We start from the raw sequence: 71,713 nt of genomic DNA, 5'->3' as shown, positions 1-71,713 counted from the left end.
CTGAACTTAGCCCTCTCCTGGGGTTGTTCTTTAAACTATACCCTCATGAGGAGTGAGATGAGATGGAGGGAAAGGGTGGTAACAAAATAAAGGAGAGAGCTACTGCTGGCCCAAGCCAGACACTTGACAAAATCATCTTCTGGACACCCACCGTCCCTAAATCTCATTTTCAGAGATACTGCAAGGGACAGAAAGAGGACGCGACCTCCTGAACATTCACAGAAAGGCTAGATTCAAATGCAGGTGTATGTGGCCCCAATATACTCTTTCCACATATCCCTGCTGACTCCTGAATGCTTTACGGTCCTACCAAAAGACTGCGAGACACCACACTGTGTCTGCATCGGGATTACAGATAAGAGTCCACTCAAGTGTCAAAGCTAATACACTGGTAGGACCCAGAAAAATGTAATGCTTCAGGGAACACTGGTCTATTTCATGGAAATATTGAAATTTAGAATACACCGCCCATCTTGCTAGCAAGGAGACCAAAAGCCCGCAGCAAAGGATGGCAGAGCAGAAGGAAAGAAAAACGTGGGTCTCCTGATGGGATAGTGAGCTGCTGACTCCAGCCCTGGAACTCTCTTCTTCAGCGAGTCTTAATGCCTTATTTATCTGGGCCACTGTCAGCTGCACTTTTTTTTTCCTCTCTGTTGAAAACATCCTAATTGACTACCACCCATGGCAACTATGGCAAAGTACTAGAGTTCCACAGCTGCCTCTTGCATGTACTTCCAATCTGGGCTTTTCTGCTCCAGAACCTTCTGCTAAGGTTCAGAACTGCAACACTGAGAGGTTTCTTATCCACGGGATCCTGACTCCTTCCTGGACTTCAGACTAAACCAACCCTCTCCTCCTCCCCAACCCTTTTTTTTTTTTTCCAGACACGGTTTCGCTCTGTCACCCAGGCACCCAGCCTGGAGTGCAATGGTGCAATCAGGGCTCACAGCAACCTCGACCTCCCGGCCTCAGGCGATCCTTCCGAGTAGCCGCGACCACAGGGGTGTGCCACCATGCCTGGCTAATTTAAAAAAAAAAAAAATTAGTTATATAGATGGTTAGAAGTAATTTTGTCCAGGTTGGTCTCAAACTCCTGGGGTCAAACAATTCTCCTACCTCAGCCTCCCAAAGTGTGGAGATTACAGGCTTGAGCCACTCCATCTGAACCTCAACCTCTATTTCTTTGGGTGTCCATCCTGTCAACTTGGCAAATGGCACCATTAGAGGGCTTGGAGTTGCCCTGGTTACCCACATCCCCTCAGATGCCCAGTCTTGCCAGCCCTACCCTCCAATCTGGGAATTTATCCCCTGCACATCCCATCCATCTTCCCAGTGCAAGCTTCAGGTTGCCTTGCCGGTATGGCTGTCCCAGGCTCCTCACTAATACCCTATCTCCAGCCCATCCTCTACCCTGGCCCAGGAAGAAAACACTTTCTAAACACAAAGCCTGCCGTATCACCACATGCTTAAAACTTCTCCCATGAGTCTACATTTCCTGAAGATAAAATCCAAATGCCTCAGCCTGACATCCAAGACATCTTGTTACCTGATTCCTACCCACTTCTCTCCAACCTTATCTGCAGCCATTCCTGGAGACACAACCTGTGTTCCCTTCAAAGAGACACCCACACCACTGACTGTTCAGAGGCTGTCTTCCTACCACCCCCCCGCAACCTTCGGACGTACTCCTATCTCTGCTGAACTCCCCTTTCCTTGATTCTATCACTCCAGTCCATCCTTCAAGCTCAGCCCTGGGCTCCCAGAGGGTCAGCCTGCACGGAGTGCCTCTTCTGGCGTCTCTTATCACACTATGCCTGTCAATCTGTTTACAAGCCTGACCCCCACTTTTCCTCATTAGGCTGCAACTTCTGAGGACTGATGCTAGGTCTTTATTTTGTTTTATTTTTATTTCTTTATTTATTTTTTGAGATGGAGTCTCGCTCTATCACCCAGGGTGGAGTGCAGTGGTGCAATCTCGGCTCACTGCAACCTCTGCCTCCTGGGTTCAAGCAATTCTCCTGCCTCAGCCTCCCAAGTAGCTGGGACTACAGGCATGCGCCATCACACCAAGCTAATTTCCGTACTTTTTATAGAGACAGGATTTTACCATGTTGGCCAGGCTGGTCCCGAACTCCTGGCTTCAGGTGATCTGCCCACCTCGGCCTCCCAAAATGCTGGGATGAACCAGTGTGTCCAGCCTTGGTGCTGAGTGTTTTACTGTTTTTGTCTTTAGCACCCAGAACAGTGACTGACCCATGGCAAGAGCTAGTAAATGCATATTGGATGGATGTGAGGGGCAGATAGTGTTAAGAAGGTCTGTGGTTTCCTCTGGCTTTTTATTTTCCTGCCTTGGCCTTCCCTGCTTGAAGTCAGTTGAGGCTGTTCCCTGTGACAGCAGAAAGGAGACAAAAATGAGTCTTCGTTGGCTTTTCAGCTTTGAAGATGAGTTTCTCAGGAGATTGGAAAAAAATCATGGCTTAGCCAAAAAATGCTGGAGGAGGACATCATGAGCAAAGGCTCTCCCTGGGGGCCTGTGGACCAAGAGAACGTTCCCAGGCTGATGTGGAAAGGTTATCACAGCGGGAGTGCTGAGACTGTCAGTGTCCTCGAGAAACTGATCTTTGTGCTCTGCTCTCTCGGCCAGGTGTCAGGGCAAAGACAAAAGTCCCTAGAGGCATGGCCCATGAAATCTCACAGCAGAAAGGAAGAGGGGGTGCCTAGGGATGAGGGAAGCACCAAAGGAAGTGGCCACATAGTACATCTAGGAGACTCGGGGCTTACATGCCTCATGGATCCTATGAGAAACAAGAGATAGAACAGTGATGACTGTGAGCCCCAGAATGTCACAGAAGCACAGAGTCACCTGACTGGAGACAGGTTGCAGACAGGAGCAAGGGACAGCTCCATGGTGGCCTGCATTGACCCATGACCCAGAATGATAAATGCCAGGGACGGGTGGCATGGGAGAGCAGGTGGCCATCCTTCTATCACCTTTGTATGCCACGCAGAAATGCAATCTCTGGGAAAAGGACGGGCAGATCAGCTGAGACTGATTTGTTACCTACCTGGGCTGAGTGGAGGCTCAAAATAGGAACTGAACTCAATTATGTTAGAGATATTTCTATCTACCCCACACCTGAGTTGATGGACTGAAAATTATACCTTCTACAAGCACAGGACTGAACTCAGATGATAAAAAACAACATGCCCCAAACACACACATATTCAGAGCTGGGGCCTGGCCTGAAATAAGGTCCATCTCTTTCCTCCATTCTGACTGCCGGGGCAGTGCAGCATGACATGCCAAGAATCCGTGAACTAGATCCAAAGTCTCTCTGGTTGAGGATGACAACTACAGCTGAAGGTCCAAACACAGTTAACCATACAAGGAACGAGAGTTGAACAGTCAGGGCCCAGGCTTCTGCTTGAAGGCAACCTTTTGGGGCTACCCAGTACTGAGTAGGGCTTCAGGCACCCCTCCTTCCTGTGACTCAGAAGCAGGGTGTCCAAGAAAGTCTTCTTGGAAAAAATGAGGTTGGGGATGAACTTTGAAAATGAGTAGAACTATGAAGGGAGAGAGGGAAGAGTCACCAGGAAAACAGAACTACACAAGCAAAGGCCCCACGGGAGGAGGAGTTGGGCTTGCTCATGGAAGGAAACAGGCCCCATGTCTGGAGCCTGGGAGTGGAGGTGGGTGGATGAGGCAGGACCTCGCTTGGCACTTCCAAAAGCCAATTGGCACCTCCCTGCCCCGAGTGATCCCTTCTTCTGATGTTCATGCCCATGTGGAATCCCCTCACTTGAGTTTGGGCTGGACCTAGTGACTTGCTTCTGATGAATGGAATAAAATAGAGAAGGATGCCCCTTCTGGGGTTTCGTTATAAAAGACTTCCGTCTTGCTCCCATTCTCTGTCTTCCGTTCTCACTAGCTCATTCTGATGAAGCAAGCTGCCACGCTGTGAGCTGCACTATGGAAAGGCCCATGCTGCATGGCACTGAGGAGCCTCCAGCCAGCAGCCGATGAGGAGCTGGATCCTGCCAGCCACCACGTGAGTGAGCTGGGAAGCAGATCCAACCCCATATCAGCGCTGAGATGGTCACAGCCCCACGGACAGCCTGCTTGCAGCCTTGTGAGGGACCTTGAGCCTGAGGACCCAGCTAAGCCACACCCAGCTTCTCAACCCAGAGAAACAGTGAGATGATAAACTGTGCTGGCTTTTAAGCCACTAAGTTTTGGGGTAATTTGTGACACAGTAATGGATAATTAGTACAGCCAGTAACATAGGCAGATGTGAGACAGTGCAAAATATTTTAGATTTTAGTGGTTATCCTTTGGGTTTTACAGTGCTCCAGGTAGGTTCTCAACCTGGTACCCACATGTAATCCATCTGAGCTTCTGGTTCTGAACCTTCCTGATTCCTAAAATCTATGTATCATCTGAAGTTGGATGAAAACCGATGTTGCTTTATTAACATCGAGGTGGTAGGTGGGCAATGGGAGGTTGAAAACGTCGGGGACTAACCTCAACTGACAACCTATTGAACTCTGGCCCCTGCAGGATATTTTGCTGAGTGTTCAAGTATCTCACTGATCCTTAAGGGTATCCATGAATCCTGAGGTGTGCAGTTAAGTAACTCGCCCAGGAAGAGCCAGCCAGCCAGAGGTGTGGCCAGGACCTTCCTGCAGCTCTGCCTTTGAGACCAGCTGTATGCCACAGGGTTCTGACCTTACTCTCACCAGTGGCCCTTTCCAGAAACAGCTGGTCCACTGAGTGAGGACTGACGGTGGAGAAGGCAGAAAACCTGAGATACTTTATTGTTCCTGGGGAAATATGCCCAGGAAACCTTTCCAGGGAAGTTGAAGAAGCTGCATGTTGGCTATGGCAGAGGTGACATTCTGCCATTGCTCTCTACTAACAGAACCCCTATTATTATTGGGAGCGTCTACCTGCCCCATAAATTTCCCAGCCCCTCTTGCCGTAGAGGGTACCCAATAAGATGTAAGTTGAAGTCATTGGGAGAAGCTTCCGGTAAAGATTTTTTAAAGTGCTGACTCATCTGAGAGGTGCCTCCTCTTGCACTTCTTGCCCCTTCTTGGTGCCGGGAATGTGGACATAATGGCTGGAGCTGCAGTAGCGTTTCATGACCATGCAGTGACCTTGACAGAGGAAGCCACTCTGTAAGGGTAGCAGAGCACAAAGATAGAAAGAGCCTTGTCTTCTTGGAAGGGATGACTGAGGAGCCATCATTCTAGCCTTTGACTATTTGCATCAGGATTTATTTTATATGAGAGAAAAGAAAGTAAACTCTTTTGTTGTTTAAGCCACTGTTATCTGGGTTTTCTGTTACAGGTATCTGGTACTAGCCCTGAGTGATATACTTGCATTCTTAGTAAGGTATTTAAGCAGGATTTGGGGATTTCATTTTTAAATGGCCAGGATCCCAGACTCTCAAAAAAAAAGTTCCCCTTCTCCCTCTCTTAGTTAAATAGTTATTAGAGTGCTCTCCAGAATACAGGGACACTGAAATTTCCTGAGCACCTGCTTTACCCCACGCACTGTGCTCAAGTTGTATTCTTTTACTTGCCTCACAGTGAATTTGTGAGATGGGATCACCAACCCATTTTATGGACGAGGAAATGGAAGTTGGACAGACTATACCACTGTTCAGGGAGACACAGCTAGAATCTGAACCCAGACCTCTCTGACTCCATGGCCCAGACTTTCTCTGTCTCCTGGGTCTAGAACTCTGTGTTCCGGTTTGGGCAGAAGGTGGGGCCAGTTGGACCATTCAGAGGGCCCTGGCTCAGGGTACCATCCCTACCCCCAAATCTTCCACCTGCAGCCACAGGCAGAAGTCTTCTCCACTGCAAGGTGATAAAGCAGACAGCCCAGCTGGCCGTCCTCTCCTCACTCGCTGCCATCCTATTTAGTGGCCATCTGGCTTTCATCTCTGTGATTCTCTGACTGTCCCTCCTCGAGGTCCCTCTTAAAGAGGCAGGCACCCTGTTTGGCTTCAGTAAAGGACCTCCACTCCCAAGCCAATGCATCCCCAGCCTTTACCAGGACAAGCCTAACAAAGAAAAGGCCACACAACAGGGGTTTCTGGTAGCAACATAAGTCTATTTCAAACCTCGCATTAGAGTATCCGAAAGGATTACCTGTTCCAAGCAAACACATTCCCACCCTCTGGCAGAAATGCGGTTGGAGCAGCCTGACGCCACGGCAGACTCCAAATACTCTCCATTGAAGCTTGCTTTATCCTGTTTGAAACTCCTCTGTCTGTCCCCAGAGAGTCTGGAAATACACTCTTTCTAGGAGCTGATGGAAAATTAACCCACATTATGAGAGAGCTAGTTGATGCTGCATTGGGGACAGGAAGGTCCATTTGAAAGGGGGAAAAAACAACAAAAAAAAAACATGTTCTTTGTAACCAGGACAAGGCGAACCATGCCTCCTCTCTATTGGTCCAAATCTATGCCAGCCTCCCACTGGCATCTGCGGGTGTGCTGAGAGCAAGCTATGGATTTCTATAGAGATTGTCACCATGGTACTAGGTATCTTATTCTGTTATGTCAAGAGGAAAAATAATCAAAAGGTCAAAGGAAGAAAATCTGCCAGAGGGCTTTTCTGTCTACAAATATTTATTAATGCTTTGGTGTGTTCCCAGCATCACATTAGATGCTAGCAATAGCAAGATAGGCCCAGAGAACTCACCTGTATTGCAAATCCACCGTGCGGCTATAACACAAGCCTAGCCACTGTTTATCCATGATCCCATTTCTCTCTCATGGCAGCATTGAAAGGGCAACAGCATAATCCCTATTTTCTCAATTGGGGGATAAAATGAAGTGTAAGTGACTTGCCCAGGTGCATGTAGAATTTGGGATGAAGGGTGTGGTCTGGACCAGGCCATCTCAGTTGGAAATAGACAGTATGTGCGGTGGGGATTTGGAATATAAATGAATGAAAGGTCTAAGATGTGAGACAAGGGAGCCCACAAGGGTGTTGAGCACCTGCACCTAGCCACAGGGAGACTCTCTTGCCTCCCATTGGCTTGAGAGGCAGGGAAAGGAAACTGCATTACCAGAGTCTGGTGGGGGCTGCAGTGGAGGAAGGGGCCTGGGCTTGGAGCAGGTGAGAGTTGGGCAGAGAATGGACAGCGGGTGAGATGGGAAATCAGGAGTCGTCAGCACAGATACGCTTCCTGACCAAGCTTGGGTCATGATCCCCACCCTGGTGTTGAAGGCCTGGGACAGGGGATGCATCCCTGTAGTCATTAATCAGTTATCACTGCACTAATTCTGGGAAACAACTACCAAACTCAGTGGCTTATGCTAACAAGCCTTTCTATTTCTTACTCATGAATCTGAGAATAAGTTGTGTCCCTGCCGGGAGGGACTGGGCTTGACTCTAGACTAATGTTGGGTTTGGGTCTGTACTGTGTCCCTCTCATCCTGTATAGACCAGGACACATGTTTTTCTCACTGGATAATAGGGGCACAGAAGACCAAATCACACAAACACATTTAGAGCCTCTGCTCAGCTCGCAAACACTCATGTGCCACCGGTTCACAAGAGTCACATGGCCAAGCTCAACTTCAGTCCCTTGGAGAGATAAATTCTCCCCTTCAATGGAGAGATACTGAAAAGTCATGTGATGAAGGGCATGGATGTCTAATTATCTTACGGGGGAATGAAGAATCGAAAGCAATATTCCCATCTATTCTATTCCCCAAAGTAAATAAAATGTTAACCCCAAACAAGAAATAAACGTAGGTTGAAAACCACCAATGCCCACCACAGTGGTTTTGCATAATGCCCACTCGGACAAGTTGAAGAAGTTTGGTGGCAGGGGGCGGGAGTGAAGATATTTTCACTGGATTCTTTCTTGTCCTTGGGTCAAGACATGAAAAGTGCTGGTCAGTGCGACCATAGAGGCTGGGATGGGGCAGGTCTCTGATGGAGACTTCAGGAGTCTGAACACAACGCTGTCCCATTTGTGACATTTATGAATGCCGTGATGATGAAATTCAGAGAAATGATGAAGTTGGGGATCATACCCCAACTCTGGGTCCTGAAACATTTGGAACTCCAACATATTATGAATGTCACGTCTGAGAAACTGAATCCAAACTCACTATTTTCACAGTGGTTGTTATCGGTCCTGCCCATTGGGCTTCAAAACCTGACCACATGGGCAAAAAGATTGTGAGATTTTGCTTAGTTCTGTGTTCCTAATTATAGCCCTTCTCTGAACCTCAGTTGACTCATTTGCAAAATGGGACTAATAAGACCTGCTTCAGAGACATATGGAGACAACTCAAAGCAACACTGTGTGTGAACTAAGCTTGGAACCCATGAGGTGCTCAATGCATGTTGGTGCCTAGGCACCCTCCCCTTAGACGCACGCCCATAACTGGTGGCTCCAGAGGACTCAAAGATCATGTTTTGTAGGGTGTGCCCAACAGAAAAGCTGATGAAGCAAGCACTCACTATTGGAGATGGGAAGCCTGCTCATTCCCGCACTTCAGCCCTCATTGGAAGTGGCCCATTCGACTTCAGGCATACTGCTGAAAAGGACATTTTGACAAAGGGTAGCAGGTTCAGCAAGAGCCACAGGAGAAAAAAAAAGGAACTCAACATCCTTTCTAATAAAAAAAAGTTGGAAGAACAGAGGAGCATTAGGAAAGACAGAAATACAATGCCAAATATTTGCCAGAGTGACTTCTATTTTGAGAATATAGAACACTATCAGATGCAAATGGCAGGCTGGGGATTTTAGCTCAAAGTAGGGAAGGAATTTGCACCCATAACAGTTGCCTGAGTTTAGAACACACGGCCTTATCATGGGGCTTGGGTCAGACATATCTAGTTCAAATCCTGCCCTAGCTCCTCACTCCTCAGACAGCCTTGGGGCAAACATGTCTACTTCTGTAGGCTTCAGTCCAGACCAGAGTTTTGATCACATTAAAAGCTAAGAAAGGGGCAACAGATGACAAAGATTCTTGGATTTGGCCTTCCAATCATTCCCCCAACCCCCAGAACCAGAGACAAGGCAGAAGCCATAGGAGGGGAAATACTGATCCTCTTGGTGCCAGAGAACACGGAACAATGGGAAGGTCATGGTTTATCGCCTGCACCTTGCAAGATGGCAGGTTCACAAGAGAGAGTGAAGGAGAAGGCAGCATTTGCCTGGTTCACGCCATCTCTCCAGGACCAAGCACAAGACCTGACATAATGGCAGCCCTTGATCAATATTGGAAAGCAAGAAAGAAGGCAGGAGGGAAGGGAAGGGAAGGGGAGAGGAGGGGAGGGGATGGGAGGCATTCTATGTGCTAAGCCCTCCACTTTACAGAATCTAACCTTCCCAAGTACCTGGTAAATCAGGGATTATTATCCCTTATTTTCCCAATATGTGGAAATTGGGCTTAGCAATTTACCTTTTGCAATTTATGTGACCTTGCGATTTGCCTTTTGCAATTTATGTAACCTCTCTGTGCCTCAGTTTCCTCATCTGAAAAATAGGAGGGATAATAATAACATATTTTGGCTCATAGACTTGTCATGTGAGTGCCTTGTCTGAGACACGATGAACTCAGATTCAATGTAAGTTATTATTATCACATTGCAAAAGGCAGCTTTGGGACTCAAGACCTGGTCTTTCTGATTGAAAGATTCTTTTTACCTTACCATGCACTTCTGCAAACAAACATTTAAAAGGGTCTACACTGTAATCAATGCCCAATATATAAATTAATTTCCATTTAGTTTCCTTCTCCCAAGTTGAGGCCTGAGCACAATTTTGATAAGCTACAGATTTATAAATTACTCAGAGCTGGATTTACTGGGGAAGGGTGGTGAAAATGTGGCACAGGGCAGAGGAAGAGAAGTAATTCCTATAAAGTAGTGTCAAAGCAATAAATGCAGATCGTGGGATTCCTGATGATGACAGCTCATCGGCTTCCATGAATATTTGATCAGGTTGGGTTGCAGGAGTGTGGCCTGGAATTTCCAGGCAGGCTGTGGCTTGGGCTTATAAATAGTGAACATGCAGGAATGAAATGGACTCCCAAACCTGAGTATCCCTCCCACCAGAAATTTCTGCTGCGTCAACTGGGGGAAGGTGGTGGGTCAACTAGAGGGACCAAGGGGCGAGGAGGAAGAGGGGAGCTGCTAATCACCCACCATCACCCCACGCCTCTACCCTACTCCCTCCAGTGCCCCCAAATGACCAGTGGTTCCCCTGGCACTGATCTGAGATGGCGCCATTAACAAGGGCCAGAAGCCATTTAGTCTGCGATGGAATAGCTGGGATAGTGTGAGCCAATCTCCAAGCCCCAGGCTGTCTTCCAGCCCTCTCAGGAGCAGCTCAGGTTTCTGGCCCAGTGAATGGCGCAAGCTGGGGCCTCTCTAAGCAGATCCGGTTACGCTCCCGCACTGCCTGCCGAAGCCAGGGACACTCAGTTAGAGGAGATCAGACTCTGGCTTGTTGGTGACCCTGAAGTGAGGGCCTATCAGCCCTAACCATCTCCACTGCTGCATCCAGGCTTATGACTGTGACCTGAACCTTTGCTTAAGGGGGAGACCATGGACACAGGAAAATTTGGTTTTCCAAATTTCCAAATCCTAGATCTGCCACTTTCTAGCTCAGGGACTTCAGCAATCCTTTAGCCTCTCTGAGTTTCAGTTTTCTCATCCTTAGTGTAGGGATGATATAAATATCCAGCTTGTGCCTTTATCAGGAGATATAAGTGAGATGGGCCATGCAAAAACTATTTTGCTCAGTGCTTAGCTCATACTACGTGCTTCATAAATATTAGCTACTTTTATATTTTGTTATCATTGCTGCTGCTAAGAGTATGTTTCCAGGAAACAGAATTCTGTGCCGCATTGGCCAAGGTAATCTTTGTTAGACTCAAATGGAAAAATGAGATCGTGTAGTGTCCAACTATTTCTTAGGGACAGACTGCGGCCCAGATAAGCAACTTCCTCCAGGTCACACAGTTAGCTGGGGGCAAAGCTGAGCCTGAAACCAGGCCATGTGAGCCACATTGTCCTCCTCCTCCTTGTTGTACACTATCCAGTGTACAAAATGTTTTCGCGTGTATCTGTCTCCATCATGCCATGCTGCAGCAACACACATGCAGAACAAAGAGAACTGGGCCCGTGCAGCCTTGTCTGCCTCACTCACAGTGCATTCTGGGAAACTCCTCCAAGCCCTGGGAAGCCTTGACAATTAGCATCCTTCTGGCAGGCTTTTTAACGTCCAAAGGAAATCAGCATAGTCAATCTCTTTAGGATTTTAGTTTGAACTTTAATTTCAGCCCCAAGCCTCAACAATATCTCTGTTCTTTGCTCCCTCCATTTCATTTTTTTTTTTAAAGACAGGGTCTCAGTCTGTCTCCCAGGCTGGAGTGCAGGGGCGCAATCACAGCTCACTTCAGCCTCTGCCTTCTGGGCTCAAGTGATCCTCCCATCTCTGCTTCCCGAGTAGCAGGGACTACAGGTATGTGCCACAATGCTTGGATAATTTTTGTATTTTTTGTGGAGACGGGGTTTCACCATGTTGCCCAGGCTGGTCTTGAACTCCTGAGCTCAAGTGATCCACTCGCCTTGGCCTCCCAAAGTGTTGGAATTACAGGCGTGAGCCACTGTGCCAGATCTTACTCCCTCCATTTCAAAGGAGAGCTGGAGAAATGAATCTATCCCTGGGTGTGTGTGTATCTGTGTCAGTGTCTGTGTGTGTATGTAAAAATTAAAGCAAATGCTCATGGTACAGGATGTTTCCCCGCCCAAGGAAGAGCAAAGGAAAACCTGGGCTGTAAAACTTGCGCTCTGGGCACCAACCTTGCTGCTACAATATGGAAGTCACCTGTGTTGTTATGAATTTTAAAATGAACCTGAACTGAATTGTAATTCAGACAAAACAGTGTTTTGCCTAAAAACAAAACCCTAAAACTGTAAGCCACAAGACACACGGGGGGGTCAGGGTCCGGATGCAGGAGACACAGACTTCAAACCCAGACAGACTTGATTTCAAGTCTCAGCTCTACCATGCACTGGCCATGAGGCCTTGAAAATACCACTGAGCATCTCTGGGTCTCTGTCTTCTCATCTGTAAAATAGGGACAGTATCAACCACCTCATAGGCTCCTTGTCAGACATAAAATGAGAGGATGTATAGAAAGTACCTGATATAGGAAATGTGCAGTCAATAAGAGCTGTCATTAAGTGTGACTGTCACCATGGCATGACTTCCCCCAGTGGCATTTCCGGCAGAATTCCTAGATGGTTCTGCTGTGGCGGGGAGGCCTGAGAAAGCACTGACCCCTTCTACCCATTTTTTCAAATGAGGAAACTGAGGTCCAGAGAGGTGATTTAGAAGGGAACCAGGAAAATTAAAAGCTGGAAACGTCATGGAAAGTCTGTTCTTGAGCTGTTTCAGGGCAGTCCTGCTGACTCAAGGGGCTAGGGAGGGACGGACCGTGGAGTCAAATTTTTGAGACTTATTTACGAGACCAGGGCCCACAGCCTGGACCGCAGTGATGTCAGTGCCACAGCCAACTGCACCACCTGCTCCACCAGAGGATCGGGTGATTAATACTCTTAATCACTCTAAGCCAAAGTTCTTTCATTTGTAAAATGGAAATAATATTAGTTCCTACCAGTAGAATTATAGTGAGAATTAAATCAGATAGCACATGTAAATCCCTTAACATGGTGTATGAAATACAGTCAATGCTCACTAAATGTTTGGTACTTTTCATCAAGATGTTAGCGGCAATGGAGTAAATTGGTGCAAACTATTTTGGATACAATGTGGCACATCAAATTAAAACTGAACATACCTATGGCCCAGTGATTCCACTTTTAGGGGTTTATCCTATGGATATATCAAGATACATGTGTGAGAATGCTGACTGGAATATTGTTTGTAACAGCAAAACACTGGAAACAACTCAACTGCCTCAGTAGTGAGGGAACTGGTTACATCAATGGCAGCAATACCCACAAAGAAATGCCATGTAGTTGTCAAAGGAGAAATGCAGATTCGTGAGTGGGATGTACAGAAAGATGTCCAAGGTATACTGATAAGTAAAAAGGCAAGTGATAAAAGAGGTGTATATATTAACCTGTCTCTTTAAAACTTTTTTTTTGAGACAAGCTCTCACTCTGTCACCCAGGCTGGAGTGCAGTAGCTCAGTCACAGCTCACTGCAACCTCCTCCTCCCAGGCTCAAGCCATCCTCCCAAGCAGCTGGGACTACAGGTGTCTACCACCACACTTTACTAGTTTTTTGTATTTTTAGTAGAGATAGGGTTTCACCATGTTGCCGAGGCTGGTCTCAAACTCCTGGGCTCAAAGAGATCCTGTAATCCCACAGTGCTGGGATTACAGGGGTGAGCCGCTGAGCCTGGCCTTGTCTTTTTGTTGTCGTTGTTTGGTTTTGTTTTTTAAAGGCATTCTCATGTGCTTAGAAGTATTCTAAAAATATTCTCAAGGAAGTGTGAACCCAAAGTATCTGAGACAGTCTTAATCAGTTTAGAAAGTTTACTTTGCCAAGGTTAAGGACCCACCCATGACATAGCCTCAGGAGGTCCTGAGGCCAAAAATTGTTTGGCCCCAAGGCAGTTGAGATACAGCTTGCCTTTATATGTTTTAGGAAGACAAGAAACATCAATCAATATGTGTAAGATGTACATTGGTTCGGTCCAGAAAGGTGGAAGGGGTGGTTTCCAGGTCATAGGTAGACAAGAGACAAATAGTCGCATTCTTTTGAGTCTTTAATCAGCCTTTCACTGAATACACAATTTACATGCCGTGGTGGGGGCGGGGGCGTAGAAGAATAGTCACTTATGCCTTAGTCTGGCTCAGTGAATCAGCATTTTTACATAAACAATAGGGCAGAGGAAGCAATCAGATAGGCATTTGTTTCAGGTGAGCAGAGGGATGACTTTCTGTCCCACATCTGTGAAGATCAGCTGTTGGTTTACATTGCCAGGATGAAATTCAACAGAACTAATTTAGGGTGAAGATCTTGAGGCCCACAAGGAATTTCCTTGTGGGAAAATTGTGAGGAAGGTAAGTAGCTTTTAAAAATCTTTGTAGCTATCTTCTTCAGGAAGGAAATGGGTGGTGGGTTTGCCCAACATGGTTTCCAGCTTGACTTTTCCCTTTGGCCTAGTGATTTTGGGGTCCCAAGATTTATTTCCCTTTCACAAAATGATTAACAGTGATTATTCTAGAGCAGTGGTTTTGCAGGGGCGATTTTTGCCTCCTACGGGACATTTGGCAATGTCTGGAGTCATTTTTTTGGTTGTCACGGGGGGGCGGGGAGGGGGTGCCACTGGCATTGAGTGGCTAGAGGCCAGGAATGCTTCTAAACATTCTGCAGTGCACAGGTCAGCACACGACAAAAAAAAGAAAAAAGTTTGGCCCAAGATGTCAATAGTGATGAGGTTGAGGAATCGCTGAGAGGTTTAAAATGTTGAGCGCTCTCCAATGTGGGGAAGAAGACTTATTTTTCATATAATGCTTCTCTGATGCTTGCATTACATTAATAGCAACAGCTACAAAATCTGCCCACTCTTAGCTATGAGCTAATGCGTGTAAAATGCCAGCATATAGTAGGTGCTCACAAGGTGTTCCTTTCTTGCTGGGCTCTGGCTTTCACATCTGCAGAAATGGGTGTGCCAACACCTGCTCTGGGGGTGGATGCAAGGCTCATTTTAGGCTACAGTTCAGGCCCTGACCACCTGGCTCTGGGTGCAGCTGTTAAAAGCGTCACCAACCTGCCCGGGGGCAGCTTCCCATATCCCTTCCTCTGCCACTGGTTATTCTGCTGAAGTTCAAGGGCCCCCAGCTGCTTCTCAAAGCAGGAACACTTCTGCAAAACACACCCTGAATTTGAATAGCCATGTTGCTGTGTCTCTGACAGACAGGGCTTCCAGATAAAATTCAGGACATCCAGTTAAATGTCTCATGCAATATTTGATATATACTTATACTAAAGAATTATTCATTATCTGGAATTCAAATTAAATTGAATCCATATGTATATAGCTGTTGTTGTTGCTGTTTTAATCTGGCAGCTCTACTGTCCAAGCAAGGTAGAGATGAACTGTGTGCTCTTTTCCAAGGAGCTAATCTCATCAGATAGAGATTTTGCTTTTGTTCCATCAAAAGTCTTGCTCACTTACCAAGGGAGCTTGGATCCTGCTGGGAGACTAAGATGGTCACTGCCTCTGACAATTTCGTAAAAATCTCAGGCTCCTGGGGCTTATTCAGGCAAGTTGGGAGGGACGTTTCTGAAACACGTTTGGCCCGGTCATTACGGAGGAGGAGGGATTGAGAGCAGAAAGCAGAAGCGAATGAAATTCAGGCCTCAGGATGCCTCCCCGGCATAGGCCCCATCAGAAGCCCTATTGTATGTTTGTAAGTTCAGATGCTCCTTCTTAAAGAGGCGCTACACACTGTATGAGCCCCAGGGTCCACCAAGTCTGGGTCTGGTCCTGGCTGAGAGGGCAGCGCACTGAAGCTGTTTATCCAGTACCTGCTACGTGCCCAGCCATGAGCACACTCCTGGGCCAGCATCCTGGGCTAGGGCTCACTGTGGGCATTCTACAAAGGGGGAAACCAAGGCTCGGAGTGGTGGAGTAACTCCCCCAATGCCACCCAGCTGGGAAGTGGCAAAAAAAAAAAAAAGGATTTGAACCTGGGTTGAGTTTCCTCTTTGCTGAGAACAGCACCTCAGGGCCCTGGTTCCTTGGGGCCGGTCGAAAAGAGAGAGTTGCCTCCCTGAGGGTCTCTGCTGGGTGTAAGCACTGCAGAAAGGGGCTGTCTCCTTAGGGGAAGTTAGGGCCCTAGCCAGGGCCAGAGCAGGAGTAGGTTCTGGGAGCACAACTGAAAGTTTCAGAATTATGCTCAACATCTAAAAATATCAAGCACCGATTTCATGGCAGGCAAAGTTGCTAAGAGACTTCACAAGCATCGTCTCATTTAACCTCCCGGCAACCCTGTGACAGTTTGATCACGTGCTGTGTTTTGCAGATGAGAGAACTGAGGCCCAAAGAAATGCTGTATGTACCCAAAAGCACCCGGTGGGTAAGGAGAACAAGGATTTGAAGCCAGGCCTTCTGAGAGAGGGGAGCCAGGAGAGAGGCAGCACTGGACTCCCACGTGGGGCAGCTCAGGGACTGTTGGATTAGTCTCCTGTTACTGCTGTAAAAGATTACTATGAGCTTTAGTGGCTGAAAACAACACAAATTTATTACCTTCCAGTTCTGAAGGTCAGAAGTCCAAAATAGGTCTCACTGGGCTAAAACCAGTGTGTCAGCAGGATTGCATTCCTCCTGGAGGCTTTAGGGGAGAAGCCATACCTTTGTTTTTCCCAGTTTCTAGAAGCCACCTATATACCCTGGTTCACGACCCTTCCCTCCACTCCAAAGCCAGCAGCATAACATCTTCCAGACTCTCTCTGACTCTCACTTTCGGCCTCCCGTCTCCATTTTTTAAGGACCCTAGCAATTACCCTGGGCTCAGCCAAATAATGCAGAATAATCTCTCCATCATGAGATCCTTGACTTCATATCTTAAAGTCTCTTTTGCTATGTAAGGCAACATAGTCACAGATTGTGTGGATTGGGACATGGATGGCTTTGGAGGGGCCATTGTTCTGGCTATCACAATGCTGCCTTGGCCTTCGAAGGGTGGGCTTTACCTCTGTTCTGGGAGTGAGGGGTGAAGTCATAGAGCTGGAGGAGGGGTTAGGAATGGGGCTGGGCTGGTGGTTGAAGAGCGGCAGTGAAACAATGATCCTTGATGTGGGACCACGGGCAGGGGGGTCACAGGATGGCCTCCCTGAGACGTCTCCAGCCAAGAATCTGAGGAGACCACTCTGGGCACTGCCATCTTCCAAGGGGCATGGAACCATGCCAGGGGCCACATGGCTGGGCTCTGCACCTCTCAGAACTGTCGCCCAGGTCTGCATCATTGGGTGGGACTAGGGAGGGACTCAGACAGAAGGACATGTGGAGTGGCCCAGCGGTTCACAGCCAGTTATGCTAGAATAGTATAACCCTTTCACCCAGAAGTTCTATTCCTATGAGTTTATCCTGCAAATAGATCTACTCCTGCATGAAGTGATATATGCAAACTTAATTACAAGATTATTTATAAATTAGAAATAACCTAACTGTCCATCAGTAGGGGACTATCCTGGTGATACAGTCATAGAGTGGAGTTCTACGTTGTCATCAAGAAGGCTCTTTACATATCACCATGAAAAAAATCTCAGACAAAAATATGGATCAGGATACTATGTTGAGCATGCTACAATTAGTGCAAAACTGGACAAAAGGAAGAATGTATTATATATAAAATTTATATTTGCATAAAACATCACTGCAAGATGACGCATGAAACTGAAAGCATTGGCTGCCTTGAGGGAGGAGGAGGAGTGTGTGCCTGAGAGACAGGGTGGAAGGGAGGTTTGTCATGATTGACTCGTTTCACTTTTCAAATGTGGAACAATATGAGTATGTTCCCTACTAATAAATGAATGGTTAAAGTGTTTTAAAGAATCCTTTGAAATCATATGTTCAAAGAAATACTCAATTGTCTAAGTTGGAAGAAACTGTGAGCCAAGCTACCCCTGAGTGATAGTCTTGAGCATGAGTTCTGCCCGTGACCCTTTTTATTTTTTTTTATTTTTTTTGAGACACGGTCTTGCTCTGTTGCCCAATGGAGCAAGCTCTGTTGCAGTGGAGTGGTGCAATCACAGCTCACTGCATCCTTGACTTCCTGGGCTCAAGCCATCCTCCCACCTCAGCCTCCTGAGTAGTTGGGACCACAGGCACGGGGCACCACACCTGGCTAATTAAGGGCCAGGGAATCTTGTTGCCCAACATAGTCACTTCCCTCCCACCATTCCCCACTCCTACACCCAGGGCCAGACAGCTGAGCATGTGGCGGTGCCCTGGTTCACCTTGTTAGTATTCCTCCAGACTTTGGCACACAATGATCCATCTATCTGGGGTACCCTCCCACCTGCTTCTTGCACTGCTTTCAGCAATGGCCATGCTCTCTTTGTCTGCCTGAGCACGCAGCTGAATTGCATCTTCTAGGCTCCCTTGCAGTTAGGTGTGGTCAAAAGTTAGGGCTTTTAGGAGGTCACTGAGGTTAAATAAGGTCATAAGGGTGGGGCTTTAATGCAGTACAAGTTGTGGCTTTATAAGAAGAGGAAGATCTCCCTCTCCCTCTCCCTCTCCCCTTCTCCCTCCCCCTCCTCCTCCTCCCCTTCCTCCTCCTCCTCCCCCTCTCCCCCTCTCCCCCTGTCCCCCTGTCCCCCTGTCCCCCTGTCCCCCTGTCTCCCTGTCTCCCTCTCCCTCCCTCTCTCTCAGCATTATTTTTATTTTCATTACCATCATCATCTTTATTGGCTTAGTATATATTTTTTGGCCACCCAACATCCCTCCTGTTCCTTCCCTTTCCCCAGGAGAAGCTGATCCAGGTATCCATTCTCTCTTCCTCCATGCTGCCCTGGGCCCTGGGGAAGCTGATTTTTCCACCTTAGCTCAAGCAGTGCCTTCGGTTAGTCAAGGGTCCTTCCCACCCCTGCAGCAGTGATTGGGTCTGTCTCCTTGTTGCCTCTTCCTGGTTCCTCCTCATTCCCTGACTCTGCAGGTCGCCGAGTCTGGCAGTGCTCAGTCTCTGACCTCTTTGCTTCTGTAGCTGTATTCTCTCCCCAGGCCGTCACTGCCAGATCCTTCGATTTAAATCCCATCCTTATCAGAGGTTCTCAACTCTGGCTGTACGATGGAACCACTTGGTGAGCTTGTAACATTCTCAGTGCCCCACTGCACCCCACCGGTTCTATCAGACTCTGAGGACTCAAGCACCCACAGTTTTGAAAGCTCCCCCGTGAATCCACAGAAGCCAGGCTTGGGAAGTGCCGCTGGAGGCAGGGGCAGAAGACCTGGAGGTCAGGAGGACCTCGGTTTTGGTGGCGGCAGTGGAGGTGCGAGCGGCCGTGCTTTCTGGGTGTGTTTGAAGGTAGGGTGAGCACTGTCTTCTAAAGAATCGGATGTCAGGTGTTAAAGCAACAGAGAAACCGAGGATAACACTAAGGTTTTGGCCTGAGGAACTGGACAGAGGACACCACAGGAAGAGCAGGCTTGGGGAGGGGTCAGAAATCAGATTGAGGTTCAGTTAAGTTGGAGACGATTATGATGATGATTTGACATCCAAATGGAGACCCTAAGTTGGAAGCTGACATCAAAATATGGACATCAAGGGAGAGCCACGAGTCGAGAGTCAGAGATAAGGATTTGGGAGTCCTCGGCACGTAGACCCACGCCTCTCAACCTCATCTGCACGTAGACTCTCCTGTGTCTTTTAAAAATCCTGATTCCCAGGCCCTATCCCTGACTGATGACATCAGAACCTCTGTGGGTGGGCCCCGGGCATCTGTATTTTCTAAAAGCTCTCCAGGTGATTCCACTGTGCAGCCAAGATTAAACACCTCTGTTTTAAAGCCTAAATGAGATTGGGACATTTCTCCATTCAAAATCCTCCATGGGCCTCCTATCTAAGTCGAAGTAGAGGCCGGGTGTGGTGGCTCACACCTGTAATCCCAGCACTTTGGGGGGCCAAGACGGGCAGGTCACCTGAGGTCAGGAGTTTGAGACCAGCCTGGCCAACATGGTGAAACCCTGTCTCTACTAAAAATACAAAAATTAGCCGGGCAGGTGGCAGGCACCTGTAATCCCAGCTACTCAGGATGCTGAGGCACGAGAATCACTTGAACCTGGGAGGTGGAGGTTGCAGTGAGCTGAGACGGTGCTACTGCACTCCAGCCGGGGCGACAAGAGCAAAACTCCGTCTCAAAAAACAAAACAACAACGATAAACAAAGTAGAAGCCAGAATCCTCACCACAGACCTCAAGGGCCATAGCTCCTGCCCCCACTTACTCCCTGACCCGGCCTCAAGGGCCATAGCTCCTGCCCCCACTTACCTCCCTGACCCCTCTCCTACAGTATCCCCCTCCCTCATTCTGCTTTAGTCATCTGGCTTCCTTGTTGTTTGTGAAACATACCAAGCATACTTCTGCCTCAGGGCCTTTGCACTGCTGTTGCCACTGCCTGGAACGCCCTTCCCCTCGATGCCCTCATGACTGACTCCCTCACCTCCCTCGGTCTCTGCTTAGACCACTCTAGTTAACATGGCTACTTCCCCCACGTGCACTCGCCTTCTCCCTTCCCTGCTGTATTTTTCTCCCTAGCACTGATCACATCTAACAGTATTGCATATTTTACTCATTTGTTTTTTGTCTGTATCCTCCTGCTAGTTCTAATATGTCAATTTTTAGAACTTTCTTCTATTTTGTTCATAGCTATGCTGCCTATAGCAGGTACTTAATAAATATTTGTTGAAAGGAGAAATATGTTAACCCAGTCCTTGCCAATAGGAACCACAAGGGCTGACTTAGGAATGTGCACGAGACCCAATTTAGGCAACGGAGATGCAAGGGAGGCTGACTGGAGACTTCTAGGAAAGCCTGGAAGAGACGGTGTGTAGATGTGTAGCTGCAATGCCATAACCACTGCTGCCTTGTGGGGTGAGGGATTCGGGTCAGGGTCAGTGCTGGCGGCACCCCAGCAGGGTGGAACTGAAGGAGAGGGGACACCAGACTTGGCCAGTTCCCAGCTTACCACTTCTTTGTTGTTTATGCCAATCAGAGACTTTTTGCTTTTGTTTCTGTTTGTTTTCATTTTTAAGATTGTCTGGGAGGTGGTTGTAGCATTTTTTTTTTTTGAGACAGAGTCTTGCTCTGTCACAAAGATGGAGTGCAGTGGCGCAATCTCGGCTCACTGAACCTCCGCCTCCTGGGTTCAAGTGATTCTCCTGCCTCAGCCTCCCAAGTAGCTGGGACTACAGGCACATGCAGCTAATGTGTGTGTGTGTGTGTTTGTGTTTTGTAGTTTTAGTAGAGATGGAATTTCACCATGTTGGCCAGGATGGTCTCGATCTCTTGACCTCGTGATCCGCCCACCTCGGCCTCCCAAAGTGCTGGGATTACAGGCGTGAGCCAGCATGCCCGGCCAGTCATAGCCCTTTTAAACAAATTAAAACTCTCCAAGTATGATCTGAGTTTTTCTCAGGACACAAAAAGGATTCCTTTCTGAGGGCAGCACTCCCTTTAGGGCTGCAGCTCTGGAAGCCAAAGCATCAAGGAGTGAGTCCTAGTTCTGCCATCAACTTGCAAGTCTGCTTCCCAAGGGAGGCCTCAGTTTCCCCGTTGTTGAAGGAGAAAAGCCTGAATGTCTCCTCCCAACTGGGAGAGTCTATGATGATCCCTGATGTTTTGGGATTCTGTTCCTTATTTCAGCTTCACACTGCTCACAGAGTAGGCAACAGGACCATGCTTGCCAAATGAACTATCTGACCAAGAAAACCAAATCAATGTGGTCCCACCCTTCTCTCCAGCACACCATGATGGGATGTAGCTATAGCTCAGTGTAGGGTGGCAATGCAGGAGCAGTAAAGGGAGGTGTTGGAGGGGTCTCAACTGAAGAAGACACTGGATGGCCTGAGAGGGAGGTTGAAGGTGGCATCGCTTTTCATGTGAGTTCATTGCTCACTTAACAAGCACCTACCAGGTGCCCGCTGTGGTGGGCCAGCACCCTCAGCAGGTGCTGGAGCCATGGGCTCTGATGTTAGTGTTGAGTCCTTATGGAGTGCCAGCACTTTCTATGCATTGTCTCACTCCGTCTTCACAATATCCCCATGGGGTAGCTACCGATATAGTCTGTTGGTACTTAAGGAAATTGGGGCCCAGAGAGGGTAAGAAAAGTGCTCTGTCTATTGAGTGAGAAAGTGTCACAGCTGAGATTTGAACCCAGGTCATCAACTCCTGACTCCCGAGCCATGCTCTTAACTACTTCCCAATGGCTCCTGCTATAGGAATTTGACCCTGTCCATTCACTGGACATAGACATGCCCAGTTTCTGGACATCGACTCTGGCCCTGTGCTGGCAACTGAGGGTACAGCCAAAAATTGGAGCCTCCAGAGCCCATGGAGGGGCTCCAAGGTCTCAGCACAAGACCCAGCTGTCGAGATGCACGTGAGAAAACCCATAGCCTATTGGCCTGGTACCACACACAGAGGCCTGTTCCCACTTAGGTTCAGAGAGTTTGGCCCACTCATCCATCCATCCGTCCATCCATCCATCCATCCACTTACTTATTCATAGCTCACTCATTCACTTAACAAACATTCACTCAACCCCTGTGGCCCACTCTGTACTAGGCTCTGTGCTAAGACTTGGGGATAAACCTAACCAAGAGAGACCGGGTCATTGACTCACAACTGAGGGTATAAAGGAGAGTCAGGCAGTAAACACAGAAGCAGATGAGATGGTTCAGGGTGGGGTGAGTGCTGGGAAGTCAATAAAATCAGGCGGAGAAGAAGACAGTGACTGAAGAGAGACCAGGAATGAGAGAGGCAATTTAGGTGGGGCGGTTAAAGGAGGTCCCTAAGGAGATGACTTACAATGTGGCCAGAATGAGGAGAAAGGGCCAGCCCAGGGGAGCAGCGAGCACAAAGCCTGCAGAGTTCAGAAGAATTGGAGTGTGCTAGGAGGTGATAGAAGGCCTCTTTGGACTGGGAGCAAGTGGCCTCTGTGATGCTGGGGTGTGGTCAGGTCCAGACCTGCACACCCTGTATCTACAACTGATGCTCACTCCAGCAGCCAGTGCCTGGCTCCTTCCGCAGGGGCCTCTCTTGGAAACATTCCAGCTCATAGCCGTGACTGTGGTTGAGGCCCTTCCTTCTCCAGGGTGGGGCTGGCAGGTGTCACCAGTCTCTGCCGTCATGGGTCAAGGAGTGGGGCCTTCCTGAAAGGGCGTCAGCCGTGACTGACCTTAGCTTGGCCTCTACATTCTTCAGACCGTGGGTTTCTTCCCCCAGACCCAGGGGTGGGGGCTTTCTGAAGCCTTCTGTGCTGCAGCAGAGAGAGGCTAAGAGACTGGCCTGAGGTCGCTCAGCAGGTCCGGGGGACAGATGGGTCTAGAATTCCTCCTTTTTTGTCTCCAGTTTCTTTCCATGATCCTCCATCCTAGGTGGTCTCTCTCTAGGCAGAATATAGCCTTCCTTATTCCTGAACATTTAACCCAGCCTGGGCTTGAATAAAGCAATATGTGGGGAAAAGGGCACAGTTTCCTTGGACCTGTGCTTTTCTTATATCAATGTTTAATGTTCCCTATAATCATCCATTTGTCCATTTATTTGTTTCCAGCAGTCATATATTCATTCAACTAAAGAATCACAAAACATCCACTCTGTGAATTACCAGGAAGAACAAGTAGAGGCCTTATCTTTCATGATCTCCTAGCCTAGCCAAGGGCTCAGGGTACATCAAGTATTGCCGGTGCAAGGTCGGGGGGCAGGGCGGAGGGCAGTGGGAACAGTTACAATAGTTACCATGCAATATGACTGGATTGCATCAAAAGCAAAAGCAAATTACGTTGGAGTACAGATGACAAAGTAACCAGCTGCTTGGGTAGTCAGGGGAGGCTTCACAGAGGAAGGGACATTTGAGCTGGGTCTTGGAGAATCAATAGGAGTTTGCTAAACAAATCATTCAGGATATTGATATTCTGGGTAGAGGGACCTGCATGGGCAAAAGCACAGCCAAATGCTGGAAAGGAAACAGGATGGAACCCGGCTAAAGAAGATAACAGCTATCATGTATTATTTGGAGTGATTAGTGTATCCAAGTGTTTTGCATCTACTTAATCATCATAACAAGCTTCTGAAGTGTCATTTGCACCATTTTTACAGGTAGAGAATTTGAGGCCCAGAACAGGGAAGTCACTTGTCAAAGGTCACACAGCTAGTAAGAGGCAAAGCCAGGATTCAGGCCAGGTCTGCCTGACACTTGTATCCTTCACTCCTCCCTCTCAGGCTGAGATGTCAGGGTGAGGACAGTTATGTCAGGAAACCCCAAGAAGACCTAACTTGTTTCAGAATCTGCAGTGCAGTGGCCTGGCAGCCTAGCAGAAGACGCTGCAGAGTTCTCTTTCTGGATCCCTTCCTTGCCCTCCCTGCCGGGACTAAGTCTGTGTTCTGTCACCCACCTCTCCATCCATCCATGTCCTGCGGGTCTTGTCTCAGCTGACCCCAAGTGAAAGAGGGTCACAGGAAGAACAGACATCACCTCATTTCCAAGGATGGCTCTGTGCACGGAGATGAGGTCTCGCCAGCAAGTAAAGGGGCCTCTGAGAGGCAGAAGAGCCAGGGGTGCTGACAGGCACATTCTCCAAAGCCAAGCGACAGTCTAATTACAGGCCGGCTCTGTAATGAGAAGCACAGGCTGGCTGGGGCAACCCGGCACGGCTCATGGCTCACGGCTCTGAGGCAAAGAGGGGCAGTCAGCATCCAGGCCGGCAGGAGGGCCCTGGGGAGAGACCACCAGCTCAGCTGTCTCCAGACCACACACGTGCTGACTCTGGAGAGGATGAAGGGGAGATGAGAGAGAACCAGGCTGAATACTGGTCATGGGCCAGGTGCTAAGCTGGGACTTTTACCTCCATCTCTCATGTAATCCCCCAACAGCCAGGAGAAACAGGTGTAATTTGCTGTTTCGTAGAGGAGAAAATGGAGGCTTCCAGAAGTGAAGCAAATTTCTCAAAGCTCATGCACCTGAGAATGGTGACTTGGGCTTCCGACTAAGGTGTGGGGAAAACTAAAAGCCTGTTTTCTTCCCAGGGGAAATAAAGGAAGAGGCGGTTCCATTCTGGAGCTGAGAGAGACCATGAGGAACAGAAGAAACAGGTTTGGCTGTGGCCCAACCAGGTGCGCCCCCCCCACCACCAAAAAAAATATGTGGGTGAGACAGGAACGTGAGGCATCATTTTGGATATTAAAGCACAGAGTGACATCAGAAACCTGAGTAACCTGGGAACATCAGGGGTACAAATTTGGGCTCTTGACTTTACCTTTCTTTCTTTGCGCACCTTTGCGTTTCTTTGGGGTATAAATCCCTAGGGAAGTGAACCGGCTCTAGGCCCCCATGCCAGCCTATGTCTCAGATCACCTCCCTCTGACAATCCTCGGAAAACTTCTCCCCCACACACCTTCCTCCCTGGAACATCCAGGTGGTTCTTTGGGAAGAGAGCCATGCTTTTTCAGCTGGGCCTCGGGTCCTTATTTGGAAGGGATTGCGGTGGGCAGGGGCTTGGATGCAGCTGTGTGGGCCGAGGAGCTATGACAAAAGTCCTTGAGCAACTGCTGGGGCCCTCATGGCACAGAAAAAGCTGCCACCACAGCAGGGTAAGCATTCTCAGCCCCTCTCAGCGTCACCTGCTTCTTTTCTGATTCACCTCGGGGCCTGCCCGGGGGCTGTGGATGCAGCTGCCTCTTCCGCGCTCATGTCACGACCTCCACTCCAAGCTCTGGCTGGAATCTGGGTCTCCCCGCCCCATGGGACCCCTCGTATCATGTTTTGGCCGTGCTTGGGAACTCAGAAGGGGGTTTCCTGCTTGCAAAATGCCCACACATAACAGGACAGCCCTGTGTCTGATACAGCTGAGCAAAGTCTGGGACACGACAGAACAGGTGTCACATCCTGGCTTTGCCACCAGAGCCTCAGTTTATGTAAATTGGGGAAGATCTCCACCCTCACACTTGTTCACAGCAGAGCTGTGGAGCCGTGTAAGACCTCAGGCCCTGCCGTGATGCTTCTTCCCTCCCAAGCCCGGCTCCGGTGCCTGCCAGCCGTGCAGCCTTGGCACCACCTTCTTTGCCCTCGCCAAGCCTCAGCTTCCTCATTTATGAAGTGGGCATACTGGTCCTATCTATTTCACAGGATGCTGGTAAAGATCAAACGAGCTGATCCAAGTGTCCCCTGAAGTGCTACACCAGCCATTTAGCAACCTCGCCATGCGCCACCTGCATGCAGCCCGGAGTGGCAAAGGCCCTGAAGACGCTGAAGCTGTTGACCTTTTCCTCTTTTTCAGGAACATGGTCCCTGGGAGTCATTTTCTTTCATCATCCACAAATAAGAAAAGACGTTGTTACATTAGCTCCAAGATAGCTCTTTCCACAATGGGAAATTTCTGCTGACAGTCACTAAGGAAACACAGGCCCACCGGGCGGGGCTCTCGGCCAGCATCTTGAAGGCGGGTACAGGTAGCAACTCACTAGTGACTTTGAGTGTCACCTAGCAGGTCTCCACCGCCTCAGGGGTGGCTGGCAAGGGCAGCGCAGGCCTCCACCTCCACGGAGGGGGCTCCATCCATTGTACCAGCAGGTTGGCTGCAGGATGGCACCCCTGGGAAAGCAGGGTAGTGTTGAGGGCCAGGAGAAGGTTGGCATTAGAGGAGACTGGGATGGGCCCCAGGTATTTTGTTCTCAGAGTCTCCGACCCCATCTGGTCAGCTCCATGGCCGCTCTTGCCTCGCTGTGGAGGCAGAAGCAGCTGGCATTGCCATGGTAACCAGGCAGCACCAACTTCCAACTCACCTCTGAATTTTCTATGACAACGAACATGTTTGCAAAGTGAGAGCCATGAGCAGAAAACTATGCCAGGGAGCTGTGGGGAGCTGATAAGGAAGGGTGGTCAAATTTCCTACCTCCTTGATTAACCAAGAATGCAGAAAAAAGGCACAGGACTAACCCAAATTCAGGCCTGAAAGAAACGTTAGCTACACTTCCCCGTGTTGGGTTAGAGAGTACAGTAACTACTGTTCCCTTTACACATAAATGCTCTAAGCAACTGTGACCTCTCAGGCTCTGGTGCAGATGCTGGGACGAGGAGCTAAGGAGATGAAAAGACAGACGGGACCTGCTCATCCGTGAGATGAAAGTCCCTGGAACCCAGATCGGAGAGGGCTTCATGGGAAGGAGGGCTTCACAGATTTAAAAAATTCAGGCTGGGCACAGTGGCTCACGCCTGTAATCCCAGCACTTTGGGAGACCGAGGTGGGTGGATCACCTGAGGTCAGGAGTTTGAGACCAGCCTGGCCAACATGCTGAAACCCCACGTCTACTAAAAATACAAAAATTAGCTGGGCGTGGTGGTGCGTGCCCGTAATCCCAGCTACTCTGGAGGCGGAGGTTGCAGTAAGCCAAGATTGCACCACTGCACTCTAACCTGGGCAACAAGAGGGAAACTCCATCTCAAAAAAAAAAGAAAGGAAAACAAAAGAAAATTCAGATTCCCAGAAGATGCAAAGGGCATTCCCTATGTGCCTGGCAACAGGAAGGTAATTCCACATCTATCCCACACCCATCTCATGATGGGCCTGGTCTCTCCTCGCCATTGTAGAGTCAGCCACATAATTATTTTAACATCTCTAGTATCCACATTAATAAAAGTAGGCAGAAACAGGTACAATGAACTTTAATCATACATTTTATTTCATATAATGCATTCAAAATATTATTTCAACATGGAATCAATATAAAAATGATTGCTGTGATTTTTTTCTTTTTTGAGACATGGTCTTACTCGGTCACCTAGGCTAGAGTGCAGTGGTGCGATCTCGGCTTACTGTAGCCTCTACATGAGGATCAGGTGATCCTCCCACCTCAGCCTCCTGAGTAGCTAAGACCACAGGTGCCTGCCACCACACCCAGTTAATTTTTGTATTTTTTGTAGAGACAGGGTTTCGCCATATTGCCCAGGCTGGTCTCAAACTCCTGGGCTCAAGCGATCCGACAGCCTTAGCCTCTCAAAGTGCTGGGATTACAGGTGTGAGCCACCACGCCCGGCCTACTGTGATGTTTTATGTTCCTTTTCCTTTCTAAGTCTCAGAAATCTGCTGTGTCTTTTACCTTGACAGCACCTCTCAAAATGGACTTGCACATTTCAAGTGCTCCATGGCCACATGTGGCCAGTGGCTACCATACTAGATGCTGTGGTTCTGGGTGCTGAAGGTGGAGATGTGGCTATGTGATATACTTTGCCTTGGGTTGGAGAGCTTGTCCACTTCAGAGCTGAGAATCCAAGCCAGGACTGTGCCATGGGAAGGGGTCCGAGCAGCAGGTGTGGTCCTGGGAACAGGGAATCTGCTGCAACAGCTCTGCTCAACCTCTGCGGACATTTTGGGCCAGGTCATTCTTTGTTGTGGGCGGCTGTCCTGTGCATTGTAGAATGTTTACAGCATCCTCAGTCCCTGCGCACTAGAGGCCATTAGCAGTCCCTGAATTGTGACAGCCAAAAATGTCCCCAGATGTTGCCAATCTGCACTGCAGATTCTGGGCTTGCCAGCCCCCATAATTGCATGAGCCGATTCCTTAAGGCAAATCTCTTTCGAATACATGCACCCCCTATCAGCTCTATTTCTCTGGAGAACCCTTATTAATACAACAGATTTTCATTAGCTACTTTTTGAAGAAGTAGGAGAAAGATAAGTTAGGTTTTCTGTAAGTGCCAGGAAGAAACACAGTGTTTAAAGAAGGAAAGTCACAAGCAGAAACAGCATTTGGTAAGGAATCATCTCATGATCAGATACTGGAGATGCTGGAATGCCGGCCAGGGTGGGAGACAGCTTTAAGTAAGACCAGGTTGAGGCATGGAGTGGGCCGGGGCAGGTCCCAGCTGGGCTGGGTGAGGTGACGGGCCTGTGGGGAGCTGAAGGTCTGAATGTTAGTGCAGTGGTAGCTAGGACCAGCTGGACTTGACTGCAGATGTGTGGGAGGGCAGGAGATGGAAGCAGAGTCAGTCAGCTCAGCAGCTAGGCTGGGCCCTGGGGAATATTAGCAGGAGCAGGCGACAGGAGAGATGAGAAGGTTCTGACAAACAATGATCAATTCTTAATGGGGACCCTGCTTGATTGTACTTAGTTGCTGGGCACCTGAGCAAGAATAGGCCGGGTGCACTGAGGAACGTGGCACCTGAAATAAAGCAGGCCAGTGGCGGGGGCGGAGGGTCCTGGAAGCTCTGAGGCAGATGAGCTCTCCGAGGAAAAGAGCAGAGAGGCCTGCGCTGGATGCCTGGGGCACTGCCCCTGGGAAGCAAAGGATAAGAAGCCAGTGAGGGAAAAGAAGAGGCTTGACCGGCAGTGCCAGGAAGGCCCCACCAAGCAGCAGAGGCTCTTCCTTGAGACCCTTCCTCTGCTCAGGAGCCTACGGGGTGCAGTAAACTGAGTCTGGGCTCCCGCATACCCCACCATGTGACCATGTGACCTTGGCTGATCGCCTCCCTAAGCTGCAGCTTTTCATCTGCAACTTGCAGGTAGTAATTGCCACCCCGCAGTTACTGCAAAGATCGGATGAGGTTATAATTGCTAACCCTGAGGCACTTAATAGGTGCTTAATAAACCTCTTGGCCTGTTGGTAGCTGTCTGGTCATAGCAGGTGTCCCATCCTGACCTGTGTGCAAGGAAGAGCATGCTGGCCTCTCCTGCTCTAAAACACTATTGTCAGTCACTCCCTGGGGGCAGAGCGTATGCCCTAACTCTAACAGCCCTCTCGGGAGGGACTGGTGTTATCATCCCTACTTGACAGATGAGGAAACTGAGGCTCAGAGACTTACCCAAATGTCCACAGCTGGTAAGTGCTACAGCTGAGTTTCCAATCCAGGCTGCTGGACTTGACAGCCTGCGTGGCTCTGCTCAGCCACCCTATGCTGTTCTGCCACTAGACTCTGAGCTCCTTGAGGACAGGGATGGCCTCACTCAGAATCTCACACTGCGCCAGACATAGCAGTCAGGACAAAAGCTCTGCAGAGAATTCTGGCAGTGCATTGACACAGAGCAGGACCAGGCTCCTCCTCTGGGCCTTCAATGCCTCTTCTTTTCATGTCAGAGGCTCTGGGGGTCAAACAGTCATTATGCCCAGAAAAACAATGATCAGGATGGTTTGATAGAGGGGAGGCAGAGAGCACTGCGGTGGATAGATCATAGGCTCTGGAGACAGATGCTGGGGTCTGAATGTTGAACCCATCACTTCCTAATTAGGGGGCTTGGAGCAAATTACCTTACCTCTGTGTGCCCAGTTAGCTCAGATATAGAACAGATCATGAAAATGCCAACAGCCAGGACTGTTGTGTAGGTTAAATGGGATCATATAAGTTAAGCCTGCTCCACAGTGAGTGCTGAATAAATGTGATTCATTTGGAGATCAAGTAGGGAAGACTAAAATGAAAGATAACACTTGCCACTTATCAGACATCTGAGATGTTTCCAGTAATTTATCTGCATTCATTCCAATAACCCTCACCACCTGCCCGGGAGGCAGGGGTTATTATACCATGTGGCTGACAGATGGGGAAGTTAGGGTCAGAGATGGCACGAAGTGTCCGAGGTCACACAACTGAATAACAAAGCCAAGACCGCATTTTGTTTTTTGCCTGAGAATGCCACGCCCTCTCCTGCCCTCAACAGCTCCTGGAATGCTAAGGAGGAACACAGACCTGTTGGCTAGGCTACATGGTTGAGAACTCACGATTGGAGGGAGAGGAGGAGGGTAGGGGAGTAGAAACTCTCAAGGGTTGGACCTGGGAGAAGGGTTTTAGAAGTGCTCTGTGTGTGCCATTCCTATCCCGGTTTCACAGGTGAAGAATGTGAGGCTCGGCCACTTGGAGGGCCCTGCCCAAGGTCACAGAGCCAGTAGGCACCCAGTGGGGATTCAAGTGAGATCTGATTCTGAACGGCCTGAACGTGAGGTCTCACCTCTGTCCAGGGCACCCCGGAGTAGGAGTGGCAGGTGGATGGGGAGTGGGCTGGGGAGGTTACTGTCTCCATCCACAAGTATCCAAGGAAGTGCCTAGAGCATTCAGAGGACAAGGATGCTGCTAAGTGGATTTCTGGATCCCACGTGGATTGTGATAAGCATTAGCTCCCTCCCAGGCGAGGACAGGGGCTCCGGACAGAGCCAGGATACACTAAGCCCATGGGCCTGTGGAGAGACCCCACACGCTGATTGGAGCTGCACTCTTCCGTTTCAGTTCTAACCACACTGTTTTCTGCCTGGCATGCCAGTTCCTAGAAGAAGGAGCTCCATCTCTGTCTGTATCCCTGGCAATTCCTACACCGACATGTAGTATTTGAACTCACATCACGTCCTCTGCTTCGCACACCCACCTTTTCGCTCACTCTCCCCACACCCTTTGTTTTTCCTCAAAGAACATGTCCCTACTTGACACCAGGTGTTTATTTACCCATTAGTTGGTTGTCTACGTCTATCCCCTATGCGAGAATGGGAGCTGCAGGCTGAGAGACAGCCTGTCTGTTTTATATGTGGAATTCACCTAGGAGAATTCCTGGCACACGGGAGGGGCTCCATAAATACCTGCCGAGTAAATGAATGAATAGTAGGTGCTCAGTATGGTTTTCCAAAATCAGTGATTGAGCAGACACTGTATGTTAGGCAGTTGCACATGTTACTGCATTTAATTCTCATGCTCAGCTTTGAAGGGAAGAACTATCTGTCTTTCACAGATCGGATGAGAGAAGAGAAGTGACTTCCCCATGGTCACATGTTTAGTTGGCAATGGAAGTGGGATTCAAGTCCAGTTCCGCCTGACTTCAAAGCTTATTCCTGTTTGACTTCACCCTGCTGCCTCTAAGATAAAGGGGAGATCAGGAGAGCAGAATGCTTGCTTCCCCAGAGGAACATGTGGTCTCATTTTCTGCTTAGGGATAGCTCACAGGATTCATGAAGTGGTCACCAGAGGATAAGGACCAACCAGGTTAACGTAAAGAAAACACCCAGCTGCAGCTGTTTAATGAGCAACTCGAAGCTGTGGATAAGGTAACTGACCTCACTGGAAGGCCTAGGAACAGCCCTGCTGCTTTCAGCTCTTGGTTTTACAGGGGCTCGGAGAGGTGAGGTGACTTGCCCAAGGCCACACAGCTAGCTCCTAGAAGAGCTATGTGGAGATCTGATCTAGCTCTGCTTGGCTCCAAAGCCTGTTTTCTCCCAAGCCGTTTCATGGATCCATTGACAGGTCCCGGGGCCAAATTGCAAAGCCATCTCGTAGGCGCCGGGTCTCATCCCACTACCACAGGATTTTGCTGTCAGATCCTTGGCAGCGAATGTCTTTCTTTTTTTCTTTCGACTTTTGTTTTAGATTCAGGTTGTACATGTGCAAGTTTGTTACCTGGGAATATTGTGTGAAGCTGAGGTTGGGGGTACAAATGATCCTGTCACCCAGGTACTAAGCATAGTATACCCAACAGTTAGTTTTTCAGCCCTTGCTCCTCTCCGTCCCTCCCCACTGTAGTAGTCCCCAGTGCATAGTGTTCTCATCTTTATGTCCATGAGTAGTCAGTGTTTACCTCCCACTTATAAGTGAGAACATGTGGTATTTGTTTTTCTGCTCCTGTGTTATTTTGCCTACAATAATGGCCTCCAGCTTCATCCACGTTGCTGCAGAGAACATAATTTTGTTCTTTTCTATGGCTGCATAGTATTCCATGGTATAGATGTAACATATTTTCTTTATCCAGTCCACTGTTTATGGCCACTTAGATTGATTTCTTGTCTTTGCTATTGTGAATAGCGCTGGGATGAACAGGGGAGTGCATGTGCCTTTTTGGTAGGTCTATTTGTTTTCCTTTGGATATTTACCCACTAATGGAGTTGCTGGGTCAAATGGTAATTCTGTCTCAAGCTCTTTGAGAAATCTCCAAACTGCTTTCTACAGTGGCTGAACCAACTTACGTTCCTACCAGCAGCGTACAAGCATTCCATTTTCACCACAGCCTCATCAGTATCTGTGGTTTTTTGACATTTTAGTAATAGCCCTTCAGACTGGTGTGAAATGGTGACTCGCTGTAGTTTTGATTTGCATTTTTTTTATGATTAATGATGTGCAGCATTTTCTCATAGTTTTTTTTTTTTTCGGCCACTTGTATGTCTTCTTATGGGAAATGTCTGTCCATGTCTTTTGCCCACTTTTTGATATTTGGTTTTTGCTTGTTGAATGGTTTAAGCCCATTGTCAAATGGCTAGTTTGCAAGTATTTCCCCCATTCTATAGGCTGTCTCTTCACTTTGTTGATACTTTCTTTTACTGTGCAGAAGCTCCTTAGTTTAATTAGGTTCCATTTGTCAATTGTTGTTTTTGTTGCAATAAATTATTAATTTATTATCATAAATTATTTCCCAAGGCTGATGTCCAGAATGGTGTTTTCCAGGTTTTTTTCTAGGATTCTTTTTTTTTTTTTTTTTTTTTTTTTGAGACGGTCTCACTCTGTCTCCCAGGCTGGAGTGAAGTGGTGCAATCTCAGCTCACTTCAACATCTACCTCCCAGGCTCATGATCCTTCCACTTCAGCCTCCTGAGTAGCTGGGACCACAGGCATGCACCATCACACTTGGCTAAGTTTTTGGGTTTTTTATAGAGGCAGGGTCTCCCTGTGTTGCCCAGGTTGGTCTCAAACTCCTGAACTCAAGTGACCCTCCTGCCTTGGCCTTCCAAAGTACTAGGATTACACATGTGAGCCACTATGCCCAGTGTTTCTAGGGTTCTTATAGTTTGAGGTCTAACATTTAAATTTTTAATCTACTCTGAGTTAATTGTTGTATATGGTGAAAGGTAGGGATCCAGTTTAATTCTCCTGCATATGGCTAGCCAGCTATCCCAGCATCACTTATTGAATAGGAAGTCCTTTCCCCATTGCTTATTTTTGTCAGCTTTGTCAAAGATCAGATGACTGTAGGTGTGAGGCTTTATTTCTGGTCTATGTGCCTGTTTTTGTACCAGTACCGTGCTGTTTTAGTTTCTGTAGCTTTATAGTATAGTTTGAGGTCAGATAATGTGATGTCCCTGGCTTTGTTCTTTTCACTTAGGATTGTTTTGGCTTTGGCTATTTGAGCTCTTTTTTGGTTTCACATGAATTTTAGAATAGGTTTTTTCTAATTCTGTGAATAATATGTTGGTAGTTTGATAGGAATAACATTGAATCTGTAGATTGCTTTGGGCAGAAAGGCCATTTCAATGACATTGATTCTTCCAGTCTATGAACATGGAATATTTTTCCATTTGTCTGTGTTATCTGTGATTTCTTTCAGCAGTTTTGTAGTTCTCCTTATAGAGATATTTTACCTCCTTGGTTAGCTGTATTCTCAGGTTGTGTGTGTGTGTGTGTGTGTGTGTGTGTACTGTAAGTGAAATAAATGCTATTGCATTCTTGATTTGGCTCTGAGCTTGATCATTATTGGTGTATAGAAATGCTACTGATTTTTGTGCATAGATTTTATATTCTGAAACTTTACTGAACTCATTTAACAGTTCCAGGAGCCTTTTGGTGGAGTCTTTAGGGTTTTCTAGTTATAGAATCATATGGCCTGCAAAGAGAGATAGACTGACTTCCCCTTTTCCCATTTGGATTCCTATTATTTCTTTCTCCTGCCTGATTGCTCCTTGGCATCTAATTTCCACTTCAGTGTGGATCTTCTCAGCCTTCTTTGAGTTTTAATAAGTGTCTCTAGAAACTGAAACACCTTGTGGTCTGATCAAATAAACCTCTGAAGAAAATTCCAACATTTGGGCCCATAGATTGGGTGCAGTTGATAACCATGACCCTGTCTTCCCAGCATCACTTCCTTTTCCTGGAACTTACTCTGCCCCCACTCCAAACACTACCTCTGGCTGAAGACACCATGTCTCATATGATCCTGCTCCCTCATCACTATTGATTGGTCCAATACAAACTGAGCCAGTCATGGTATTTCCTACCTCGAGGACAGTTTTGATTGGTCCAATTCAGACCAATCAGAGACTTCCTGTGATACTGGCATATAAGAAATGCACACATTTGTTCTTCCTTCTCAGTTTCTGGCACAGAGCTCTCAAAACCCTTGTAATTTTCCAAGTGATAGGGGTGACAGGAGCATCTTTTGTTATAATATTTAGTCTTAGTCCCTGGTTCCTGACACATGAGCTTCTAAGACCTTTGGAATCTCCAAAGCAGTAAGAGTGTCTTTTTGTATGCTAATGAGCTGGGATCTCTAAGGAGCCTCAGGATGGGGCTGGTCACCAGAAAGACCAAGGCAGGACTGGAGGGTTGGAACTTTCAGCCCCACCTTCCAACCTCGGGGAAGGGGAGAGAGGCTGGAGACTGAGTTAATCACCATTGGTCAATAATTTAATCAAGCATGCCTACGTAATGAAACCTCCATAAAATCCTTGGATGATGGGGCTCAGAGAGCTTCCAGGTCAGTGAACACATGGGGGCACTGGGTGGAAGGGGTGCACCTGGAGAGGGCATAAAGCTCTGTGCCCCTTCCCTCCTACCTTGTCCTACATATGCCTTCCTTCCAGCTGTTCCTGAGTTGTACCCTTTATAGTAACCCCGTAATAATAAGCAAAGTGCCTTCCTGAGTTCTGTGCGCTATTGTAGCAAATCATCAAACCTGGGGATGGAAGCTCTGATGTATAGCCAGTTGGTCAGAAGTATAGGAGGCCCAGGACTTGTGAATGGCATCAGAAGTGGGGTCAGTCTTGTGGCACTGAGCCCTTAACTTGTGGCATCTGATGCTAACTCCAGGTAGATACTGTCAGAATTGAGTTAAATTGTAGGACATCCAGTTGGTATGAGAATATTGGAAATGGGTTGTTGGTGTGGATAAACCTTACATGTCTGGTGTAAGAAGTATTCTGTAATTAGAAATAGGTTGTACTTTCCCTAGGAATTTTTGAGTGGGAACTGAGGGAGGGGGAATGTTTCTCTCTGGTGATAGAATGTGTAAGATGTTCAACTTAAAAACCAAGAGATAACTAATTATCAGAGAGAAATTTGAGAGTTGAGACAGTCTGCCACAGGACCTTTAAATCATCTCAAACAGGCATCACCTTCCTAACTTCCTTGACTTGGGAAACCAACCATCCTGGGGCCACTCAGTCCCTGTGGCATCTATATGGCTCATTATCCATGCCCCCAGAGCACAGAGGCAGTCCGGAGCCATGGCTGAGGTGCAAGATCTAGAATCAGGATGCTTGGGCAACAGTCCCAGCCCTGTTACCTATGGTGTGTGATGCTAGACAAATCATTTACCTTCTCTTTGACTCAGTTTCCTTATCTGAAAACAAGAAGGATTATAATGGCTTCTTTCTATAAACTTGTGAGCATTAAAAGAGAGAAGATATTAGAAGGTGCCCAGTAATAGTAGGTGCTATGATTATGATTATGATTATTATGATTATTATTATTTTTTGAGACAGAGTCTCTCTCTCTTGCCCAGGCTAGAGTGCAGTGGCGCCATCTCGGCTCACTGCAAGCTCCGCCTCCCGGGTTCACACTATTCTCCTGCCTCAGCCTCCCGAGTAGCTGGGACTACAGGCGCCCGCCACCACACCTGGCTAATTTTTTGTATTTTTAGTAGAGACAAAGTTTCACCGTGTTAGCCAGGATGGTCTCGATCTCCTGCCCGCCTTGGCTTCCCAAAGTGCTAGGATTACAGGTGTGAGCCACCACGCCTGGCCCGTAGGTGCTATTATTAATTGCAAACATAGTAAATTTTCTTTGTCCCTGTGGACACACTCTTTGGTGCCACAGCCTGCTGTACTAGGGTATTTCTCCATGGAAATGTGGACCACATAGATGCCAGCCTCACTTTGGCCCCACAACGTCCTCTGAAGGCTCTACCCGCAACCCCTTCCTAGCCCAAGCCTCCCCCAGCTGGGCCTAGCATGGCGAAACCCAGAATTCCTGGCTGAGCCCAGAACCCTCCTGTTATCTGAAATCTGCCCGCAGAGAAGCCCCTCCCAGCCAGGCTGCTCACCTCTCTCCAAGATGCCTGGCACACGCATGCACCAGCACACACAGCCTCCTGTGCACATGCACACGCATGCAGGCAAACCCCACCCCCTCACAGGCACACTCCTCTTTATAGACACAAATTAATATGTTCAACAATTATATTCATACCCTTGAATTTAGACCTCATACTTCCACTCATATGCACCATACTCTCCTTCATTGAGCACATGGATACAGGATTATCCATAAATGCAAGTGTCGCAGCCACGCACTCACGCATGCACACGCACATGTGCTCGTGTGCGTGTGTGCACACATAAACACACACACCTGCACATGATTCTGATATGGGACAGAAGTTGACTTTCCTTGGGAAGGACTGGTAGCCCAGACTGTGCAGTCAGGAGGGCAGGAGGAAGTTAGCCAATGGGCAGTGGGCTGGGTAGCGGAGGATACCCTGGCGGGAACTGAAAGGTACTTCCGTGGTGGACAGAGGTGGTTCTGTTTCTTAGTTACCCTGAGAGTACCTTTTGCTGAGTGCTCCCTCCTGGCCAGCCCTGTGCTCAGGGGCTTTAGTCAAAAGACCTTCTTGGGGAGGACTTCCCCAGCATCCCAACACGAGCTTGCAAACCCCCCACGTTACCCACACAGAATCACATGAATGTCCCCTCGCCCTCAGCTTGCCTTTCCCTCCCAGCACTTATCAGCCCTAAAACACCGATGCTGTTACCTTAAAAAGGTTGTTTCCATTGTTCATTCCTTCCCTCTAGAATATACTGCTTCCTAAAAGCAGAGCTTTTTTTTTTCTCTGATATGTTTCCTGCTTAATTTCCAATACTACAATGCCTGGTTCATAGCAGGCAATCAAGAAACAAGTGGTTTTAGGAATATCTTGTTTCATACTCTGTACAGCACCCTGAGGTAGGTGCAGTTCAGAGCCTAGTCTTACAGAGAGCAGAGGCTCAGAGACGGTAAATGACATACCCACAGGCACACAGCTCCCAAGTCACCACCAGGTTCTGACGCAGGCAGGTTAGCTCCAGAACCTGGGCTATCAGGGCCATGGTCTACCTCACCAGCGTATGAGAACAGGGAAGTTCACTACCCTTATCTGGACTCGGTTGCTCATCGGCAAAATTCAGTTCGACGCTATATTCTTTCATGTTTCATCCAGCCGGGGGATGGTGTGATTTCACGCTTCACGGGAGTAAAGGACTTGATGCTTGCCAAAGCATTTCCAAATAGCTTACCTCATTTCATTCCCACAACCCAGGCTTTCCCAAAGGTTCCTTTTGGCAAGGAGCCTTCCTGAGCCTCAGGAAGGTGAATACCTGGCCTGAGGTCCCATCCTCGGGAGGGGTGGGGCCACCCTTGAGCAACTGAGTGTCCCCAGGGCCCTGGGTTGCCAGAATGGCATAGACTTCTTCCAGCCTCCTCTGTCCAGGGACAAGTTTGATTTGCTTCCCCAGAGAATTATCAACGCTTGCTACCTTCTCTTCTCTCTCCTGTCTTTCATTCAACTTATTAATAATATCAATGAGTATCAATATCAATGAATATCAATATCACCTACTAGATGCCAGGCACATCACTGGCCACTAGGGCTGCAGCTCATCTCTGTCTCCATAAGCTTGCATTCCAGGGAAGGTGCAAACACAGCCTGATGTGGTGAGTGGGCTGATGGCAGAAGTTCGGGAAACGTTAGGGGTGCATGGGTATGGCCCCCAAGGGTCCAGGAAGGCTTCTTTCCCCAAGGAGGAGGTGATGCCTGAACTGAGACTAGCAGATTTGTAGGAATAAATTAAGCGACAGTTGGGGAGGGTGTCCCTGGCCGAGGCCCAGAGGTCAGCAAGCCAGGCCATCGGGAAAACTCACCCCACCCACCTATCCACTCTGGGACTCAACCCTGCACAGTCAGTGCCTCTGGAAGCCACCAACTCTTGTCGGAAGGGAGCTCCTTCCAGTACCATCGAAGGGCTGGCTGCTGCTGGAGCTTCTCTGGGCCCTTCCAGCTTCCCTGCTGCCTGGCCTACCTCCTCCATCTCCAGGGAAGCAGGATTCATTCTAGGCCTGATTTATTAGCCTCATCCTGGAGTCATCCCAGATGCTGTCACTGGTCTCATTTACTGACCTGCCTGAGGGTGGAGGAAGGAAATTCATTAGGCCTGCAGAGCCCATGGCCAGGCCCATCTGTCTGGGCATCTGCCTCCCCTCCCCTCCCCTCTGTTCTGCTCTCTTCTTCCTTTCTCTCCCCTCCCCTCTTATTCTCCCCCCGCCCCACAAAGGAAGGAAGCTCTGTGCCTGAGTCTTCGCTCAGGATTACCAAGGCAGTGACACTACAGAGCCAGGTCCCCAGGAGAGGATCCTGACCAAGGAGGAAGGGAGGCACAGAGGTCTGGAGAAACTCCTGTGCAGCCTCCAGCACTGCACCCTGAGGCTCCCCCAGCCTCCTGCCAGATCCAGGAAACACACATTCTCCATCTGGGGATTTGGAAAGCTCTCTCCCGGGTACAGCAGACCTGCCTGTTTTTATGCAAAAGGTGTCTTCCTGGGCAAGTTGTAAGAAAATAAGATCTCCTGAAATAGATTGCTACCTTTAAAACAGAAGGCAAGAGGCAGCCTCGGAGGCATTTTCATTCCCGACACAGGGCCAGCAAGGCGATGTGAGGGAACAGAGGGCTCAATGCTTTTTATTTTCATATGTTTTAAGGATATAAAAATATATATAAACTTATAATTAGCATATCTAACCCTTGATCACACAAGATAAAATTGCTTTGAATAAAGCTAAAATAGGTACTTACGTTTCTAGAAGATCAATTTAAAGAAAAGCGTAAGTAGAGTTGCAGAAGAGAGTTACAGAGGAGAGTTACAGAAGATACACAGTGGTTGACAAAGACACTAGAGTTTAGGACACATTACTCTGAAAGAGTAGGTCAGTGAACGCATTGCCAAGGTTAAACTTCTTGTGAGATGAAGCAAACCTTGATTTCAGCAGCGCATCTCACGGAGGGAAGCTGCAACCCCGGGTACCTTGCCAAGCCGGCACCTGCTCCCCTCAGCCTGCAGAACAGAAGCCATCCAAAACAGATCGCATGTGTGCAGTGACCCCGGAGGTTTAAGCAAACATGGCCTCAGGCCTCAGTAAATGTTTAGCCTTAGTGACTGGCTGGCAGGGGGGTGAGGCCTGAGGCCCTCTGTCCCTGACAGCTGGCACTGTGGGGGCAGGCTGGGGCGGTGAGGGTGGGGAGCGAGGGCCTGGGTCAAGCTCCTCGCCCTGTGCTCATCTTTTCTGACCTAAGGAGAGGCTGACATTCTTGGAGGCTGAAAGAACACATGGAGAGCAGTGTTTTTGCAGCTTCTGTGTTGGTAAGAGCCTGGAGTCTCTCTCTCTGTCTCTCTCTCTCTCTCTCTCTCTCTCTCTCTATCACACACACACACACACACACACACACACAGAGCAATCACTGCACCCAGCCACCTCTATATACATGTACACAAAGCCACACAGTTTACACAGTCACAGGTATTTAAGTACAGACTCACTATTCACACACAAATACCTATATAGACACACATGTACAGTCCGTCCAAAATATATGTACATAAAAGCACACCATTACACCTTCATATGTGCATACACACACACCCCCAGACTCACTTCATACATACATAGATACAACAGCCACAGCTCCCCATCACCTACACACACACACACACACACACACACCTGGACACCCAGCTCTAATATAATCAGATAGAGATATGCATGCAGACATATTTGCCTGTATAGTCAAACACATAGGCAAATAGAGAACGAGACACCACATGAACAAAGGCAAACCTATACACAAAGACACAGAGCACACTTACACATATAGCTATAGATCCACCATGGCACATATGGGTAAGTGCACACAGGCAAACTCACACACACGAGCATGCACAGGCAGAGAACACAAATGTACACTCCCAGGTGTCATAAAGAACAGCCCAGCTTTGGCTTGGGAACGTCACATCAGACAATAGGATCGGCTGCACCGTGCGTTTCCTCAGCTGCCAGCTTCCCAGCCACAGAAGATGCCTCACCTGCTATGTCAGCTCCCCTCTGCCCCACCTCACAAGAAGCTCAGAAGCTGAGGAGTCATAGGGAGACCTCCCTACTGTGTCAGAGGTAGGTAGGCACCACCAAGATCACATCCAGGCCGTTCCCACCCACCAACTCTTTGTCATGAGGTTTGTATCAGATGCCCTGTCTGCTGCTACAGCACAGAGCCAGCTGGCCTACAAAGACCATTCGGTGTAGTGAAGTCAAGCAGACCTGAGGTCAGGTGCCGCCTCTGCCCTCCACAGCTGTGGATCGTGAGCAAGTCACTTCACCTCTCCGAGTCTCAGTATCCTCACCTGTAAAGTGGGTGTAATGATAACACCTAGCTCAAAGAAGAGTGTGAAGGTTAAATTAGTCCTGCATGTGCTGACCACTTAGCACAGCTCCCGTCGTGCCGGAAGCACCCTATAAACCAGGCATTTGTGAGAAACACGGCACTATGGACATTTTGAGCTGGATAATTTTTCGTTGTGGGAAATTAGCAGCTTCCCTGGCCATTACCTGCTAGATGTCATTAGCACCCCCTTCCAAGTTGTGACAACCAAAAGTGTCTCCAGACATTGCCAAGTGTCCCCTGGGGAGGGGGGCGTGGCACAAAAGCTGCCCCGCTGAGAGCCACTGCTATGCATGTTGACTTTTATTATTGCTGTTGGCATCATCATTGCTAATACACTGGCTATGAGATGCTCAGAACAAAAAGGGAACCTGAAGCTGGAATGAGGATAAGCTCCGGCTGGCTCCTGTAGTCATTTCCTGCCTCTTTCCTCCTCCCTCCCGCTTTCTCCACCTTTGCTGCTGAAGCCACCTCACAGGGCCAGGCCTGGCCTTGTGAGCAGCTGGAGGGAAGAGAGTTGAGGCACCCGCGCACGTTACTGTGGGAATGGAACTGAAATGGCTTCCCATGGGTGGGTAGTCTGGCCAGGCGCAATTCTGCACCTGGAAACTGGGCCTCCTGGGAAGTTAGGATGGACCCCACTTCTGGGCAATCTTGGGTGGGGCTGCGGGGGACGGGGGCTGGGGAAATCAGGAGCAAAGAAAGCTCAGGACAGCAAAAGGGCAGAATACGTGACATGTTGAAATAACCTAGCCTCATCTATTAAAATACAAAATGCATGTATCTTTTGACAAAGGGATCCCTTACGTGGGAATCTGTCCTATAGAACAACAATCATTTATACGATTTGTAAGTACAAGGTGTTACTGCAGTACTGTTCATAGTGGCAAAAATCTAAAAGCCACCTTTGCATGTCTGTCAGCTGGGGAATAGTTGAATAAATTGTGGGTCACTCACACAACGGAATATTTTGCACCTGTTAAAAAAAGTTTGCTACATATCCAGTTGTCTGGATTAATGTCCAGCACATTATTGTTAAATGAGAAAAACAAGATACAGAATACTGTAGGATCCCACTTTTTTGGTAAAAATCAACTAAGAAGCCCTATTTTTTGTATGTGTCTGAATATGAGGAAAACTAATATTAGTTGCTGGAAAGAAAGGTAGAATGAGATGAATATGGAGAGATTACTTTTCATATATGTGTGTGTATAAGTGCATAGACCTATGTGATTATCATATGTTTTATGCATTGTTATGAGTGCAAGCTACTTCACTAATTTCTGCAGAGGAATTTAATAAGGAGTTGTTATTTTTTTTTCTTTGAAAGAGAGTCTTGCTGTCACCCAGGCTGGAGTGCAGTGGTGCAATCTAGGCTCACTGCAACCTCCGCCTCCCGGGTTCAAGAGATTTTCATGCCTCAGCCTCCTGAGTAGCTGGGATTACAGGCACACACCACCACATCCGGCTTATTTTCTATATTTTTCATAGAGACAGAGTTTCACCATATTGGCCAGGCTGGTCTCGAACTCCTGATCTCAGGTGATCCACCAGCCTCAGCCTCCCAAAGTGCTAGGATCACAGGTGTGAGCAACCGCGCCTGGCCAAGGACTGTTTTTAAAATGAAAAGGAAAGAACTCATTCCTGAACCCATCTCTCACAGCGAGGTTTTAAAGCATGGTGTGGATTCCTTCACTCGTAAATAGGTTCAGCAATTCTATCTTGAGAATCTGCTATGTGGTGGGCACAGCTCTGAGCACAGTTAACCCAACAGGTGAAAAGATGCATCCCTACCCCAAAGCACTCACCTTCTGGTGGAAACACAGAGAACAGAGGAACACATCCATGTATAAGGCGCTGGGAGGTCATGTTTACAAGAAAAACAGAGCAGGGTGAGGTACAGCCATGCGTGGTGGCCTGTCTTCTGGACAGGGTGGTCAGAGAAGATCTTGGGCACAGACCTGAACAGACTGAGGGATGGAGGAGCCTGGGGAAGGAAAATCCAGGGAAGGGTGACCCTCCAGAGGGCCTCTGAGGGTGAATGTGCAGAAGCAGAATGTGCCTGAAACGCTGAGCAACCAGGAGGTCCGTGCAGGAGCTTGTGTTATTTTGGTGCAGGAGCTGGTGTTATTTCGGTGCAGGAGCTGGTGTTATTTCAGCACAGGAAGGACTTTGAATGTCATTCTAGGGGATTTGTCTTAGAAAAACAGGTTTCATCATTCCTGGACTTGTTCAAGACTGCGGTCAGCCCAGGCTATATCCTGGAGGGTCTGAGCAGAGGTTGAGCAGAGGTCCTGGTGGGCTCCAGGCAGGAACTGAAGGTGCTGAGCAAGACCTTGGTCATTCGTGCGAATGAAAGCCACAGTGGGGTACCCAGAGGTTTGAGCAAACATGGTTTAAACCTCTGCAGAAATTAACGAAGTCACGTACACTCATAACAATGCGTAAAACATATGATAATTACATAGACTTATGCACTTATCCACACACATATATGAAAAGTAATCTTTCCGTATTCGTCTCATTCCACCTTTCTTCCCAGTTGGATGTGGTAGAACAGACACTGCTGGTGGGAGAATCCTTGTGGAGCAAGCCCTTTGGCAACAGTTGGTGATTCCTAGTCAAGCTGAACATGCGCACACACTGGGATCTACCACTGCACTCCTAGGTGTGTCCCCTCCAGGAACTGTAGCATTCCAGTGCCAGGAGACCCACTCAGCCTGCGCACAGCAAGATCATTCAAGATAGCAAAACCAGGAACAGCCCAAATGTCTACAGAGAGTAGAATGTGTGAGAAAACTGGGCTACCTTCCTCCAGGGCAGTACGATGCAGCAGTGGCAATGAATAAGTGGCTGCTGCAGGCATGGGCTTGGGTGAATCCCAGATCCTCACGTGAATATAGGAAGCAAGTCACAGAGCACAGAGAGTATGATTCCATTTGCACAAAGTCCAAAACCAGACAAAATAGCTAGACTTTGTTTAGAAATCCATAAATAGGTCATTAAAGTATACAGAAAAACAAGGGAGTAATTGACACAAAATTTTTTAAAAAGTGTTGTAGACTGTAATTTTTTAAGTGAAAATTGTTGATATTTCATTGTATGACTCATTTAAACAGAAGCGAAAATGGATGAATGTCTTTTACTTTGTCGTTGTTAAGTAGGTGATGAAGGCGAAATTGTCAGTGGATGACATTAATCCTTCTCTCTCTGCCGTTTTCCATAGGATTGTAGGTTTAAAGCAAAAGAGTGTTCCGTGGGATTTTCCATGGGATTGTAAGTTTAAAGCAAGAAAGTCAATACTGATGATGCCTTGAAATAAGTTATACAATTATACCCATTTCAGAGATGAGCAGAATGGGGCTCAAAGAGGTGACAGCACTTACTCAAGGTTACCCGGGATTCAGATCCACATTGGTGGGACTCCAAAGCCAGAAAGAACTTGACATATTTGAGGAACTGAAAAGAGGGCAGGGGTGGCGGGAGCACAGTGTGTGAGGGATAGCAGAAGGATTTGTAGGTCATGGAGGGAAGCTTGCAACGTTATTAATGGTGCCCTAGGGAGTCGCCAAAAGGGTTTTTAAGCAGAGGAGGGACAGGGCCAGATCTGCATTGTATAAAAACTTCTCTAGCTGCTGTGTCACAAAGAGACTGGAAAGGGGCAAGGTAAAGGAGGAGACCAGCAGAGCAGCCACGGCCGGGACAGTGCAGAGGAGGGAAGATGACACAGCTGTGAGACATTTTGGGGTGAGTCACAGAATTTGGCAATGGACTGAATTTGAGATTTGAGGTAAAAGAAGAGGTCAAGAATGACGCCAGATTTTTGACTTCAACAGCTGAGTAGAAAGAGGCGACATTTGAAATAACCGAAGGAACGGCAGTCTGGGGGGACACAGGCCTGGGTGCTCTGAGAGTGGCACACTTTAATGCAAATGGCCTTCTGCTTTCTGCTCCAGTCCCCGCACTTAAGGAAGGAACAGCCACTGAGCTGTATGAACAGCCACCCCTGCCCTCCAACAGAGGCCATGTTCTTGACATGCTCGTGCACCTCACTTTTCTCCTGGGGTGAGTTCTTTCCTCTGCTCTTCTGCTGACTGACACCTAGTCGGCCAGTCCAGGCCTGTCTGAAGCCTTGGGTGAGACCCCTGGTGCATCTCATGTTGTTAATTCCTCTGGCCTTTTGCTAAGTCCTCTACTCCTCTGCCTTTTATAAGGTCGAAGGGAACTCTAAAAAATCTATACTGGCCCATCAGCTGCAAAAAGTAACTGTTTGGATCTCTTAGAAGTTGGGTGGTACATGAAGAGCAATGGAAAACACTCCCCTTTCCTGGAGCATTACCTGAATTATTTAATAAGTTGCTTTCACTGGAGTCAATATAGTACCTAAGTCAAAGGCCTTTGAAGTCAGACAGGTGTGAGTTGGAATCCAGCCTCTGCAACATCAATAGCTGTGTGATCCTGGGCAAGGGACTTAGAGTGAATAACACAGGGTCTGGCAGATAGGAGGACCTCAATCAACAGAAGGTGGTAGTGATTTGGGAAAATTGTAAAAGAAGAGACTTTTGGCTGGAAGAGCCAAGATCTTCCCGCCATTATATAGGTGGAGGAACGGAGGCCTGGAAACATTACAGGGTTTGCTCAAGGACCCACATTAGAGGTGGAACTCTACCAGGAGTTAACGCCACAAATGACTCCCAGCCCTGTTCTCTCTCCAGACCCCTTGGGCAAAAGCCGCAGACATGAGTGAAGGCAGCAGGACCTGTGTGACGTGGGTTTTCAGTTGATTGCAAGGTTGCTGGGGAGCAGAGGGACCCACTGCAGTCCCACAGGCTGGATGGTTTTGTTTTATTACACAGGGTAAAATCTGAACTAGCTGCTACTATTTACATATCAGGAGGTTTCCTGAAAAAATCAAAATTTCTGAATTTTTTTGAAAAATCAGAAAACATGGCCACCCAGCCCTGTATTCCTACAGGGTGTCAGTAGTGGGAGCTGACCTGCTGCTGTGCCCTTGTGGATCTGTGCTCTCCAGTTTGCCACAGTCCCTATCCCTCTCTATTGTCTCCTGGACACTATAGCCTGGTGTCACCTGCAGCTGGCTATCATGCTTGAGCTATTGTGTTTTGAATATGTGGTCCACTTTCCTCATTTGTGTGACCTGCTCTGTCCACAAAGACATGCACTTGCGATTCTGGCCTTAGAGTGTCTCCTTAAAAAAATGTTTTAGAACATAAAGATATATACATTCTCCAATCCATTGCTGCCCTATTAGCTATTGTTGTGGAACCCTGAGTCATTTCTCTCAAAATTCTCCTGGTAAACATGTTCCCTCTGAAATCTTCCTCCCCACATCCATTTGGAAATAGAAACTCCTGCCCACGGCTGTAGTTGTCCCTTTCTCTGCATCCTCCACTATTCCTCTTCTTTTGGATCTTGCCAAGGGTTATGGTCTGCAGTTTTCCATACCTTTTCCTTTCCCCACCCTACCCCCCTCGCCTGCTCGCAGGGCCACTCCTTCTCTCCACATCGTGGAAACCTGGCCCTATGCTCTGCCTCGCTGCAGCTCTGCATGGCTGGCCCTCCTTTCTGCATCCGGTGGGCAAGAGGAACCAAAAACAGACATTTACAGGGAGCGGGGGATGGGGAGAGGTCAGGTTTCTTGAGTTTCTTGGAGCAGGAATGTCAGTCACCAACCCTGTACCCTTACGATTCGCTCTGGACAGTGGCATACTAAATCTGTACTTGCCTCCCTTTCACTTTCAGAGATGAATAAACAAGCATGTCCTGCCTAAGATGTCTGGGGCCTCTCTTCTTTGACTTTCTATTCTACTGCCTCTGTTTAGACCTGTGCCACTTGCAAACTTGCCATGGCCTCCCATCCAGCCTCCCTGCTTCCACCTCGCCCTCTCCTGTCCCTCTTCCACCCTGCCTCAAGCTTGATCAGGTCTCCCATCTGCGTGAATCCCATCAAAAGCTCCCTATTATTACCTTCAGAGGGAAGCCCAGGCCCTTGGCCAACCAGGCAGGGCTCACCTAACTTCCCAGCCTCATTGCTCATTTCTCCCCACCAGCACTGGCACTCAGTCTCGAAGGCCAGGAAGCTCTCACCCGGTTTTTCTCCTTGCCCTCATTTTTCTTCTCTATCAGAAAAACTTCTCTCAACAGGATGGAGTTGGGGAGGGGGCTACTCCCACTGATCCTTCAGGAATCAGTTTAAACACCACCTCCTCCCCACCCTTGTCTGACTGCTTGTCTCCACCAAAGCGTTTAGATTGTTTTGTTTCTCCTCTGCTCACACCTCTGCTGTGGCCTGCCTGGTTGCACAGTTTACAGATCTGTCTCCCCCAGACTCTGAGGCCTCAGGCAGAGACCCTCTGGCTCATCTCTGTGTCCTCAGAACATGGCCCAGGATCTGGCATGACGACAGCCTAATACAAGCTTGAGGAATTGAGTGATGCAGTACTGAATTTCAGCAAAGACATAGAGAGGTTGTTCATAAAAGGCTGTCCTTGGGTTTTTTGAAATGTGTTTCCTGCTTCACAGAAGCAAGGACCATTCTTCAAGAAGATGACCATGGGCCTCTCTCCACCCTTGTCAACCACAAGACCCTTTCTATTCCTTTCACAGGAATAGGTCCTTCTGTCACGGGGCACAGGACCCTTGACCACAAAATGACGTGAGTTACCACTGACCATTTTCTGGGTCTTGATCTTGTGACTCCAAATGGATGGTAAGCTCCTTAAGGGAAAGTCTATGATATTCATCCAACCATCCATCCATCCTTTCATTCACCCAACCATCCATCCATCTGACCATCATCCATCCATCCATCCATCCATCTATCCATCTTCTATCCATCTATCTACTCACCCATCCACCCATCCATTCAATTATTCATCCATCCTTCTTCCATCCATTCACCCATCTTCCATCCATCTGTCCACCCATCCATTCCACCATTTATCCATCCAACCACCATCTATTCATCCAACCACTCGTCTATTCATCCCTCTGACCATCCAACCATCCATCGATTTGTTCAATTATTTTATCAAGCATCTACACTGCACCACACACCCTAATGGGTGTTGAGGAGAAAATGGAGAGTAAAATCAGATGGGACCTCTGACCTCAGTGCGGCTGACCATCAGTCCGGTAGAGGAGACACGTAAACTGACAATTACAAATAAACACAATGTGTCAACTCTGACAAGTGCTGTGAGGGAGAAATCAGCAGTACTGAGAAAGCCTTTATGGTCCTGGTGTGAGAGGCGGGATGAGCCCAACACAGCAACAGCAGCAAGACCATGGGGGAGTGTGGTGCAGATGGGCAGGTGTACAGAGCATGCAGGCCATGTCTGCCAGCCCTCTCTTTGTGCATTAGCAACAGTAAAACGGGGCTTGTGTTTGGGCAGATTATACCACTGGTCTTGCATCCCAAATGTCTCTTTGTTCACTCGTTTATACAAACATGCTCAATAATATTTATACATTTTTACTGTGACATCATTTTCTTATATAATAAAAGTGTCTATTTATGTACCGTATATGTATATATATAATACACAGATGCACACACACAAGCACACATGCACAGAGCTTCTTGACAGTCAGTCCCTCATAAGGTAGTCCACTGAAGTGCAGTCATCACCATCCTCAGACCTCATGATTATATAACTAGAGCACCTTATATTTTTATATTTTATTATGTATTTAATAATCACATAACTCTTTAGTGAATGCCAATTAATTAGGAGAATGACATGCCTTCTCTCTGCTCCTCATAACATCCCCCTTAGATAGGTTTTGTCTCCCCACTTACAAGATGTGGAGACTGGGCCGGGCACAGTGACTCACGCCTGTAATCCCAGCACTTTGGGAGGATGAGGCGGGTGGATCACATGAGATCAGGAGTTTGAGACCATCCTGGCCAACATGACAAAACCGTCTCTGCTAAAAATACCAAAATTAGCTGGGACTGGTGACACGTTCCTTTAATTCCAGCTACTCGGGAGGTTGAGGCAGGAGAATCGCTTGAACCCGGGAGGCAGAGGTTGTAGTGAGCCAAGATCGTGCCACTGCACTCCAGCCTTGGTGACAGAGCAAGACTCTGTCTCAAAAAACAAACAAACACACAAAAACAAACAAACAAAAAAAAACAGACTTGGAGACTGAGGCTCTGAGATGTGAAGTCACTTGCAGACAGGTCAGACAGCCAGGTCAGGTCAGACAGCCAGAAGCTGGGGAAGGCAGCGCTGGAGCTGGGTCTGTGTGACACCTCCTCCATCCATCCTGCCCCCTCTCTAGCATTTTAGGACCCAAAGGGACCTAAGAGAGTGCTCAGACAGCTGGCTGCGTTAGGAGCTACCTGTGGCTGCTGAAGAAGAGTTTGCCTCAATTTAAAGAAAGAGCCATTCAAGGAATGAGGACCATGACCTTGGCTGCACTGACCAGCTGGGCTCCGGAGACTCAGTGAGGCTGCCCAGCCACCAACAGGCCCTGCACAATAGATCCACGGACCCAGCAGTCAGAGGTGACCCTGGGGGTCACTGGCCCGTGGCTAAGGAGGAGGAGCACAGACCTGCGACCCCCTTTTCCCATGGACCACCCAGGGAGGCTGAGCGGGGACTCTGAGCTCAGATGGACAACCTCAGAGCCACTGGGAATTTGCCTGAGGCCACTGGGGCCAGGGTTAAATCCATATGAAGCAGCGCGGGCTGTGCACCTGCCATTTTCTAGGCTCTGTCACATGCATCTTTCTGCCAAATCTCATGGTGATCCTTCAAGAATAGTACTATTAATCTCCCCATTGACAGAGGGAGAAAGGGAGGCTCAGAGAGGTTAAGTGTCTCACCAAAGCTCACACAGCTTCCAAGCAATAGAACTTTACTCAGTACTCAGTACAGGTTAACATTGATTCATTCACTCGATAACCATTTGCAGCACAGCTACCATATGCCAGGCAGTGTTCTAGGCACTTAGAATACATAGATGAGCAAAACAGGCAAAACCTTTCCCTCAGGGCATTACCATTTGAGTGCCACCATGCCACGGCTGGTACAGTTGCTATTGAGACAAACAAAATAAGACCCAGTTTTTGCCTTTGGGGAGTAGGTAGTCTAGTGGAGGAGGCACATACACAGAAAATTCCAAAGTACTGTGGAAATTTTAGGGTACTTTGATAGGGATTAGCAGAGGGGGTGTGAGAATAAAGGCTGGATATCAGGGAAGGCTTCCTGGAAGAGGTGTTGCCTGAAATGAGCCTGGAAGGATCACTTAGGGACAGAAAAGTCATTCCATGTAAAATTCATGGTGAGTGACAGAGCCTAAACCCAGTCTCTCTTGCATGCTGAGCACTGAGACCCAGACACTGGTGCTCAGACCTGACGACTTATTCTCCCAGGTACCGCTTGAGCAAAGACACAGAAGCAGAAGGCAGGTTTTTGGTTCCATGAACTCTACATCTGGCTACATACAAATGGTGAAGAGGAACAGGGAGAAACATGGTTGAAAAGAACAGGCTTGGACTTCAGGAAGCAGTAAAATGAGCGAATGCCATTTATGGTTACAAAGATAACTCAGCTGGGGGGCCAAACAGAGACTGAAATGGAGTGGGTGAGGATGGAGGCCGGGAGGAGATGGCTGCAGAGGTCCCAGCAATGACAGTGGTTGTGGGAAGGGGCAACCCCAAATCTTGTGCTCCCAACTGCAAATCCAGTGCTTTTTTAAAAAAATATATTTAAATAATTTATTTATTTTTGAGATGGAGTCTCGCTCTGTCACCCAGGCTGGAGTGCAGTGACACAATGTTGGCTCATGCAACCTCTGCCTCCTGGGTTCAAGCGATTCTCCTGCCTCAGCCTCCCAAGTAGCTGGGATTACAGATGCACGCCTCCACGCCTGGCTGATTTTTTATATTTTTGGTAGAGATGGGGTTTCACCATGTTGCCCAGGCTGGTCTCGAACTGCTGACCTCAAGTGATCCACCCACCTCGGCCTCCCAAAGTACTAGGATGACAGGCGTGAGCCACTGTGCCCAGCCTTATTTTTTTTTTAATTTATATTTTCAGAGGCAAATGATCCTTGTTCATTAAAAAAAGGAAATAGAAAGTCAAAACAAAAATGCCTGTATCTGATGGGAAAGATGAGCCCAATATTCTTTTTTAAAAAACCTTTATTATGAAATATTTCAACTGAACATATGCAGTTTATATTGTTATAAAGCATAACAAGCAATCAAACAGCTGTGAACCCACCACTCCATGTCAGAACTAGAACTTCCCAAAGCAGTCGGAGCTGAGGTGAGATCCACTCTGATGCCCTTCCCCGACTCCACGCCACCCCCCAAGACCTGACCACCTGACCACTCTGGGATTTCATTTTTGTCTCGTTCTCTTGCTTTGCTTTATGTCTTTACCAAATGTGAATGTGTGCCTAAACAATACAGTGCTCGATTTGCTTGTGTTTAAGCTTTATTACAAATATAACTTTGATCCTTCTGCTACTTGCAATTCTAAATTTGATATTACGAGTCTCAGCCTCATCGGCGTTGATGCATGTGGCCGTCATTGATTCACTCTCACCAGTACGTGGTTTGTTCCATTGCATGCCTGCACCCCTGCTGGGGTATCCATTCTCCTGTTGGTGGGCCTTTGGGTGGTATTAGTTGCTGGTCATCTCCATGGTGCTGTTCTCTTGCAGGTCTCCAGGACACATGTGCATGAGTTCCTCTAGGAAACCACGGTGTACAACTGCTGGGTTGCAGGCCCAGAGTTCTTTCCACTTCTCTATCCTCCCAAGTAGGGTCCAGCTGGCCCCACTAAGGCAGCTGGCCTTAGTGCTGCCATGCTGAGAGCTCTGGGAGGGGCATCCCAGGGCAGACAGGCCCAGGCCAGCCACCCTGCCCCAGGCATTTCCCAGGACTCATCAGGCACCCAGCGGCCCCTCTCAGCAGTGAGCAATACCAGAAATCTGCCAGCTGGCTACTAACTGGGTCACAAGAGAGTATTGCTGTCTCACTCAGGGTGCGTTCCATTTCCTTCAGCACTTGGGCCAAGTAAGGCTGCGTTCACAGGCCACAAGACCCAAGGGAGATGGAAATCAGCTCACAGATGCTGAGCTGACTGCACACCAGGCAGTGTGCAAAGCACCTTACATATATAACTCACTTAATCCTCATCCCTGACTGCACGAGGTAGGCACTATTATTAACCCCACTTTACAGATAAGAAACTGAGGCGCAGGAAGTTGAAAATTTTGCCCAGACCAACATGTACAACTTCAAATCCAGACAGCCTGGCCGCTCTGCTCCTACTACTCTGCTACCCCATCTCTCAAGAGGGGAAAAGGACTAGCTCCTTGCCCAATCCTGAGGTTGTCAGCATTCTTTTACTGGCAAGGAAAACAAATGGAACTTCAATGAATGTATGTAGAAAGAGAGACTTATTAGCTGACAAAAATCAATAGAGAAAACACAGGTTAGAAGCAGATCTCAGGGCCCACTGGGTCCAGGGAGGCGAAAGCGCCCCTCCTTCTCCGTCTTCCTCCTCCACGTCTCTCTTTGTGCTGTCTTCATTCTTTCCTATTGCAAAAGGGCATCCTCCCCTGGGCAGGTAGGTGGCTGCCTGCAACTCTCACCTCACCTTCTCACAGATCTGCCTATTTCTATTTTAAAATACAAACAAACCAAAAGCCAGAGAAGGTTCCTGACAGGCCCAGGAAAGGATGTGATTAGCTTAGTCTGGGCCACCTGCCCATTTTTTATGGACTAAATGTTTGTGTGTCTCCAAATTGGTATGTGGAAGGCCTACCCCCAGTGTGACAGTATTAGGAAGTGGGGCCTCTGAAAGGTCGTTAGGTTTCAATGAGGTCATGAGGGTGGGGGGATCCACGATGGAATTAGTGCCGTTATAAGAAAAGGAAGAGACACCAGAGTTTTCTCTCCACCATGTGAGGTTACAGCAAGAAGGCAGCTGTCTGCGAGCCTGAAGAGAACCCTTACCAGGAGCCAAATCTGCCAGCACCCTGATCTTGGACTTCCAGAACTGTGAGAAATAAATTCCTGTTCCTGAAGCCACTCAGTCCGTGGGATTCTATTAGCAGTCGGGACTGACTTGGACACTGTTCCTGGAGCAGTGCTAGTGGCCTGGGGAAGCTGGGCCCTGGGACTGGTGCAGGGAGGGCCACAGTCCCAGCCTATAGCAGCTGAAGCTGCATTTGTCCCCAGGAAGAGGACATCATAGACACAACCCCAGAGGCAGTGGGAGGGGGCATGATTCATTGGGAGCAAGGCAACAGTCTAACAGGGCCCATCTGTGCCCAGGAGTGGAAGAAGCTCCTGGCCATGGAGAGAGCCCTCACCAGAAGCCAAACCTACCAGGACCTTGATCTTGGACTTCCAGCCTCCTCCCTGGAAACATGGGACAGCACACATGGGTGGTCTCCCTTCTTGAGCAAGGCCTGAGTCTTCACCCAGGATCCAACTAGACTGAAAAGAACTGTCTCTTTAACAGCACTCCATCAGCATTCAGAGAAAAGAGATTTCCACCTGGTGTTTTTAACCAGCACAACCTCCTTCTACACCCTAACCCATGGAGGGCCCTGGGACCAGTATAAGAAGTGTGGGGGTTAAGCTGGGACTGCTAGAAGGAGCAGCAGCGCCATGGGAGCCGGGCAGGAGGGTCCCCTCTTGACCTGCTGATTGCAAACACTGCAGCTGGGGAGACACTCACTCAGGCCACGCTGGGGAAGCCCAGGGGAGGCGCGTGTCCTCATTCTGCTAAGGCGATGGGGCTCAGGCACAGGACAGGCGATTTGACATCAGAAAATCCTGCAGGGGCTGGCCTGGTCTCTAGATGCACATCCTCCCCTTCAGACCCACCCCACACTCACCCAGCCCCGGGCTCCGGCCACTCCATGGACCCCGTGGCAAAGGCCCTGATGTGTCCTCAGTGAATCCAGGTCAGAGAGCGGTCGAGCAGCAACTTGGGGAGCCAAGTGGATGAAAATCTGGACAAGAGAACAAAGCCAACCTGTTGGCCAAGGAAACTCAATCCGATTATGCCCCAGAGCCCCCCGTGGCTGGGAGCAGCCGTGTGACAGAGAAGAAAGGGCGCTTTCATGGGCCCGGCCCTGCCTGCTGGCAAATGGGCCCCACGAGTGCCCTGCCCCTTCTCCAGCGGCCCCACGGGATTGTCTGGGTGTGGGGAAGGAACCCCTCCATTGAGTCTCAGAGGAGACAGGATGGGGGAGACGGGCATCAGGATAAGCCTTGGCCAATGAATACCTTCAAGGTTAAGGCTCTGGAGATTAAAAAAAAAAAAAAAAAAGCCTGTGCACGTTTGTCCTGGAAATTGGCTCATGGACAGATTAAATTTAGGAGTAACTGGGGCAGATACGCAGGGAAGCATGTTTCCTTAATGAGCCTGTCTTTATTTAACTGCTTAATCATTTACTGGGCCAAAAAATCTGGAGGTGACTCCGAAAGTCACGATGGTTAAGACAGTGACGTATTGAGCCCTCGTCGGGCCATTTCAGGGCCTGGCTCTGGTGACATCAGTTCCCTGCTCCTGTCCTTGTCACCCCTGATGGGGCAAGGAGGGGCTACACTCACCGCCAGGATAACCCCAGCGTGGGTTATCAGCCACTTGGTTCCAGAACAGTTTTGCTTTGCCATTTCATTGTCTTCAAAGGGAGGCTCCTGGGATGGGCAATGTTGATTTGGGTGAGGCTTCCTCTTCTTGCCCTGACACCTCCTTCCTCCAGCCTCCTTCATTGCCTCTACTTCACTTCTCATTCACTCATTCATTCATTCATTTGTTCAACTGTTTACACTAACATATGCCATGCACTGTGAGAAAGCCCAGGAGACACAGTGTGGCAAAGCCCGACGTAGCGGTTGCCCTCGTGAAGCTGCTTACGGTCCCGTGGGGAAGGCCGATTTTAATCAAGTAATTCCAAATTCGATCTTTACAACTGCAGTAAATGCACTGAAGAAAAAGTGAAGAAAACTGGGCCCAGGGTAGAAGGAGGGGGGTGATGCGTAGCCGGAGCACGGGGCAATCTTAAGGCAGAAAAACAATTCTGTATGGTACCGTAATGATGGGTGTGGAGACAACGCATTTGCCAAAACCCGTAGAACTGTCTAACACAGAGAAGGAACCCTAAAGTAAACTATGAACTGGAGCTAATAATAGTGTATCAGTATGGGTTCACCCATTGTAACAAATGCACCACACCAATGCAAGAGGTTAGCAATGGGGCAGACAACTGGGAGAGTGGGCGGAGGGGATATACTGAAAGTTTCTGTATTTTCTGCAAGCCTAAAACTGCTCTAAAAAAAATAAGGTCTACTTGTTTAAAAAGTGAAGAGAGCTATGAGATGATATTAAGGAACTTATCTACACGTGGGGGTCTGCAGAGGTGCTACTCGAAACCGGACTCGGATTGACCTTCATCTGGCCATGGCTGCAGGGTCTGCCTGCAGGTCTCCTTTCCTCTGCAGGGTGTGGGGACCCACTGTTTAGTGAGTGCCTGTCACCTGCAGCTCATCACCGGGCACTGCCCACCTGTTCCATTTGTGATGTGGGGGTGATCTTCTGGGGGTATACTAGAACTAAGATAAGGAAGGCGAGGGGAAGCAAAAGGGTATAGCTCGGAACAACAGAGCCAGCATCAAAACATAATTTTATATTTTTGGAAGACAAAAAAAACCCTTTCATTTCATAATACAAATTGTGGGAAAGTTGGACAAAGTGTTCTTGGCTGGTAAATGTGCATGAAATACTTATCAGTGGGGCGGTATAGAAAGGTGGAGTCTTCCACAAGGAAGGCAGAGATGTCTGTGTTTAGCAAAAGGGACATGGGCTGGAAAAGTTTGGAAACACTGCACCATCTCATGTGAACTCACTGCCACATGGTGAGCGAGATAACAGAGTCTTCGCTTTCCAGAAGGGTCAACCGAGGCTCAAAAAGTTTATGTCACATGCTCATGTCACACAACTAATCAATTGCAGGGGCAGAATTGGAACTCCAACTAGACACACAAATGTAATAGCCATCACTGCTGACAGGGTCGTGTAGAGGGCTCTAGTGGACATTAGGGGCATTCTTTGGGGGACTTAAATTCATGGACAGAGTGTCAACTGGGGATTGGGCTCTGGGCTCGTCACCCTCTGCCTTGATAGCATGTGTGGGACAATGTCAGGGAGTCCCCCGTGGCAGACAGTCCTTCAGGAGAGAGAGGAACCTGTGGTCTTGATGCAGTCTAGATGCTGGGGGCACCAGCCTAGGAAGTAGAGTAAAAGCCTCGTTCGTCTGGACATCACTAACGCTGTGGGACACTGTGACCCTGACCTGGGCTGAGCTGAAGTCCAGGCTGCTCCTAGGTGCTAAGAAAGGGCTATAGAGCAAGTGATGGAATAAGATGGGTGAGAGAACCCTTAACCAATTTCAGCTAACTCTGCAAGTGTTTTGGATATTTGCATCTAAAAGAAAACTAGGTGTGATCAGACACAGCGGCTCCCGCCTGTAATCCCAGCACTTTGGGAGGCTGAGGTTGGAGGATGGCTTGAGGCCAGGAGCTCAGTGAGCATGATCACACCACTGCACTCTAGTCTTAGTGACCGAGCAAGCCCCTGTCTCAAAAGTCAATCCATCAATCAGTGTAGGAGCAAATAAAATCATGTAGTGGATGATTTCAAATGCATGTTCCCCTCTTTCTCCAAAAAGCAGATCCAAGGGGACTTCCACTAGGCTATGTGTCATTAGCAGTGTTAGGACATGAAAACAATAAGCATGACACAACATAGTGGGACTTGGTGCAGTCCCATTGGGCTCTTTGCCATGGTGGACATGTCCCCATCTGCACTGTCCAATAGAGTAGCCACTCTCCAGATGTGGCTACCGAATACCTGTGATGTGGCTACTGTGCAGAAGGAACTGTGCTTAATTTAACTTAATTATCTGCTGAAAGTAAATAGCCACAGGTCTCAACTGGCTACTGCTTCAGACAACACAGACTTAGATGGTTCCCTGAGGTGGTGTGACTTCTCTCCCTGTTTAATTCAAATTCTTCCTCTGAAGGCTGCAGCCTAGCAGTAGCTCATCTCCATGGGATGGCCCACTGTCCCAGAGGCTTGCATGCCTCCTGAATTGGCACAAAAGCCCGGGAGGGAGGCCCATGAGAATGCCTGTGGCCCAGAGGAGAAAGGGACTTGCCCCAGGTCTCGCAGCTCTGAGGGGGCAGAATGGGACTCAGATGTGAGGCCCCCGAGGCCCGTGTTTTCACCTATGCCCTTGTGCTCCAAGCTACCTGGCAGAAGAGGCATTTATTTCTCCAGTCAGCAAGCAAGACTGGCTGGCTTAGGATGGCCCTTCTGGCTACTGAGAGCTATAAGAAATAAACATTTGCTACCAACAAACAAATATAAATACATACATATGTATATGCACACGTGTGTGTGTGTGTATCAAGCACCAGGCCCTGGGGCCACCACACTGCAGAGAATGGTCAGGCTCCCTCCTGCCCCGTCTGGAGCTTCCAGCCCAGTGAGCACACCACAGGCACCCAGCTGCCTGAGCTGTGAGGATGGGGCTTTGGAGACAAGGGGACAAGCCAGGAGTCCTTGAGTCCCTAGTATCTGATTCCCAAAAGGCACTCTGCACTTAAAAAAGAAAATGAGAAAAGAAGGAAGAAAATAAATGAGTTTCAACTGACAAATAGGCTTGGGAATCACTGAAAACAATATTTCTCCTCCAGGAGTCTGACAAATGCTCCTTAGCATCTTAAAGAAAGGGACAGGGAGGAGAGAGGCAGTCGGAGGAGTGGACAGAGGCCTGGATTTAGCCTGTGTCACTCCAAGTCCTTGCTCTGTCCCACTTACCAGCTGGGTGACTTTTGGGAGGAGCCTCTCCAAGAGTAAGTCTGTGCATCTGTGAAACAGGAATGAAGTGAGTACTACGTCTTTTATACCCCAGGGTGCGGGTCTGCGCCCGGTCTTGGGTGATGCTCAGTGAATTACCAAGTCTCTTTTTCTTTCACCTGGTTGGGAAGTGGAGGGCAAGGAGGGGAGGGGAATAAAGGGAGGTTGAACAATGATTATCTGTCTGGCCAGCCTGGGCAGGCCTTGACCATTAGGTAAGGAACGGGGACCTCTAATTAGCAGTCACCTGCCTCCTTGCAGAGCATGCAGTATCCTGGACAAGCGGAACTGAGCAAAGCCCATGCACTCGGCCCCAAACCTCCCAGCTCTTCACCTGCCCAGGGTTCTATCCCAGCTTGGTGTCCTTGCCTGCCAGCACAGGGTAGCTTCACAGCGAGACCTGGCCTGCCCTGCAAGTCCACACAACAGGAGCCCACCATGGCCCAAGCCATGCCGACCACACCAAGTCCTGCAGGAGAATGTGAGCGACCTCCTGGGGCCATGAGGCAAGCCGTTAGGAACGAGCATTGACACACCCTCCAGTTTTCTGGCAGAGGCAAAATTAAAATGTAACACCACCTCCCCGAGGCCACCTCTTTGGATGGTAAATCAGGAAACCTGGGCTGAGTTCTGGTTTTACAAACTTTCTGGCTGTGGACACAGTCACCTCCTTTCACATCCTATGTCCTAGGTAAAAGACACTAGGAAAGCAAATTCACCTATCCAAGCTTCCATTTCCTCATCAGAAAAATGAAAGTGAAAGGCCGGGCGCGGTGGCTCACGCCTGTAATCCCAACACTTTGGGAGGCCGAGGCGGGCGGATCACGAGGTCAGGAGATCGAGACCATCCTGGCTAACACGGTGAAACCCCATCTCTACTAAAAATACAAAAAAATTAGCCAGGCGTGGTGGCAGGTGCCTGTAGTCCCAGCTACTCGGGAGGCTGAAGCAGGAGAATGGCGTGAACCTGGGAGGCAGAGCTTGCAGTGAGCCAGGATCGCGCCACTGCACTCCAGCATGGGCGACAGAGCGAGACTCTGTCAAAAAAAAAAAAAAAAAAATGAAAGTGAGGATACCTACCTCTCCTATTTGGGCAGTACTGGGCTTACAGTAAGGATCCGCTAGGCTGGTGGTCTTCAGAGTGTGATCCCGGGACCAGCAGCACCAGCATCACTTGGGAACTTGTTAGAAATGCAAATTCCTGGGTCCCACCTCAGACCTGCTGAATCAGTAACTCTGGGGGTGGGACCCAGCAATTTATGCCTTAATGAGACCACCAGGGATTTCTGACACTTGCTCAAGCTTGCCAAGCACTGCATTAAGTGGTAGCTGTCTGGGGGTTGTTGATATCCTCAAAAACCCTGCAAGCTGAGTCTGACTATAGCAAGGCTTGTGGTCAGACAAACAAGGGAGAAGTCCTGTTATCTCCACTTTTCGCCAGTGGCCTCAGGCAAGCTGATTGGTCTCTCTGAGCCTCAGCTTTCTCATCCTCCAAATGGGAGTAATACTTGACTGACAGATTGCCCTAAAGCACCTCAGCTTACGTAAAGCCCTTATCTGGGCGCCTGGAACATTAGAACTGCTTGCTAACTAGAAGTTACTATTATTGCTGTTGTGGTTATTGTTTTCTTCTTAAACCATCAGGTGCCAGAGGTTTTTGTTTCTTTTTTTTTTTTTTTTTTTTTTTTTGAGACAAGGTCTTGCTCTGTCACCCAGGCTGGAGTGCAGTGGAGCAATCTCGGCTCACTGCAAGCTCTGCCTTCCAGGTTCACGCCATTCTCCTGCCTCAGCCTCCCGAGTAGCTGGGACTACAGGCACCCGCCACTACGCCCGGCTAATTTTTTTGTATTTTTAGTAGAGACGGGGTTTCACTGTGTTAGCCAGGATGGTCTCGACTCCTGACTTCGTGATCCGCCTGCCCCGGCCTCCCAAAGTACTGGGATTACAGGCATGAGCGACAGCGCCCAGCGCCAGAGATTTTTGTTTCTAAAAATGGTCAAGTTTCTCTGGCATAAATCTCCGCTCATACTGCCATCATACCCCAAAGAAAGTCCCTAAAAGGACTGGCAAGTAAATTGCCAAAGGGCCCTCTGCTACCCATCAGATGGTGGGCTTTCCAAGTTTGAATAAGGCAGAGGATTTCAATTACCCAGGATTACAAAGGAGGCCCTCGGATGCACCATATGGCCCAGGCCTGGCCGCCCATCGTCCTGCATGATCGGAGACTCTCGTGTGAGATATTAACATAATATCCCTTCCAAAAGCGATTACAGAGTTGCAGGCAGCAGAATGTCATTTGGTGGCCGTGGCCCGCTCTCATCAGCAGCGATGACTAAACAAGCTAATCAAATCAGCACAAATTTGCACACAAGCCCAGCCGCTGGGCCTGGATATCATTTCGGTGAAGGCATAATCCTGCCTAGGATGACTTGACTAATGGGCTCCCGGTGGGCAGCCAGGCCAGCCTGCAGGGCGAGGGTGGCAGCACCCACAGGCAGCCACAGCCAGGGGCCCGGAAGGTACAGAGGCTGTGGGAGCAAACAGCAAACAGAGGGGGAGGAGAGGCAGGGAAGACACCTGTGCATTCATCACTCCAGTCTCAGTATGGGTGTATGTGCACGCGCGCACGCGTGTGTGTGTGTGTGTGTGTGTGTGTGTGTGAGGCCGCCCCATGCACCTCCCCTAGCTTCCTGAGAACACTGGCTACAGAGCTGCTTTGTTTCAAGCCTCAGTTCTGTATTTTACTGAGTGTCCTTGAGCAAGATACTAAACATCTCTGAGCTCAGTGTCCTCATTCATAAAAATGGGGATAGTGTTTGATCTTAATTACTGAGGCTGCTATGAGGATTCAATAAAATAATATAAATAAAGTCCATCACGCAGTGTCTAATGCAAGGAGTATTCAGTGAATGGCAATTGTTACAACTATTATTACTGTTCAACAGTCTTCACCATGGACCTTCCACGGGTCAGGCCCAGGTCCTGGGAATGTCAAATTAAGGAAGGCCCTGTACTTGCCTCAAGGTGTGCATAATAAAATGGGGTGATGGACCCATAACCAGATAGTCACGCTATCCTGTGGGAAGTGCTGTGGGAGTCGCAGGGGGCTGAGAGCAAAGCGGGGGTGCCTTCACCCTGGGGCCCCAGGAAATGGTGCTAGAGAAAGTGAGGCTACAGGTGAGTTCTGGACACTGAGTGGAATTTCCATAGCAGCCTGGCCAGGAAGTGGGAGCCCCGTGAGAGGGCAGACAGGTGCCTGCTGTGAGGGATGGAAACTGGGGGCATTTACCTTCCTGCTTACACGCCAGCAGGCCATCTGCCGAAAGACTGAGGGCTTCTCAAGTATGAGGCAAGATCAGAACTTGCAGCAATGTCTGAAGAGGTTGGGATAAAGAGGACACATTTCCAGGTGTGTAAATGACAGAGGGTGCAGAGGGAGGCATTGCAGGTCCTCAGGAATAAAAAGGTAGTAGGGGAGGTGTCCACTGGCAGCCGGGAGGACTGGCTTCCTGCACGTTTTGGGGCAAGCCCCGCCCTGTCTCTACACTCCATTTGCAGAGTGGAGGGCCAGCAGGCTCAATGCCTCCCACCTGCACTGACTTTCCTTCTATTCCACAACATTGCCACAGCCTAGGAAGCCTGCAGCATTCATGACTTAATACTTGTCTCCCAAACAGCAACCTCTTAAAACCTAAATCACTAACTTAAAGGAGGTCTTTATAATGTTACTGTCATTAATGAGCTGGGACCATTTGCCACTGATAGAAGGTAACAGTAGAAATAAAATGAAAACTGAACGAGGAAGGTTACATGCTTTAGTTAGAGGCTGGTCCTTCCTAAACACTTGGAGGGGTGGGTGAAAGGAGACTGGCAAGTGTTAGGGGACGTGTTAAAGAAACGCCAGCACCAAGGTGAGACCCTTCTCCCTGCGTGATCACAGGCTTGAAGGAGAACTGAAGAGGGACTGCAATCCTCACTGCTTAACATGTTATTTAGAACCAGGCTTATGCACCATCTCCCTGTCCTCGCAGACCCCAAGTAATCACCCCCATCTATTGCCCCCCCCTACACACACACTTTGGGAAATGCTGGTCCCAATAATCTGGATAAGCTATAAGCCCTTCGACGCTGTGAATTCAACACTTCGGAATAGGTAGGAGTGACTGGATGTGAACCACCAGGTCACTGCACCTGTCCTCCTCTCTGAGCCCCTCCCTAGTCCTACCCAATGAATGCAGACCTGGTGCCACTCCTGGGAGGTGCTGAGCCCAGCCATGGGGCCCTGGCATGGTTCCATAGATGGCAGTGCTCAGTGTGGTCTCCTCAGATTCTTGGCTGGAGGCATCTCAGGAAGGCCATCCCGCGACCCTCTCATGGTCCTACATCAGGGATATCTGTTTCCATGGCCTCCCTTCACCCACCAGCCCAGCTCAACCCCTACCTGCAACTCTAGCCCTGTGACTTCCTTCACCCCTCGCTCCCAAAATGAAGGCGAAGCTCACCAAAGGCCAAGGCTGCCCTGACTACCCAGCTCCAACTGGTTGCCTCATCCGACTCCCCAGCTGCCTCCCTTTTCTCCAAAGACCTGGCTTCAAATTCTACCTCTGCTACTTGCCTGCTGGGATCTTGGACCACTTGCTTCACCTCTCTGAAACTCAGTCTCCTCATCTGCATCTTTGTCTCATCAGCTACAATGTAACTGATCTCATGAGTTTTTATTTTTTGAGAATCAAGTGAAATGATATAGGCAAACTCACTGAAATGCTGCTCAAGGGACTGAACAAATGAATGAGTGAATAATTGAATGAATGAATGAATGAACCTAGGAGGCTTCTAATAGATGAAGAACTGGATGCAAAGTCTAGAGACCAGGATTCAAGCCCCAGTCCAGAACTTTTCCTTCCTGAGCTTTAGTTTCCCTAACTGCCAGCAAAAAGATTAAATTTAGATGACCACAGAGATTGTTTCCAACTTTAAATGCTAAACTATGATTCAGGGTGTGAGACCAGCAAGCATACTTTTGCAAGCCCTTGCACAAAACCCAAAGCACAGGCTACACCTATAATTTCTCCAAAGCTGGGAGGCATAGGCAGGAAGGAGGTTGGCTGAAGAGTCAAGGCCAGATGAAAAAGCAGTCTCTCTTTTGCAGCAGAGTTGGCAAATGTTTAATAGCGCAGGTAAAAATCACAGCCCTGCCATTTCCTAGCTGTGCAATTATCTGAAGAAAGTAATGTGAGTTGCGGGCCTCAGTTTTCCTCATCAGGATAATGGGCATAATTTTACCATCCTCCCTGGCATGTTATGAGGATGGAAAGAGAGTGTTGACTCTTACCACTTGCTCATTCTTGCTTCCTACATGTAGCAAACTCTCAACAAATGGTAATATGCTTACTTTTAACATTTTAAATGACTGTTATCCTGTTATAAGCAACAACCTTCACATTGAATACAACAGTCTAAAACTAAAGGCAGGAAGGGCCCTTTAGTGATGGCAAAGGAGTTTGGAGTTGCTCTGTTCTTCCACATCCTCCCCCCACACACACCTGGTCACCTGACGCAGCCAAACCTGCATAGGCCCAGAGGGATGGCAGAGGCGACCCTGCTGAGAGAGGAGCCCGGTCTTAGGGATGGACAGTGGCCCTGTCCAGCTCCTGCCCCTTCTCAGTCCAGCTGAGCACACTCTGCCCTGGGCCCCTGGAGGCTGGTGTGGAGACCCCCAGCCCTCACCCTTCACACACTCACATCCCTGACACCTCTCAGGCCCACGTCACAACCTCAATAGACAGAAATTGAACATGCGCAGGCAGATGTGTGTGTTGGTGAGCACACAGCGGGCTGAGAGGTTACCAATATCAGAGGGAAGATGAGACCCCGAGTCTGAATCCTGCTGCCACCAACTCTGCAACCAGTGCAAATGACTCCACCCCTCCGGGCCTCAGTTTCCTCCTCTGTAAATGAGGAATTGTTGTAAGAATGAAGTTAAAAACCATGCAGGGAGCCCAATTAGCACAGAGTCCGGGTCACAGTTCACACTCCATCGATCCCGTCTTTTTAAAAACATTTTTAAGGGATCGCAGGTATATTTCCCTTCCCTACCTCACAGGTGGAAACCTGGGATTAGTAAAGTAGAAATCAGGAAGGAAACGTCGGCTCTTAACAGCTCCCTGGCTTTCTGAGCGAGGAAGCAGTACAACAACTTGTGAAATAGGGTTAAAGAAGGGCCCTTTCAGCCTGACTGCAAATTTGAGTCGCCTGGGAAGGTTTGGAAAACCCAGTGCGGGGGCCACATCCCTGGCCAGCTACTTCAGACCCCCTGGGGTGGCAGGGGTGGAGGATTATGTTAGCCTCCCCAGGGACTTTCAGTGTGGAGCCAGGCTTGAGAACCAAAGGTTTAGATCCAAAGGATGAGCTTGGGTTCAGACCAGACCAGCCCAGGTTGAATCCTGGCTCTATTCCTTATCAGTGTGGTCCTGTACGAGCCACTCAATGCACTCGAGTCTTGGTGCTTTAATTTGTGCAAAAAAATGGGAATGATATAGAGATTCAGTGAGACATCCGGTGAAAGCATGAGGCCAGGCATATATTAAGCACTCAATAAATGAGAGCCTCCTACCCTAGGGGGCCTTCCAACCAATTTATATGTACAACAGATAGGACATTTAGTGAAGGCAAATGCAGCCGCAAACCATTACAAGACCATTACATTTACCTATGTATTTATTTATTGTTATTTGCTTGTTGATGTTTGTTAAACCCTACTTTGTTGTATTAATAGAAAAAAATGTAAGACTGCCAGGTATGTCTGCATTACAAATATCTATCCTGAAGTTATTCAAAATAGCACCTTTCGCTAGCAGATGTGACTGCCTCTGGTTTGGTTCCCCATTATTGAAAGGGACATCTAGCCGGGCACAGTGGCTCATGCCTGAATCCCAGGACTTTGGGAGTCCAAGGCGGGCAGATCACCAGAGGTTGGGAGTTCGAGACCAGCCTGACCAATATGGAGAAACCACATCTCTACTAAATATACTAAATTAGTGGGATGTGGTGGCGCATGCCTGTAATCCCAGCTACTTGGGAGGCTGAGGCAAGAGAATTGCTTGAACCCAGGAGGCAGAGGTTGCGGTAAGCCAAGATTGTGCCATTGCACTCCAGACTGGTCAACAAGAGCAAAACTCCATCTCAAAAAAAAAAAAGAAAGAAAGAAAGAAAGGGACATCTCTTTGAGCTATGTAGTGGAGCTGGGTGCTAATGAAGTCAGGCGGGCCTGATCCCCTGTGACAGCTGCTCCTTCCCATGTTCTCAGATGGGCCCTCATGCCCACCAGCCATTTGCTTGGTATTGGGAGGAGCTGCTTTCGGACCCTGCAAACCTGTCCTGGTTACAGAGACAATCACAGCTCACAGGCCACCAGTGCCTGGTGCAGGGTGGCTGGCAGAATGTTCCAGAAAGGACAGTGCATGGAGGAGGACTCAGGAGAGCCAGGTTCCAGGCTTGACACTGGTGAAGCTCACTGGCTATGTGGCTCAAGCAGCTCCTTCTGCCTCTCTGAACCTCAGTGTCCCCTCCTCTCTAAAATGGGGATGGCCAAGACTGCCTGCCTACTCCACCCAGTCCTCATGTGGTTTCAGGGTAAAAAGCACTGGATTTGTTTGCTGTGGCTGCTGTGACAAACTACCACAAACTGGGTAGCTTCAAACAACCATTTATTATCGAAGCATTCCAGAGACCAGAAGTCCAAAGTCAAAGTGTGGGCGGGGCTGCACTCCCTTTGCAGGCTCCGGGGGAAAATCCTTCCTTCCTCCTCCAGCTTCTGGTGCTTGTTAGCATCCCTTGGCTTGTGGCTGCATCTCTCCAATCCCTGTCTCCAGTCATTATCTCTGCTTCTCCTGTCAGGCTTCTCCTCTCTGCGTGTATTGTAAGGACACTTGTCATTGGATTTAGGGACCACACAGATAATCCAAGATGACTGCATCTCAAGATCCTTAACTTAATTACGTCTGCAAAGACCCCTTTTCCAAATGAGGTCACATCCATGAGTTCCTGAGATCTGGATGTGGGCATATCTTTTTTTCCAGTGGCAGGGAGCAGCGTCAACACTCAGCCCGCTGCAAGCAGCTCGTAAGTCATTTTAGTGAACATGAACTGCATCCTGTTGCTAGGGGCAGTAGATTTAAGAGTGCATGCCAGCCTGATGGGTTGGTGACGGTGTCCTGGAGAGTAAGAGCACATGATAAAGGAGCAGCTGGTATCTGCCAGGCAGTGCACTGAGTACTTTGACAATTTATCTCATTTTATCTTCACAGCAAGATACATTTATCTTCCCCTTCCTCAGATGGGGAAACTACCTGAGGCTCAGAAGCACGAAGTGACTTGGCCGAGGTCACTCTCACAGTAAGAAGTGGAGCTGGCATTTGAACCCAGGCAGGCTGTGATTTCACAGGCCATGCTCATAAACACTGCTATCCACTGCCTCCCACAGATACAAGCGGGCCTGAGGTTGGCAGGGAAAGAGGCCACAACTAAGGACCACATGTGGCAGGAGGCCTCGTAGGTCATATCCGTGCGTAGTTACAACAATAATGGTAACTAATGTTAATAATCACAATAATAATCACAGCTAATGATAATGACACTAACATTACATGTGGTGTTGTGATCATGGGATCTTCCTACAGCCAGACACCGTGCTGTGTGCTTTCAATGTATTATCTCATTTAATCTCACTAGCACTGCGAGGAGGAACGTACTGTTATCCCCATTTACAGGCTGGCCCAAAAATCCATGGACTGTAATATGACAACTCACAAAAACAAAGAACTCACAGGGAGAAGAGAACAGGGTGGAGAAGCCACAAAGCTGGGGCAAATTACTAAAAAGAAATGTGTTTCAGAATGTCCTGGTTTTCAGCTTGGCCCTTGCCCCCTCACTGAGTAATACTGCAGTACCTTGCTGTCTGCATCTCATTTCCAGAGAGGGCTCAAGGAAGCCCCAAGTCCAGTCTGCCCAGAACCGAGCATGTCATCTCCCTCCCCAAGACGCCCCAACCGCCGCAATCCTTGTCCATCAGGCATCCAGGCCAGAAACTCTGGCTGCGCCCCCCTCCCCAATGGTCCCCAGCAAGTAGGTAACATCCTGCTGATTTTAACTCCTGTGCAGCCCTCAAATGCACAACTGCCTCCCATTCCTGCACAGTGCCCCAGTTCAGGCCTTCACCACCTTGTTCCTGGGCCACTGCCCAAGTCTCCCCCGACTGCTGTCTGGACTTCTAATACTTTTCCAACTCCCCACTCATTAAATCCATCCCCCTCTCATTAGCTGGTGTGAATTGAGGAAAACTGAGTTCCAGCCATGTCATCCTCATACTCATGACCCTTCCAGGCCCTCAGAACCTAGTTCAAACTCCTTAACTGCATGTACAGTACATGCCATTATCACCTGCCACTTCCTCCCTTTTCATCCTTACCTTCCACCCCTCCTTCAATCATGACTCAGCTCCCCAGCACTGACCTGGTTGTAGCTCCCCATCTACAATGTACTGTTTGCACCTCAGGGCCTTTGCACAGGCAGGTCTCCCTGAGGAAATGCCATTCCCACCTTCCTGGTCTCTCTGTCCCATTTTCCAGCTTGCATACTCTTTGAGGGCAGGGACTGTGTCTGTCTTGTTCACAGTTTTATCCATAGTCTCAGGATAAAGCCTGGGTCATAGGAGGGGATTTTTTTTGTTTCTCTTTTCCTTTTTTTTTTTTTTTTTGGTTTTTTGTTTTTTTGAGACACAGGCTTAGGCTGTCACCCAGGCTGGAGTAAAGTGGGGTGATCTCGGCTCACCGCAACCTCCGCCTCCCGGGTTCAAGCGATTCTCCTGCCTCAGCTTCCCGAGTAGTTGGGACTACAGGTGTGCACCACCATGCCCAGCTCATTTTTGTATTTTTAGTAGAGACAAGTTTCACCATGTTGGCCAGGCTGGCCTGGAACTCCTGACCTCAAGTGATCCACCTGCCTCGGCCTCCCAAAGTGCCGGGATTACAGGCAGGAGCCACAGCGCCTGGCCTTTGGGTTTTTTTTTTTTTTAATGTTTTAATTAATTGCCAATATTTCAATGTTGGGTGATTTCATAAAAATTCAAATTCAGGCTTCTCTTGAAGATATTGGGATCTGGCAACCCTGAGCCTGGTCCCTGAATGACAAGAATGGGCTGGGTTGGAGTAGCTGCTGCCCCTTCCACCAGGTCACTGGCTGTCCAGTCCTCACTGGCCCACCCAGCCCACTTCGTTCATCTTTGTCACCTGCCTGGCCCTTCTGGTGTTTGAATTTTCAGGTGTCGGACACATCGAATTTAGCTATGAAATCCTTCACTTACGCACATACTTATTTGGTCTCCGATATGTGGCATGCCACATATCGGAGGCCAAATAAGCTGACACTTACATCAGATTAAACCTGCTTTTCTTAGCAAAGAGAGAAACAAGATCAGTCACAAAGAGTCATTTATGCCCACGAGATTTTAAAAAGCACAAGCTGTCCAAAGTCAGCGCAGGCATCCTCATAATGAGGACAGAGGGACGGGTCCTCCTAAGCAGCGCTTCTCCAACTTTAACGTGTGCAGGAGTCACCTGCGGCGTCTGCTAAACTGCAGGTTCCCATGCAGTGGGTCTGGGACAGGGTGTGAGACCACGTTTCTCACCATCTCCCAGGTGAGGACAATACTGCTGGTCCCTGGACCCACTTTCAGTAGCAAGGCTCTGTGACATCCCTGCAACAAACTAGAGGGTCCTAACCCCCGGATACCTCGGCCATCTCCTGGAGGCAGTGCCACCACCCCTCCTGCCTGGACAGAATGTGTTCTAGGTCATTCAGGTATTCTTGGAATCCACCTCTGGTGTCACCACTGGTGCTGAAGGTAGGAAGCCCTGTGCTTGGAATTCCCAGCTGCTTCACTGTGGTCCAGGACAGGGAAACATGGGAAGCAAGGGACACACAGCAAGAGGAGTGGGGTGACGGTGGGGGTGAGGGTGGGGGTGATGAGTAGGGTGGGATGAGGTTGGGTGAGGCGAGAGTGGTGTGAGGATGGGTGGGGTGGCAGGGCCCAGCAACTTATGCCTCTACAGGTGCCCTTCCCATTCCCCACTCCCTACCACCCTTGAGTCCCAAAGTGGGTTGTCTCACGGGGTCTGAGATGCTCCCAGAGGGACCAGAAGACCTGGGATCGAATCAACCTTAGTCACAAACCCCAAATTGCAAGTGTGTTGTTTTGAGCAGCCTTCACAGGCAAGCTCATGTTCCCGGCCTGCATATTATTTTTCCAGGCGGCAGGAGCGAAACCCTTTGCCCTCCCACATCACGGATCTCAGAGGAAGCAGAAAGAAATTGACACAGGCAGAATGGGTCTCAGGGGCTTCTCACCCTGAGCCTGTAAACAGGAAGTGCAGCTATACTCTCAGGAACACCCTGGTGCTTGCCGGTTTGTTTTGCAGCCTTTGGGCCCATTCAGATAAACAGGGGAGAGGACTGCCAGAAACTCACTGAGCCCTTCATGGCACTCCCTATCTCGGCAAGGTTTGGTGATACCAAGGCTGCTGGCCAAAGATTTGCATGGGGGGAGGGACGGGGCCCGTGCTATTGGCTGCAGGGAGGGTCCCACCTTCCCCAAAGTCCCCTTCTGCCATGCCCTGAAAGAAATATTTCTCGGGGCCATCAAGGGTGGAGAAGCCAACCTGTCCCTGGTGGCTGCAGCTGGCGTAAAGCCGGCTGCAGCAGCGGGCAGGAGGAAACAGGAGATGGGGTGCCAGGCCCATATCAGGCTGCCTGCTCTTGGCTTTCATTATTGTCCTATGTTTTCAAAGTACCGGCTCCGGAGGGGGCAGGAGAGGGTAGAGTTTTGAGACTTGTTCGGCCTAGGTATACATAAACAGCAGCAGACAAAATGTCCTTTATCAGCTATTTCCCAGGAAACAGGGAGAAAATTCTTCTCAGCTCCAGATGATTAAAGAAGAGACTCACCCTTCTGGGAGACAGCCCTCTCTTTTTCCCTCTCCCCTTTGCGGAACACTAAGGCACTGTTCCGGATACCCACCAGGAGGGTCCCTGTTGGAGAGGAGGGAGCCGCAGGGCTGGAGGAGGAGTTCAGCTGCTGAGGTGACCAGTTCCCTGCCAGCCAGGGCACAGAAATTCTTTCCCAGGAAAGGGGATGTTACGTAGCCTGCTGGGTAAACTGGAAATTATTAACCAGGGGATGAGTAGAATCCAAAGGTTTTGAAAACTGGTTATTGGCTCTACTGGAAGTTGCAAGCATGCTAGGGAAAAAAATATCACAAACCTATTTGGAATTATTTTTCCCCCTGAACCAGGAAGAGGCGTGTGTAATAATTCTGTCAAGTGAAGCTCTCCAGTGTTCTTTCCTGCTGGTATGTCAACGGTGGTTTTGTTATTTCTTCACACAGATGGCCAAGGAAACAATGTATTTTTCTTTTCTTTCTTCCTGGTTTTTCCCCCCGCAAAAGAGTTCGAGTCTTTCTAAGCTGGCCATTTCTTATTTTTTTCCTATTTCTGATTTAGATAAAATGGTGACTTCAAAGGGCCTTTGAGACCACTTACATCACAGTAGAGTTTGAGGTTCCCTCTCATCATAAAAATAAAATAGGTGCCACCTCCTGCCATGGTCAGTGAGTGTCTGGATCTGCGTGGGCTTCTCCAAGCCATGATGTGTGTGCAGACCACTTAGGGATCATTAGAAGAGCCTGACTCAGCAGTTCAGGGCCCTCGGTGTCGGCATTTCTGACCACTCCCATGGGGTGCCCATGCTGCTGGTTTCTGGACCACTCATTGAGAAGGAGGGCTTCTTCCCCCAATCTCATCTAATCAACCCTCATCTCTGGTTGGCAGGATTGAATTTATTTAAAGAAGCTGAGGGATTTCCCCTTTGAAAGAGAGGCAGACAGGCCTTAAGCAATCTTTTTTTTAATTTTTATTTTTTATGAGATGGAGTTTTGCTCTTACTGCCCAGGCTGGAGTGCAATGGTGCAATCTCGGCTCACTGCAACCTCTGCATCCCGGGTTCAAGAGATTGTCCTGCCTCAGCCTCCAGAGTAGCTGGGATTGCAGGCATGGGCCACCACGCCTGGCTAATTTTTGTATTTTTAGTGGAGACAGGGTTTCACCATGTTGGCCAGGCTGGTCTCAAATTCCTGACCTCAAGTGATCCACCCACCTCGGCCTCCCAAAGTGCTGGGATTACAGATGTGAGCCGCCGTGCCTGGCTGGCCTAAGCAACATTGAATCTGCCTTTGGAACAGGCGGTGCTGACATGGCACAGTGAGCAGATGTAAGTAAGATACCTGTGGGTACAACACGCCCAGGCTCGAGACATCCTCCCTGAGCTGCGAAAGAGGGGCATACAGACTTTGAGTTTTGGAGGCAGAAAGGTAAAAGTTTGAATCCCAGCTCTCCTACTTACTAGCTGGATGGCCCTGGGTAAGTCATGTCACCTCTGTGAGCCTTAGTAAATGGGGCTGTAAAATGGGGGTAAACTCTACCCCCGAGGGTTATGGTAAAGAGCAAATGAGAAAACACACATAGAGCACCTTGAATCTGCCCAGCGCCTCATATCTGCACAATAAATGGTAACTTTTCATTTAC

General features: G+C 48.7%; 2 long non-coding RNA genes across 5 annotated transcripts; one reads left to right on the top strand and one right to left on the bottom strand.

Moving 5' to 3' along the window:
- The first annotated feature begins 13,836 nt into the window (after window positions 1-13,836).
- On the top strand, window positions 13,837-51,523 carry LOC104006647 (uncharacterized). Its single transcript, XR_680463.4, has 4 exons — window positions 13,837-14,083; window positions 24,772-24,858; window positions 47,784-47,886; window positions 49,464-51,523. It is a non-coding gene; the product is annotated as an uncharacterized LOC104006647 (long non-coding RNA).
- Window positions 51,524-51,610: 87 nt separating this feature from the next.
- On the bottom strand, window positions 51,611-70,379 carry LOC107974934 (uncharacterized). Of its 4 annotated transcripts, XR_008548142.2 has the most exons (4): window positions 70,152-70,361; window positions 58,040-58,088; window positions 54,048-54,164; window positions 51,611-53,643 (listed from the first exon to the last, which is right to left on the bottom strand). It is a non-coding gene; the product is annotated as an uncharacterized LOC107974934 (long non-coding RNA). The 4 variants fall into 4 exon arrangements; XR_001718045.4 differs by having other exon boundaries at window positions 51,611-54,164; window positions 70,152-70,372; XR_001718046.3 differs by lacking the exon at window positions 58,040-58,088 and having other exon boundaries at window positions 51,611-54,164; window positions 70,152-70,379.
- Between the last annotated feature and the right edge of the window lie 1,334 nt (window positions 70,380-71,713).

The sequence above is a fragment of the Pan troglodytes genome, chromosome 4, assembly GCF_028858775.2.
Source record: "Pan troglodytes isolate AG18354 chromosome 4, NHGRI_mPanTro3-v2.0_pri, whole genome shotgun sequence".
Lineage (NCBI taxonomy): Eukaryota > Metazoa > Chordata > Mammalia > Primates > Hominidae > Pan > Pan troglodytes.
This window is presented reverse-complemented; position numbering and strand designations above follow the sequence as displayed.